The sequence below is a fragment of the Podarcis tiliguerta genome, assembly GCF_965153285.1.
Source record: "Podarcis tiliguerta genome assembly, chromosome: 9".
Lineage (NCBI taxonomy): Eukaryota > Metazoa > Chordata > Lepidosauria > Squamata > Lacertidae > Podarcis > Podarcis tiliguerta.
Genome location: NC_139542.1, coordinates 13,331,572 through 13,401,998, shown reverse-complemented (window position 1 = coordinate 13,401,998; position 70,427 = coordinate 13,331,572). Strand labels below are relative to the sequence as shown.

The following is a 70,427-nucleotide window of genomic DNA, read 5'->3' as shown; positions in this document are numbered from 1 at the left end:
AGCCCATACCTTTTCGTCACCAGGTGGCGATCTTTCATTTCGGAGCGTTCAAACCAAACATGTGGGCAGGCTTTGACCGTGGCTCTCTGAATAACGCCCATGAGGCCCCCGTGAGCTTGGCCCACCTGTAAGGTCCCCCCACCAAAAAAAAGACAAAATCAAATTAACAGGGAGTTCCTTCAAAATAGTTCCCTTTCAAAACTATAAAGGAGCCTTGTGAGTGGAGTTGATCGCCCAGCCCCCCGACACTGAAAGTGATGTCATTCTTGAAGGACATGATTATGTCATCTTTAAGTGCCCACAATCTGGTTTTTGAGCTTCCATTCTGTTCTGCTTGCTGGGAGGTTAACAACGTTGTGTCAGGGAGGTGGTTATCTCACACTTCCTACTGCACGTTACTGTCACTTCCTAGAATCATAGAATTGTAGAGTTGGAAGGGACCCCCTGAGTCATCTAGTCCAACCCCCTGCAATGCAGGGATCTCAGCTAAAGCATCCATGACAGATGACCGTCCAACCTCTGCTTGAAAACCTCCAAGGAAGGAAAGTCTACAACCTCCTGAGGGAGACGGTTCCACTGTCAAACAGCTCTTACTGTCCGAAAGCCCTTCCTGATGTTTAGTCCGGATCTACTTTCTTTTAACTTGAATCCATTGGTTTGGGTCCTGCTCTCCGGAGTAGGAGAAAACAAGCTCGCTCCATCTTCCAAATGATGGAACATTGTTTTAAAGGCAGGGTGCAGATGGGGCCTTTGCCAGTATTTGATTAACAAAGCCAGGCATGTCCAAAGGCAATTTCGGGGGCCCAATTCAACCCACTGGTCAATTTAATCTGGCCCCTGTGGCAATTTATTTCCTGTGGTAAAATCCTTTAAAAAGCTCAAAGGTTAACAACATTGGTTAATCGGCCCTCATGGCCTTTCACTTCATCAAATATGGCCCTCTCTGAAAAAAGTTTGGACACCACTGAACAAAGCCTTCGTGGCAGTGAATTGGGCAAGCATGTCAACAATATTTGTGTGTTTTGCATGGGGAACTATTTTTCTGGCACAGGTAAGACACAGCCTTTGAATATCTGCCTCGCTATAGCAGTAAACCTTCCTCATTTTCTTTCCCTATTTACCCTTGCCTCTTCTTTCTCCGTTTCTCAGTGTCAACTGTAAGCTCCTCAGGACAGAGACCTGCTTTCTTAAGCAATGTCAAGTGTTATCCACACTGATAGGCATTGACAGGTGAAAACTATTGAAAGTGCTTCTGTGCAGCTGCATAGCTAAATCAGTTGCACCAGTTCCTCTTCCTTTTTGCATCAAGAGTTTTCTCAACACGATGCAATGACTTCAATTATTAGCAACTAGGAAGTAGCTACAGTTCAACGCTGGCTTCGTGTACAGAGGTCTTTACAACCCTCAGTCCTTGGAATTGCAAAACTCATGAGACTTAAGACGTACCATTGCGTAACAGCCATCATTGGTCAAGATTACGACGTCTATTGGGGATGTGTGGTTGGCAACACAAATTCCTCCTTTCTTAGGCTTGTTCTCCCTGCAAAATGACAGGAGGACACCACAAGTTTTTCACAACTTTGCAGTAGGGGACGAGCGGCTGCAAGATGCCCATAAACCTTCAGCATGTTACACGTGAGTATTCTTTGCTGTAAAGGCTTAATAAGCAGAGTTAGCATTTAAAAGTCAAAAGAAAATGCATTCTTTGTCAACATTTAACATTTCTAAGCTGCAATTCTCAGCCACAAGCAAGACATTTAAAGCAGCGCACAGACTTTAAAAAGCATACAGTGGTACCTCGGGTTACATACGCTTCAGGTTACATACTCCGCTAACCCAGAAATAGTGCTTCAGGTTAAGAACTTTGCTTCAGGATGAGAACAGAAATCGTGCTCTGGCGGCACGGCAGCAGCAGGAGGCCCCATTAGCTAAAGTGGTGCTTCAGGTTAAGAACAGTTTCAGGTTAAGTACAGACCTCCGGTACTTAACCCGAGGTACCACTGTATTCTGAAAGCAATTGGACTTGGCATTTTTTTAATGGTCTTTAACCCCCAGAAGACCCACACACAGGCACTACACAGACAACGTGTGGGACCTTTCAGCTCAAGGAAAAGTCAAGTAAGAGGAGGCATGATAAAACTTGTATAAAATTAAGTAAGCTGTGGAGGAAGTGGATAGTTTTTGTCCCTCTCTCATAATACTCAGGCATCCAGTGAAGCTGAATATTCAGGACAGATAGAAGAAAGCACTTTTTCACACAGTGCATAGTTACAACTATAGGACTCACTCCTACGGAAAGCAGCTATGCCCACCAACTTGGATGGCTTTTAAAGAGGTTCAGACAACTTCGTGGGGAATAAAGTTATTAATAGCTACTGGGTAAGTCTCCCCCCCCCCCCCGGGAGCATTCCAAAGTCAAGGCATCACCACCAAAAAGGCCCTGCTTCATGTCACTACCCACTGCCCCTTCCAAAGGACCACAGACTATACTCGGAAGAGGATGTTGACATCCGAGCAGGGAAAGATAAGCCCTGTTCTTCTTACTGGGCAGAAGCATCATGCAGGTAACAGAGCCCAGAGATGACAGAGTAGGCTGTACCACTTGAGACAGCTGGGGGAAAATGAAGTTTCTGAATCCATCTCACAACAAAACACAACAGGCCCTTCCAAGCCTCCTTTTCACTGTGTATTCATGATGCCTTCAGGGGCAGTTATGTGCAATCCCACTCTGCATACCATTTGAGCCTGCAAAGATTTTAGGGTGGACATAATTTCTTTGTTTCAAATCGGTGGCTGCCCTTTTGCTTCCCACAAAAATTCTGTAACTGTTTAGACCACAAATGTACAGTGGTCTAAAATGGAAAACCCTTTCGTCTAGCGGGTTTTCCGTCTTGCGAGGCATTCGTCTTGCGGGGCACCACTGTACTGGGGACGGATGGACAAGTTGTCCCAGATGTGTTGTGCTCCAGCGCAAAAGTACAATAATGCAGTACAATAATAATGCATTGCAGAAGTGGAAGGAATGTGTGGGCAGCCAAGCATTAATCCACCATTAACTAGGGAACTACTGATGTACCATAGAAGTAGTGCAGAATGTACCTGCAAAAACAACACACCTGTCTGGAGGGGCCCAAACACACACACACAAAACTTACTTTAAGTTAAGCAAACAGCACTTCAGCTTAAAAGAGTTGAAGTGCCATCCATCCCTTGCTGTGCCAGCAGTTTACTTGCAGAGGTGTTTTGTTTTTTTACGCAACAGAATGTTAAAAAGATGTGATCCCAGACTTGTAAACTCTGGTGGTACAATTCATTCTACCACTTGATTCTGCCTGATATGTACATCAGCAGCAGCAACAAAATACACCTTGATCTACCTGGCACCATCAGAAAAGAACTTATCTAACTTCTGTCCTGAGAAGGGGTTTTGTTTTCTTTCACTCACTTGTTGTGGTAATAAATGTTGCCGGAAAGCGCTCTGACAAGGATCCGGGAGCAGGTGAGGTGGACAAGGTCACTCAGCCAGTCTTTCGTTCTGCAAAACAGGAAAAACTGGGTGTAACAGCAGCCTTAGAAATCTAAATTAGGTCCACATTTCCCAGAATCTAAGAGTTGCAGCACTGGTTATTTACACATCACAACCTAATTTCAACTTCTTGATAGCAAAAGAGGAGTCAACATTCCAAACAAACTGAAGAATAAACAGTTCCGTAGCTCTGTCTATAAAGATACGTATTCAGAAAATGCATGTTTTGGGAAAGTGGCCTCCCAAAAATAATGGACACCCTCTTCTCTACAAAATCCAGCAGCTCCCCACTTAGTTCTCACTCTTCTCGCGCTCCCCTTATCAATTACTTTTACACCCCAAGTCTCTAAGATTCTGTCGCCAGTTGATTCCCATCTCTCTGCTTCTTATTTCAATGTCTCCATAAATGGAAATTCCCCCTTTGCTTTCCCTCTTATAAACACAGTCACCTATGTTTATAAGAACTTTTTTGGCAAAACGGATGGGCCCTTAGTTTTACACAGCGCATAATGAAACTTGCTCCCACAAGATTATAAAGCTGCGCACAGCACAACGCTATGCGAATCCCAGCTGTCAATCGGCATTCCAATAATTCTAAGAAACAGCTTGCGTTGACGCAAGTGGTTGGCCCAAGGCGGAGGTGGAGTTTTGTTTTCTGTTTCGTAACCCTCTTCTTATCCCAAAGCTACTGATGCAAAGGAGATTCCACTTACTCCCCGTTTGGAAGCTGGCCTACCAGCGTGCTGCCGCAAATCATGGAAAGGATCCCAATGTGTGCCAAGGTAACCCTGGGGGGGAAAAAACAGAAGGGAAAATCCAAAATGCATTATTCATTCAAGACCATCAGATCCTACTTGGAGCATCTTCAGATAATTTGCAATTGGAAATCCTGACAAACAAGTTTGATCGGAAGAGAAATACTTCCTTAAAGTGCATACTTTTGGTCTCCTGATGAGTTTTTAAAATGTAACTATATCCATAACCATGTAGCATACTTGGGTTCACAGGGAAACCCAGCCAGATGGGCAAAGAATAAATAATAACTTATTTATTATTAATTATTATTATTATTATTATTATTACTACTACAGTGGTACCTCAGGTTACATACGCTTCAGGTTACATACGCTTCAGGTTACAGACTCCGATAACCCAGAAATAGTGCTTCAGGTTAAGAACTTTGCTTCAGGATGAGAACAGAAATCATGCTCCAGCGGCGCGGAAGCAGGAGGCCCCATTAGCTAAAGTGGTGCTTCAGGTTAAGAACAGTTTCAGGTTAAGAACGGACCTCCGGAACAAATTAAGTACTTAACCTGAGGTACCACTGTAGTGTTATCATCATCATCATCATCATCATCATCCAGGCACTGACCACCTTGGCTGCAGCAAAGTACTGCATCGTGTGTCTTCAGGCGAGGGCTTGGGTCACGTATTGTGGTGTGGATTAGTGATTAGAGCACTATTTCCCAAACTTGGGTCTCTAGCTGTTGTTGGACTACAACACCCATGATCCCTAGCTAGCAGGACCAGTGGTCAGGGATGGTGAAAACTGTAGTCCAAAAAAAGCTGAAGGCCCAAATATAGGAAACACTGAGTGTCAGAGCAGGGCTTGGGCGACCAGGTTTCAAAACCCCACTCAGCTCACTGGGTGACCTTGGGCCAGTCACTGTGTCTTAGCCTTACCTACCTCACAAGGTTGTTCTGAGGATTAAATGAGGAGGGAAAGGACCATGTTGTCACTTTGAGCTTCTTGGAGGCAAGCTGGGATACACACTAGTGGCCAAAATTGTGGGAACCTTTTGGGGAAAGTATTTCTAGGTTTGATGGCTCACAAAACCCGATTGACTCTCTAAACACTCATGCTCATTGGTTACATACTGCATATCAACCTAAGCAACTTATGCTTCCTTTTTCTGGTTATTTGGCTATAACTTTTGATAGAAGACAGATAACTGAGCAAACTTTGTTGCATTACATTCTTCATTAAATTATCTTCCCATTGATATATAATTTTATGGTGCTACTCAAAAAGAAAGTGGTGTTGTGAGCCATCAAACCTCAGAAATACACTTTTCCCAAAAGGTTTCCACAATTTTGGCCACTAGTGTAATTAATAATAATACTTAACTCAAGCTTGTATGTTATTTGCAGCATTCCTGCAGAGTCCAAGGGTCCATCTCAGCTCAACCCCAGTGACAGAGAATAGCAAAGGAGAGCATTTGCCGGGCTTCAGAGGCCAACAGGAGGAATCATCCAGAATACCAAGGGACAACATAGCCTTATACCACATTGGGCCATTGGTAACACTGACTGGCCACTGCTCTCCATGGTTCCAACCCAGGCGTTTAACCTGAAACCGCCTGTGTGGAAAACAAGTTCACTGCCACTGAGCTACCGCCCTTTGCCAAATAGACGTGCCACATCCTTAAGTCGCAGCTAGGCTTGTTAATCCACTCTATTAAAAAAGAAACCGGTGTGCTGGCTTGCACATAAACCTTCAGCCTGGCATGCAGTTTGGGCTTGTTCTCAGGGGCTAGCTGAGCAGAGAACAGAGTTTGTGCACCAGGCCCTTGCTCATTTAAAACTGCTAAAGCTCGACTGGTTCCTTCTGAATAAATGGGAGGTTTTTTCTCTTTCTTTCCTTTCACACAGGGTGGATAAATATCAATGATTTTAAAAATACATATATCCAAAAAATAGTTTTTTAATTTAAATTGGATTTTTTAAAATTAAATGCTTTTGGAGGAAAAATCTTTCTAAAGAGAGTTTTCTAGTTAATTTACATTATAGCCCAAAGGCTATTCATCAGGAAATAAGGGTTTGTTTTTAATTATGTAGCATGAGGCTTTATATGCAATGTTTAATTTTTTTGGTAAATAAATTCCATTAATCCATTCACAATGTCATGCTCTTCCAGAGGTTTCTGTAAGGTTATTTGGGGCAGTTTTTCTAATGGGACGATATTATCGCAGGTGCTTGTTTTTGCAGGACTCCAAAAGTGTGGATTTGTGTCTGCAGAGATAATATGCCTTTCCTTCACGGGGAAAATGTTATAAAATAAACATAACAGAGTTGAGGAAAAACCTTAATCCCATTGTTCCTTTGCAAATTTATATACACAGAATCAGTTTCTGTTAAATAAATTGTTTAAATTGTTATTAAGGAAATAATTTTTTTTCTCTCCTTCTAATAAAGTACAGCAGAAAGGCTGTCCAAATATAAACAGTTAATTATGAAATTATTGTGAGGTTTAATAAGTTATCTGTCTATGTATTTCTAATAGCATAACCAATTCAGTAATTTCTGATATAACTGAAAAAACTACTCTGAAAATTTATTATTCCAAAAATGAGACCTTCACCTTGTTGTAAACATTAAGATTATCCCAGCAAGAATGAGCATTTCTGTAAAAAAAAATTATTTAAATAATAATAATTTATTATTTATACCCCGCCCACCTGGCTGGGTTTCCCCAGCCACTCTGGGCAGCTTCCAACAAAATATTAAAAATACAATAAACCATCAGTCATTAAAAACTTCCCTAAACGGGGCTGCCTTCAGATGTCTTCTAAAAGTAAGATAGTTGTTGTTCTCTTTGACATCTGGTGGTAGGGCGTTCCACAGCGTGGGTGCCACTACTGAGAAGGCCCTCTGCCTGGTTCCCTGTAACTTGGCTTCTCTTACTGACTAGTGATTTAAACCATGATTTAAATCATGATTTACAGTCATACCTCGGGTTGAAGTAGCTTCGGGTAGAGCGTTTTCAGGTTGCGCTCTGCAGCGACCCGGAAGTAACGGAACACGTTACTTCCGGGTTTAGCTGCTCGCACATGCGCAGACGCTTAAAATGACTTCACGCGTGTGCGAGGAAGCGGCAAATCACGACCCACGCGTGCGCAGACGTGCCTCTGCGGGTTGCGAACGGGGCTCCGGAACGGATCCCATTCGCATCCAGAGGTACCACTGTAAATTGATATGATTTAAATCAAATCCACCCTGCTTTCACATTATTCATCTTTCTTTTCTTTCACATTATTTTTTCACTGAGTTTTTAAAATTTTAGATAGATAGATAGATAGATAGATAGATAGACAGACAGACAGACAGACAGACAGACAGACAGACAGACTGGAGAGGTTGCCCACTGGCTACTCAAGGTGTGGACAATGGTGACTGTGATGGGCCCAGGGCCTGAATCTGTATAAAGGCAGCTTCCTACGTCCACAAATAGAGACAGGCTCACCGAAGAGGCAGCAGGAGACAGTAGCGAACGAAGACGCCAATGACCCACACGATGGTCAGCCGTAAACTGATGTAGTGAAAGTTGACGTTGGTCCTGGTGAGGAGGTTCCAGGAGACCAGCTCCTCCGAGGTGAACCTCTGGGTGACTTCGTCTTCCACAATCGCTTCATACCCCTTTTTGCAGAAGTAAAACACATCGGAGAGCTCAAAGTCCCCATGGCGCAGGCCAGCAATGGCTTTCTCCATGGTGGTCTGGTCCCTCTGTATGATAACTTCAGGTAGGGAATAAATAAATAAAAAGCACATTATAGCTCAATGAGAAAACGAAGCCGGGAGGTAGGCAGGTCAATTATCTGCAAAGCAAGTCCCAGGCAACACCTGGTACCATTTCCACAAGGTCAGTTCATATCTGCTATTAAAGGGATCGGGCGTCAACATTTTATCTAAGAGATCAGCAGGAAATAATTTTGCCAAAGTCCCATTAGCCCGGTGACTCCCTGGGCGGGAAAGCCTTGCTCCCACATGTGGTTTGGCTGAAACCAATTGGAATTACTTCATCCATCAAATCTGGATTACTAGAGGTCTGGCACCAAAAACAAAAAAAGTGGAAATCTGCCCAAAGACTTGCTCCGACCATAATGCAGTAAAGATGGTGATGAACTTAATACCAATTGGTTCCTTTAGATGGAGGATGAATGACACTTTGTTTAGGGACGAGGAAGTGACTAAAAAGGCCCAAAAAACCTTGAGAAGACAGGAGTGCCTGGCGTGCTCTGGTCCATGGGGTCACAAAGAGTCGGACACGACTAAACGACTAAACAACAACAAGGTGTTTCCCTCAATTACCTGTCAGCTGCTTTCCCCCAGGGTAAAATCATGGCTGCTTCAAGCAGAACCCACCCACTTCCCCATCTGTTCATCCACCTGCGGCAATTGGGAAAATTCACTTCAGCAGGTGAAGCTGTTGTTTTTCCTGATAACTACATATTTACTATCTTTCCTGAGCCAGGAGGAAAGGCTGGATTTCTGGCTGCCGCGCCGTTGCCCAATGCGCTGGAACCCGAACCGGAGGAGAGATAACAGGGCAACTCTGGAACGACCCGAGGTCCCCAACGCAATGCACGGTGGGGAAATGAAAGAGTGGTTTCTGTGGTCTCGAGAGAATAATACAATCCTCCAAGTCAACAGCTGGTGAAGGGAAGAGACTCCCCACAGATCTTGTTCCTCGGGACCAGCCTGACAGTGATGAATTATGCAAGCCTGGGGCGGCGTTTTAGCTAACAATGCGCTATAGAAGAAGGAGGTGCAACACTGAGTAAAGCAGGGGTCACATTCGCAGAGGGAACTGGAGCAAGCCTCAGAGGGATGCCAGGGAAGCAGGAAGCAGAGACAGCTCAGGGGCTGAATCCACCCTCCTTTTACCCAGTGGCGTAGCATGGGCTGTCAGCACCCGGGGCAAGGCAAGTAATTTGCGCCCCCTAACCCGTGGATTTGCGCCCCCTAACCCTAACCTCCAGATGTTGCGCCCGGTGCGGCCGCCCCCCCTGCACCCCCCCACGCTACGCCACTGCTTTTTGGATATCAAGCAGTAACAACAGAAGTCTTCAAAACCTCAAGCTAGTGACGAGCAAAGTAAAAGCAGCGTAATTCTTTTCCACCCGGTCAACAGTGGCCTACTGACAACCGCAGTGCAGTGAAACCACAATTTCAAAATCTTGGTTAAATGGAAGTTGTATTAAGCAACCACCTTTCCTTAAGTGCAAAGGAATCAAGAGGGGGGAAAATGTGTTGCAACTAAAGATACCAGAGCAAGTAAAACAAATCGGATAAAGGACAGATTTAACCAACTTACTATGCTGTTGTTTTAAAAAATGCCACCCTCCCGCCAAAGGAGCTTAGGGAATATCTATGGCTCTTCTCTGCCACACCAATTCTCATTCTCACAACAGCCCTGTGAGACAGGATAGGCCGAGAAAATGTGACTGGTGCAAAGCTACACCGCAAGCTTTACAGCCAAGCGGGGATTCGAATCCGCATCTCTCCACTCCTAGTGCAAAACTGTGTTCTGCACCAAACTGACAAACCTGTGGTCTTGGTTTGCAGGCAAGCACAAACAACAGTTGAGTCATTTGGAAAAAATAAACTATGGTTTGCCTCAGACCAAGACTGGAAATTGCTTTGTGCAAGAAGCACACAAATTCTTCAAGGCTAGTCTAAAAAGGTAAAGGGACCCCTGACCATTAGGTCCAGTCATGGCCGACTCTGGGGTTGCGGCGCTCATCTCGTTTTATTGGCCGAGGGAGCCAGCGTACAGCTTCCGGGTCATGTGGCCAGTATGACTAAGCTGCTTCTGGCGAACCAGAGCAGCGCACGGAAACGCCGTTTACCTTCCCGCTGGAGCAGTACCTATTTATCTACTTGCATTTTGACATGCTTTCAAACTCCTAGGTTGGCAGGAGCTGGGACCGAGCAACAGGAGCTCACCCCGTCGCGGGGATTTGAACCGCCGACCTTCTGATCAGCAAGTCCTAGGCTCTGTGGTTTAACCCACAGAGCCACCCGCGTCCCCCAAGGCTAGTCTATGTAGTGCCAAAATTTGGTATTATGTTTTCTTGAGCCCAACCTTAACATCTACCACACCACTTAATCAACAAAATGTTTGTTTGGTTGATTAATCTCCTAATTAAAGCTACCTGGAACCCAGTGGGTGCTTCTGCATCAGAGGTGGCTAAGCTGTGAGCCTTCCAAATATTGATGGACTCCAAACTCCCATGAGCCCCAGCCAGCATGCCAAATGGTCAGGGATGAAGCGAGTTGTTCTTTCTCAAACCTGACATAGAGGCCTTATTTACTAAAGGGGACATGGGCTCAACTTGCAATCCAGCATCACTTTCCAAAATTATAAAAAGGAAGGGCAACTAGTGAGCAAAATTTCCACTGTCTTTGGGCAACGTGAACCAAATGGATCTGCACAAGCTTGTAAACAGCCACCTGGGGCAAGAAGGAACCCTCCTCTAAGCGTCCAGGAAGGAAAACATTGCAAAAGTTGTTTTACTTAAAAGCCACACTTATGCGTCCCAAATGACTAGCGCAGGCAGTTGTGGGTCAGGCAATCAGGTTTCCAGGACTATCACATCAAGACCCCCATACAGAAGACTTGGTTTAACACCCTTGATGGACCCACATGAGTGTCCCTACCATTAGATGACAGCCAAGTATTGTAAGATTTTTACATCAGATTTCAGGACCATTCCCCCCCCCCCCCCTTCCAAACAGCCATTCTTGTTATAATGGGGCAACAGTTCTAATTTTTAAGAAAACCCTTACCATTTGAAGAAGGAAGCCTCTGTGCCTCTCTCTGTTTCTCAATACGCAGCGTGGCCCACTGTTTTGTAAAGAAGAAAAGGGACAGATAAGGCAAATGTGCAGTATTAATTCTGATTTACCGGTAGTTCATCTTCCTGATCTAAATACTGTTGTTGCAAGAGATGCTCGCAAGAGATCCTTTTATCATTTCTAACATCTTATTGGTACAGTGGTACCTCTGGATGCGAACGGGATCCGTTCCGAAGCCCCATTCTCACCCTGAGCAGAACGCAACCCGTGTCTGCGCGTCTGGATTTGCCGCTTCTGCGCATGCAAGTGACATCATTTTGATGCGCGAGCGGCAAAACCTGGAAGTAGCCCGTTCCGTTACTTCCAGGTCGCCGCAGAACGCAACCTGAAAACGCTCAATCTGAAGCTACTTTAACCCGAGGTATGACTGTATGTATGTTTTTATGGTGACTATTATCCATTTAAGAGTTGCCTTAAGAGATATACCGTATTTTTTGCTCTATAAAACTCACTTTTTCCCTCCTAAAAAGTAAGGGGAAATGTGTGTGCGTCTTATGGAGCAAATGCAGGCTGTGCAGTTATCCCAGAAGCCAGAACAGCAAGAGGGATCGCTGCTTTCACTGCGCAGCGATCCCTCTTGCTGTTCTGGCTTCTGAGATTCAGAATATTTTTTTTCTTGTTTTCCTCCTCCAAAAACTAGGTGCGTCTTGTGGTCTGGTGTGTCTTATAGAGCGAAAAATACGGTACTTATTTGAATTAATACTGTATTGGTAATGCGCTAATAGCTACCGTACTTGAGCATTCAGTTCCCCATTCTCAAGTTTTCCATACAAAACAAAACAAAAAAACAGCACCACACCTTCAATCATATTCTAATTGCTACTGTGCCACAGAATTAAAGAATTGGAGAGAAGTCAAGGGTCATCTAGCTCAAGCCCTGTCAATGTGGCTTTTAAGTTTTTTGTTCTCTTTGCCGGCTTTCCATGGACATCTTCTTGGCCGCCGTAAGAACAAAGTGCTGGACTAGATGGGCATTTGCCCCTGAACCGGCAGCATTCTTCTGACATTAAGAGCCATTCCCCTCCCACCACCACCCCAGTTAGATATGCCAAGCCAGGTTCATAGGAAACAATTCTTTCAGCCCCAGCTCATGCTCACTGCCTTTTCCTATCTATAGGCTTGTCACCACAGCCCAACTCAAAAGAAACTTCTGCAAGTAGAGCATCGCAGCCACCAGAAATCTGCTTCCCACACAGATCGGTTGGATCACACGCCTGTGACAGCACCACACAACCAATCAAAGTTGTGGCAGCTAGCAACAACCTCCTGTTGGTCCAGGAATTTCTACTGCATCTTCAAAAGGTGGTCATCTAGCCTCAACTTCAAGCCTTCTAATGAAGAACCTACCCCTCTGCACTAAACAGTATTTGCTCCAATCACCTATAGGGACAGGGAGTTGTGGCATGGCTGGTTGCAATCCAGGTATGAGCTCTAAGCTCCCAGTCCAAGATAAATAGTCTGAAGATGGATCTATAAATGGATTTGAGGAAAGAGCTTGAAAAACAGCCAGCAGCACCTACTCAAGGGTTCTCCCGCTCATGTATGTCAACAATGATATGAAAAATTGAAAGACACGCCAACAACTCCCATATGTTAATGTTTTGGGAAGAGGAAGAAGTAGAGGAGGGAGAAAGATGTTCTTGAGAAACCAACACTTCTGCTTGGAATCTCCTTCCTCACTGGCAGTTTTTAAAGCAAATATCTGGACATCTTTTGATTGCATTTCTCAGTAGAACTTAATCTGAAACCTGCACGCAGATTGTAACATGTGATCCTCATCCCTGTTAACTGTATAATATAATTATAGGTTTTAAGGTATAGTAGTAATATGTAATCTTACTGGTTTCAAACAACAGACTACTTCAACAAGGTAACACCTAACAACTATAATAACTTAATCCCCACAGAGTACACAGGAACAGATGGCGCAAACCAGTTCCAATCAAATAGGTTTCAACAACTCAACTAAAACTGATGTTGCCATTTTGGGTCAAGACGGCTCTAAATTCTTATTTTTCAAATGGTTGTCTGACTGTGATTATCAGTTAAACATCTGGCTAGGCTAGTTCCGATGACAACCTTGAGCTAGGTTAACAGCTTGGAGAACTTAAAAGAAGTAAAGCTACTTGATCCAGGGACAGTCTACATATATATATTGTCCCGTTCTGACCTCTTTTTCTTAATGGTGACTGCTCCTGCTCAGGCTGCACAGAAAAAGCATTTTGGATTCAGAAATTCATTACGATAGTGCAGATAAAATAGAACTGATAGAATTCTATAGGATGGGGCATTCGTGTGTGAAAGCAGATCCAATGATCCCCAGATGGTGGAGATGTCAGGCGCCATGCTGGTACCCGGGCATCATCACCTGGCCACAAGCAGTCGAAAGCCAGGTGCAAAATGTGCTTGCCAAATTTTGAACACCGCACAATAGCTAAAGGTTAAGGGACCCCTGACCATTAGGTCCAGTCGTGGCCGACTCTGGGGATGCGGCGCTCATCTCGCTTTATTGGCCGAGGGAGCCGGCATACAGCTTCCGGGTCATGTGACCAGCATGACTAAGCCGCTTCTGGCGAACCAGAGCAGCTCACGGAAACGACGTTTACCTTCCCGCTGGAGTGGTACCTATTTATCTACTTGCACTTTGACGTGCTTTCGAACTGCTAGGTTGGCAGGAGCAGGGACCAAGCAACGGGAGCTCACCCCGTCGCGGGGATTCGAACCACCGACCTTCTGATCGGCAAGCCCTAGGCTCTGTGGTTTAACCCACAATGCCACCTGTGTCCCGCACAATAGCTACCCAAACCCTTATGGTGGGAAGCCCACAAGCAGTTCCTGAGCACAATAACACTCTCTTCACTTGCCTTGCAGTTCCCAAATGCTGGTATTCCAACGGTGGAGGTACAACACAGCCATCGTGGCTACCCACCATTGTGTGGAGTGATGTTTTGACCCATATTTTTCAGTTCCCATTCCTTTTCAAACCTGTCTCCTTGCCTACTCCCACAGAGCTATGACAGCAAAGGAGTTAAGGCCTCAGCTATGACTCTTGGGTCTCTAGAGCACCCTCAGGACCTGTTCACAGGAATACAGGAAGCTGGCTTCTACCAAGTCCGATGACCATCCATCGAGCTTTTGTTGTTGTTTAGTCGTGTCCGACTCTTCGTGACCCCATGGACCAGAGCAAGCCAGGCACTCCTGTCTTCCACTGCCTCCCGCAGTTTGGTCAAACTCATGCTGGTAGCTTCGAGAACATTGTCCAACCATCTCGTCCTCTGTCGTCCTCTTCTCCTTGTGCCCTCAATCTTTCCCAACATCAGGGTCTTTTCTAGGGCATCTTCTCTTCTCATGAGGTGGCCAAAGTCTTGGAGCCTCAGCTTCAGGATCTGTCCTTCCAGTGAGCACTCAGGGCTGATTTCCTTAAGGATGGATAGGTTTGATCTTCTTGCAGTCCATGGGACTCTCAAGAGTCTCCTCCAGCACCATAATTCAAAAGCATCAATTCTTCGGCGATCTCCATCGAGCTTAGTAGGTAGCATTCCTCCAGGATTTCAGCAGGGGACCTCTTACCTGGAGATATTAGGGGTTCAACCTGCAAACCTCACCTCTTCTTGGTGAACCAGGAGGCGGCTCTACTAATCAATCACATGCCTCCTATTCTACTGTCCTACAAACTCTGCTCATGCCCTTCCGCAGAGGCTTCTCCTTGGTTATTGGGGAGCAGAAGTCTGGGTTAGTTGGACCTTTGGCACGATCCAGCAAGGATCCTCTCTGCACTGACATGCCCCGTCTCGCCCTCATTCCCAGCTAGCTTGTTTTAGCTGTGTTGAGTCCTGGAATCAAACCTGTATCCGCTACTTTTCTTCCACCAAGGAGCCCAGGGATGCTTATTATGGAGCTATCTAATTTTATCCTCATAGCAACCCCATGAAGAAAGTAAACAGAGACAGCCGATTGTTTTTAAGGCTCTACTATTCATAGTCGACCCTGTGATGAACAGCATCTGGCTAATTCTTGTCACCTCGAACACTATTGTGTATTTTTATGTTGTGAACCGCCCTGTGACCTTGTGATGAAGGGCGGTATACAAAATTAATCATCATCATAATCATCCTAAGCAGACTGACTTGAATGAAAGCCCCACTGATCTCAACTGAACAGTTATGTATGTGTATGTGTCCAAGGCCTGGATCACAATGTCCCAGCACTAGTCGTTAAATGGTTTCAGGGTGTGGAAACTCCAAGTTGTGACAGTGGTTGAATGCATTTAATTATGACTGTTCCATGACAAGGCCTTCAGATCCAGCAATGTCATGATGTTTAGCAATGTTAAGAAGTTTAGTACACCAGTATGGTCTCTGAAGGGACACGGGTGGCACTGTGGGTTAAACCACAGAGCCTGGGACTTGCCGATCAGAAGGTCGGCGGTTCGAATCCCCGTGACAGGGTGAGCTCCCGTTGCTCGGTCCCTGCTCCTGCCAACCTAGCAGTTCGAAACCACGTCATGTGCAAGTAGATAAATAGGGACCGCTCCAGCAGGAAGGTAAACGGCGTTTCCGTGCGCTGCTCTGGTTCACCAGAAGTGGCTTAGTAATGCTGGCCACATGACCCAGAAGCTGTCTGCGGACAAATGCCAGCTCCCTCGGCCTATAGAGCGAGATGAGCACGCAACCCCAGAGTCGTCACAACTGGACCTAATGGTCAGGGTTCCCTTTACCTATGGTCTCTGAACGATGCTCTTGAAGGCATATTTATGTATGCTGCAGCTGATGCAAGACGAAGGCACCCTATATCTTCAGTGAAAGATTCAGTGCAATGAAGTTGTTATGCTCATGAAATGCCACAACTTGCAATACTAACTTCACACAGCAGACCACAGCTGTGACTCCAAGGTCCCTTTCCAGATGACCTGTTTATTGTGCAGTCATCACGATTTGCGGGGAGATTAGATCAAGCAAGTTTCATCCCACACTTTCCCACCATGCCCTTACTGCAAAATGACCAGCCTTTTGGGGAAGCAGTGTTGTCGTCAAGAGAGCTCCAAATCAGCTTTAATTGCACAACCTGAATTGGCCAGTATGTGACTGAATCCCACCCAAAAGGAGCGACAATCTGGAAGCATCCTTTGCGTTATTTACCAAGAACAAAACTGACTATGGGCATAACCCCTTTGCATGATGAATTAGGACTTCATCGCAAGAGTATAAGCACGATTCTGGGTCTAAGGCAACTGAATGGCAGCTTTGTACAGGGAGAGAAGGACAATAAAGTCCATTCTCTCTCCCAGCACTGTTAATTAAAACCTGCTTCGGATGAAGAAAAATATTGCAGGACAGTATTTTGCTATTCCACCACGAGTCATTAAGTGGAGTCCAAAGGGCAACTCTTCATGTCCACCTCCAGCCTTAAATTGTTCTCCTTTTGCTTTAAGCACTTTTCCTTTAAGTTCCTGGTTTTGTTGCCCAACAAACAAGATTCATTAATAGCCAGATGCAAGTCCAAAATAAACCAAGATCCCATAACTCATCTTCCAACGATGAAAGGCAAGCAGGACGGTTTAAGAAGAGGACGCTGAGTTAGTCGTGCTCCTGAAGATCAGATTTCAGTCTCTGGAGAGCATTCTACACATGGTGGTTGGATGTCAACACGCCTTGGGAGCTCTTGACAATAGGCTGGGTGGCTCTGGCAAGCGACTGAATTTACCATCGCAACAACTATGCATTTTGTTAAGAGGAGACAAGGCTTTTCTTTACCTGCTCCATGAATAGGCTCACCATCAATCTTTTCTTCTGTTGGCTTGACTCTGCCATTGTGTGTCAGCATATATATAAGTGTCCAAAGCATTTAATATATATATATCATGAGAGCCAGCCTTAACCAACCTGGTGCCCTCCCTATGTTTTGGACTACAACTCCCATAAGCCCCAGCCAGCAGTGATGGGAGCTGTAGCCCAAACCATCAGGGAGGGAGGATAAGGATAAAACCAACCTCTAGAAAAAGAAGGAAACCAGAAATCACACAAAAATGAGGTAGAGGCACTAAATGGGAAGGATGCATCCCAGATGCTCTGCATGGAGGAGAACGGATGTCCTTCAGGCTTTTAAATAAGACCAGTAGGCCGTTTTTCCCCCATAAGAAGAAACTATCCGAGGCACTGCAGACATCTCTAGAGTGAAGCCAACATAATCTCACAACAAAGCAGAATCAATAAGCATAAAGCGTATTTTATGGGGGCGGGGCGGGTTAAATGCACTAACCTGTCGGTGGAACAACACAGAGGAGACATCTCTCGAGCCTATAGCCCTTTATTATCTTTGGGTGTGCGCGTATCTGCGTTCCCCGATTGGCTAACGCCGGGGATGCAACGCGAAAATGGATTTTTTGGGGGGAGAACTGAATGACAGGCGCAGCGACGAATTGGAGGTCAGCCTCGCGTTCGCTCCTCCGCAGAACTGAATCTAGGATTTTTAGGGAGGGAGGGGATCCCTGAAGAGCTGCCATTGTTCGCGTCCAAGACCCTTTCGGGGCTTCCCAAAGGCCCATTTCATTGAAGTGCAAAATAAAAAGCATCGCGGGTGCGAGGACGTCCACGCCCTCCTCCGCGTTGCAAACCGCTGAATCACGCAAGAAAGGTCAGCTGTTGTTTATGGCATGGGGGGGGCGGAATGGGGGGAAGCGCAGCAAGGAGAAAGCAGGCGGCGAAGCGTTACCTTGGGGGGGATCGGGAAAGAGGGAGGAAAGCTCTGCTGCTCATTTTGGAGAGGTAGCCCCGAGGGGGCGGCACGCGTCGCCCTTTGCGCAGGCAGCGCTGAGCCGCGACTCACCTCCAAGGTCTTCACCAGGACTTTGAGGTACAGCTCCGAGATCCCCAAGGACACGCCGAAGATGGAGGGCAGCACGATGAGCAGGCAGACCGCGGAGAACCAGAAGCCGAAGAGGCGCAGCAGGAGATCCAGGAGCTGCTCCATCCCGAGGGCTGCGGGGGCCGCGCTGGCTTCCCCAGACGCCCTACTCGCTGCAGCGCCTGAGCCGGACGCCGGCTCGCCGCGCCCCGCCTCGGCAGGGGGAAGCCGTCCGTGCGGGCTCGCCGGGGGAAGGCTGGGCAAAGAGCAGCGCCGGAGAGGCCGCCTCTTTCTCCGCGCGGCTCCGCCGCGGCGCAGCTCCACCCACTTAACTCCTTTGCGCCCAAGGCGCAAGGCTGCTGTTGGCGAGGGTGCTGTCGCCGCCGGGCGAGCGCTTGGGCAGGAGGGAGACTACGTCCAGGAAGGCGTGTTCGGAGCTGGGACTCGGGTTGGTCAAGGAGGAGCGGAGCTCCTGCCGAGCCCCGCAAGAGACGAGCTTCCCCGATCTCATGAGCGGCGTGGGTGTCTCCCTGCGAAGGCTCCTGGGGGCGCGCCATCGAGGCGCAACTCCGGCGCGCGGCGGGATCCCGCCCCTTCGATTGTTCGCTCACGGCCACATTGTGATCTCAGCATAGGAGCCAACTCCAATAGAATAGTTGAGGCGGCCATCCCTAGCCCCAGTTGATAGTCATTGCCATTTAAATAGTGTGGGTGCGCCCCGTCCTGTGATCGATTGGGCGGGATCTGGATTACCTGTCGCAACCCCCATTATTCAAGTTGGCACCCATGGGGATCGCGAGTAAGACCGGCGGCAGTGGGCGGAACTACTGTCAGCCCCCCCCCCCCCAGCTGCAGGTGTATTCAGCAACATGTCCTGGAGAACAGAAGAAAAGCCGACTGCATCCCACCTAATCTGACATCCTGTTCTCACAGTGGCCAACCAGACACCCTAAATGCAGTAGCAACAACAACAACAACAATAATAATAATAATTTATTTATTTATACATACATACATACATACCCCAGCCACTCTGGGTGGCTTCCAACAAAATATTAAAATACAATAGTCTATTAAACATTAAAAGCTTCCCTAAACAAGGCTGCCTTCAGATGTCTTCTGAAAGTCTGGTAGTTGTTCTTCTCTTTGACATCTGGTGGGAAGGCGTTCCACAGGGCGGGTGCCACTACCGAGAAGGCCCTCTGCCTGGTTCCCTGTAACTTGGCTTCTCGCAGCGGGGGAACTGCCAGAAGGACCTCGGCACTAGATCTCAGTGTCCGGGCAGAACAATGGGGGTGGAGACGCTCCCTCAGGTATACTGGACTGAGGCCGTTCAGGGCTTTAAAGGTCAGCACCAACACTGGGAAACATACTGGGAGCCAATGTAGGTCTTTCAAGACCAGTGTTATGTGGTCTCGGCGGCCGCTCCCAGTCACCAGTCTATCTGCCGCATTCTGGATTAATTGCAATTTCCGAGTCACCTTCAAAGGCAGCCCCACATAGAGCGTATTGCAGTAGTCCAGGTGGGAGATAATCAGAGCATGCACCACTCTGGCGAGACAGTCCATGGGCAGGTAGGGTCTCAGCCTGCATACCAGATGGAGCTGGTAAACAGCTGCCCTGGACACAGAATTGACCTGTGCCTCCATGGACAGCTGTGAGTCCAGAATGACTCCCAGGCTGCGCACCTGGTCCTTCAGGGGCACAGTTACCCATTCAGGACCAGGGAATCCTCCACACCTGCTCACCTCCTTCCCCCCCAAAACAGTACTTCTGTTAGCCACCATCCATCCTCCAACTGCCTCCAGACACTCACACAGGACCTTCACTGCTTTTGCTGAGGTAGCAAGTCTCCCCACCTGCACTGGGGGAGGAAGGGGGTGCTGAGGGTGTGGCCTGCCCTGGGTGTCATCCCTGAGGGGGGATGACATCGCCACGCCGCTTTCCGGGACACTCGACGCTCACTCCACCCCTGGGTGCCAGAGCAGCTCATTCCGCCCCAGCCCATCTGAGATTCCCAACAACTGGTCTTCACATAGATTGTCGTGCTTATGTATTCTGTGGTTTTTATATTTTGATTTTATTCTGTGAACCACCCTGAGACCTCCAGGTATAGGGCAGTATATAAATTTAATAATAATAATAATAATAATTACAACGGTTGTAAACCATGGATGGCCTTAAAGGTAAAGGGACCCCTGACCATTAGGTCCAGTCCTGACGGACTCTGGGGTTGCGGCGCTCATCTCGCTTTATTGGCCAAGGGAGCCGGCATACAGCTTCCGGGTCGTGTGGCCAGCAGGACTAAGCCACTTCTGGTGAACCAGAGCAGCGCACGGAAACACCGTTTACCTTCCCACAGGAGCAGTACCTATTTACCTACTTCCACTTTGACGTGCTTTCGAACTGCTAAGTTGGCAGGAGCAGAGACCGAGCAACGGGAGCTCACCCCATTGCAGGGATTCAAACCGCCGACCTTCTGATCGGCAAGCCCTAGGCTCTGTGGTTTAACCCACAGCGCCACCCGCATCCCCCATGGATGGCCTTATGACCCATGAATTTGTCTAATCCTATTTTTTAAGGAAATGTATTGTCACCCAGGAACTTGACCTCACTGTAATTTTAGATTTGCCTCTGTCATAAAAACACAAAAATAACCATTACTGGATCAGACCAAAGGCCCATCTGGTCCAGCATCCTATTCCCATTGTCACCTGCCAGATGCTTAATGAGCACAGCAGCACATTCTCCTGTTGGTTTCCCTCCTACACCTGGTATTCAGGCGCATATTGCCTCTCTGACTGCAGGTGTCATCTGAGGAAATGGTTGAAAGAACATGATTAGGCAACACAGGACAGCTGACTTAAAATGATCAGTGACATACTCTTGCAGGTATGAGAACATTTAAATGCCTTTCTGTACTGCCTGACCTCTAACCTAGTTAGGTGATGCTGGATTCTTCTTGATTTGGTCATCCTAGAGCACTGAAGGAGGAAGCCATTTGTATCTTTATCAGTGACAAGCAGCGGGTTATAATCCATCACTTTGCTGAGCTGTGGCCTTTCCCCTTCCAAGGGTATAAAATTTTGCACGTGCGGCGGGAGGGAGAAAATGGCCAGGCCCTCTCTCATAATGCTAGAACCTGAGGACATTCGATGAAGCTGAATGTTAGAAGATTCAGGATGAGCAAAAGGTCCAGTGCTGAGGGCCTTCTGGCGGTTCCCTCACTGCGAGAAGCAAAGTTACAGGGAACCAGGCAGAGGGCCTTCTCGGTAGTGGCACCCACCCTGTGGAATGCCCTCCCACCAGATGTCAATGAGAACAACAACTATCTGACTTTTAGGAGACATCTGAAGGCAGCCCTGTTTAGGGAAGCTTTTAATGTTTAACAGACCATTGTATTTTAATATTTTGTTGGAAGTCGCCCAGAGTGGCTGGGGAAACCCAGCCAAATGAGTGGGGTATAAATAATAAATTATCATCATCATCATCAACACCTCCGCTGGAGTGAACCGGCCCAGGTGAGGTAAACCTTGCCGACCCCTGACATAGTTAAACTATGGAACTCTGTGCCACAGCAGACAGTAGTAATCACTGACGTGGATGGCTTGAAAAGAGGACTGGACAAATTCATGGAGGATAATACCAGTGGCTTACTAGCCATGATGGCTATGCTCTCTCTCCCAACGCTGTACGATTCCTAACGCTGGTTTGCTGGAAAACCATAGGAGGGGAATGTCCTCTTGTGCCCGGGTCCTCCTTGAAGGTTTCCTACGGGCATCTGGGTCGCGGCTACAAAAACAGGGAGGTGGACTAGATGGGCCCCAGGCCTAGTTCAGCAGGCTTCTCTTTCGTTCTTCGGAACCCGGAAATTATATCACAGGAATGGCCAATAGACAGGGGTTTTTGAAGCTTCAGTCCAGCAACTGCTTGGCTCAGCTGTGCTAATGTGACCTTCCTCATTCCTCTAGAAAACCCTGTTCCTACCAAGAGGCTTTGAGGCTGGGAAATCAAAACAAGCAGCTAAAACAGCCAGCTACCTCTCCGCTAAATGTGTAAGAGAGTTCAAAAGGTAACCATCCCCTTTGGAGATCTAGGCTAGGTGCCTACTTGTTGCAAAGTTCAACCTAAATAGAAACGATAGCAATTGGCAGGGTTTCACATCTCGCATTAACGCATTACATAAGTATGTGACAGATGAACGCGGGTAACTATTGCATCAGTCAGACGAAAGAAGTGGTTTTAAGTATCGAGGGTGTGGATAGTGCAAGATATGAGGCCAGCCTTGATTACAATCATTTTACCCACTGCGTTCTAGTAAGTCCTTCTGTAGTTAAGTCCCAGCCGACAGGATTGCGACAAGAACTGCCCCACTGAGAAACACGTGAGAGGTAGTAGCATTTTCAGTGGAATTCAAAGATTTGCAAATCTAACCCCCCCCCCCAAAAAAAACCCAGCAACTAAGCAGACAACCCACACACACCCTCCCCCTGCAGCTCAAAAATAAAATAAAATTCTTGTGTGGCTTAAGCGTGCTCAGCAGCCGTGGAATATTGAGTGGCGAGAATTCTCTGCAAACATGATAGGTAAAGCAGTTAATAAACCATATGAAGAATGCATGCACACCAAATCATCCTGAAACCGTAGTTTGTTAAGGGTAAACTATAGTTCTTCTTTGGGAAAGTCTCGTGCTTTAAATATATGGTATGTGTATGTATGAATCCGAACTTCAATGTCTAAAATCCCTGGTAGAGGACAAGGATCCTGAGATCACATTAAGGGTAGCCAAATTCTGTGTGATTGCCATTAAAACTTAGGGAACAAGCTGTGCCATCATAATGATTAAGGCTTTAAATGATAATTTTAGGTTATATGTTAGTGACTAAGTTTTGATTTATATTTTTTTTAAACTGTTGCTATATCTGTAGTGTCCCTGTTATACCTAATTGCAAATTCAAACGTATCCCTATTGTGTTTTATGATTTCCTTGATATTGTATGTGGGCTGGAACTGGTCTGTGAAAGAAATAATAAATTATTCTTCTATGTGTACGTATCCAATATTTGTAGTATGGGCAGACTCCCCTGGGCAATGGAGTGCCCATTCACACTTCTCAGGGTGGGAGAGAGGAGAAAATGTAACTTTAGACCAGGGAGAAGAGTCGATGGAGGAAGATTGGAAAAAAATTAAAGTATATTTACAGAAATACTGCAAAATTAATGAATGTTAGAAGAATATTGGAATGAAGTTACATGGTTTTAGCAGAAGTGTTATTAAGAACTATATGAATATTAATTGTTAATGTGTCAAAGTGGAAAATTTAAAGTTAAATTGTGTTAGGATAAATTATAGAACAAAAATTGAAGAAGAGGGAAAGGATTTGTTGAACTAGCAAATTTGAACTAGAATACAAAAAAGGGAGGTGCGAGGAAGTCGAGGAAATAAGCAAATGAAAGATATAGATATGAAATTTGGATGTGTGTTTAAATGTTTTTGTTTTGTTTTTGTTGTATCTTTTTTATTGTTGATGTATTGTTTGTTGAATCTATGTATTGCTTTTCTTTACCTTTTTTCTTTTCCTAACTATAAAATATCTAATAAATATTATTTTTTAAAAAAGAAGAAAATGTAACTTTATACCAGCTCCCTTTTCAAGGTCACAGAAACATACTCTGATCCGCAGTGAGCCATCAGTATTCCTGTGTGTTCCTTCCTGTGCTTGTGTGCAGTGACACATTTCAAGGCCCCCACATCTTTGTCAGGGGAAACCACCTTGCCTTGCAGATATTTATCTACGATGGCTCAGGTTTCACTTATTTAAACAGCTGTGCTGTTTGTCAAAGGCAGAGCTGCTGGGGAGAGTTTTCTATCAGTCAAGGGAAGGGAAGGGAAAGGTATTTTGAGGGACATAAAAGAATAGCAGGAAACGAAAGGAAATGACCTCAGTTGAAAGCAGGTTTTATTTCCGCATCGCAGTTTTATGATCCGCAAGATCACAAATAGGTCCAGTGCTTTTTTCCCTAGGGGGATGCAGGGGTACACATACCCCTAAACATTTTGTCTAGGTTTGGCCTCGTTGGAGGCCAGTATTTCAATATGAGTAGGAAAATGAGAGTAACCCCTAAACATTTTTTTAGGAGAAAAAAGCACTGGATAGGTCTAACTCATAGCTGTTAACTTTTCCCTTTTCTTGCAAGGAATCCTGTTTGGAATAAAGGAATTTCCCTTAAAAAAAGGAAAACGTTGACAGCTATGGTCTAAACTTGCACTTAAGGTATGCGCCACAACCAGATTCACATCTGCACTGTATATTTAAAGCAGTATCGTAACACTTTAAACTGTTATAGCTTCCCCTAAAGTATCCTGGGAACTGAAGATTTAAGGATGCTGAGTTTGGTTAGTAGACTCCTATTCCCCTCACTGAACTACAATTCCTAGGATGCATAGGCGTAGCCAGGATTTTTTTGGGGGGGGTAGGCCTTTCGTGGGGGGGGGAGAAGAACCTCAGTTTGCTATGTATTTTTATTTATTTTTATTGATTCGGGGGGGGGGCAACTGCCCTTCCCTGCTCCCCCTTGGCTACGCCCATGCTAGAGTGTCTTGGGGAGAAAACTGTATTGTTAAACCACTGCCCAGGCTTGCACCCTGAGGTCACTTGGTTCTGCTAATGCAGCAGTTTGACTTTGCCACCAGAGGTTCACACCATTGTCTCTCAAGACAGGTGGATGTCAGCAATAAGAACTGGAGCTGTACAAGGGGGAATGGAGATCTCCTCTTGACACCCTTAGCAAACTACAGTTCCCAGGATTCTTTGGGGGAAAGCCATGATTCTTAAAAGTGGTATGGTACTACTTTAAATGTTTAGTGCAGATGGGACCCAGGAGAAGTGTTTTGGCAGCATGTGTCAATTATGTTGGGTCTTAAACAACCAAACATACAAAGGACAACTGCAGAACTGCATAGCCAATCAGAGCACACACTAACTCAGCAAAGAACACGCCACTCTGCTTGGTTGCTAAACAACACAACACCCACCCACCCCTTGATTAACTGACTTAACCCTTCAGTCACCCACAGAATGATCTCTGCTGTTGCACTTCTGACAACATGAGGAGAGTCATATGTTCTCCATTCCTGCACTTTAACATGCTTAGGGTCAACTATCAGGCACAGTATTTTAACATGCACACCCGATCCTATACGGAGTTAGCTGCACCTGAGCCCATTAAAAATCAATGAATTTAAGCATACCTAGCTCTGCAGGTAAACCTAGCTCTGCATACCTAGCTCTGCATAAAGAAAGCTGATCGCTGAAGAATTGATGCTTTTGAATTATGGTGCTGGAGGAGACTCTTGAGAGTCCCATGGACTGCAAGAAGATCAAACTGATCCATTCTGAAGGAAATCAGCCCTGAGAGCTCACTGGAAGGACAGATCCTGAAGCTGAGGCTCCAATACTTTGGCCACCTCATGAGAAGAGAAGACTCCCTGGAAAAGACCCTGATGTTGGGAAAGATGGAGAGCACAAGGAGAAGGGGACGACAGAGGGCGAGATGGTTGGACAGTGTTCTCGAAGCTACCAGCATGAGTTTGACCAAACTGCGGGAGGCGGTGGAAGACAGGAGTGCCTGGCGTGCTCTGGTCCATGGGGTCACAAAGAGTCAGACACGACTGAACAACTAAACAACAACAGCAGCTCTGCAGAGAATAGAAGCCTAGCCGGTTACAATTACTTTTACTGTACATCTTAAATTATTGCTAGCGTCGTCTGCTGCTGATGTTTGTTCATTTAAAACATCTGTCTTTCTTAAGCTGAGCTCACGGTGATTACAATCATTACTTATTTCGGTCGGATTTTTATGCTCAGGTTGCAAACCTAACACGCGCTACTTGGGAGTAAGGTCCATTGAACACAGCTGAATTTACATCCAAGTAACATGCAGAGGTTTGTATGCTAAACTGCTTCAGAAAACTTGTATAAGGTGTAAAGGCAGTGTGGAATTTTAAAAATTGTTCTAACCTTGTTTGTAATTATCATTCAGCTATAAAAAAAAATGTGCCTAATCGTGATCTTCTTTTAATGACACAACTACTGGCAAACTCTGCCATAAAAGATGCTAAAGGTCATTGTCCACGCACTGTCTGCATTCTCATCGTATAATAACTGGTTGTTAAATTAGGTGAGAAGGAAATGCTGACTCCAAAGAACTGCTATTTCTGAACCTTGGACTGTTTTTTTTTAAAAAAAAAGTTCCTACAGGTTTTCTTACAGTGCCTTAGAGTCCACCACCTGTTCAATGAGCCCATTGCAGAGTAAAACTGAAATAAATCATACCAGCAGCTTTGTACCCAGCAATGTTTTGGAATTCTAAGAAGACAAAAAATAAATAAATGCAGTTTTAAGATCAGTGGGTAAAATCAGTGCCGTTTTGAAAGGTTCATTCCGCCATCTTGATTCAAAATGGCACCCCCAAATGTAGATGAAACCCTGCTCCTCATCTCCAGAACACCATGCAAAATTTGGTTACGGTGTCGTAAGAGGTTCCCAGATGCACAGAGAATGAACAGGTTTCCAAAATATATAGCAGATTAGCACCGACATGAAGTTCACAGCACCTTTCCCATGCACATGGTTATAATAAACATATTAGCAGTGTTCACTTTCAAATTTTATGCTTCTAAAATCCCATCCACACTAGTAGGCAGTGCTTGAGGGTATATAATGTATTTGTGCCATGAGTTGTCCCCTCCCCAACCATTGTAAGTGCAAGAAACCTGAGGTGTGTGTTGTTATAGTATGTATTATTATTATTATTATTATTGAAATGCAGGTTGTCAACCTGCTATAGTTGCACAACATAGCAGTCAAAAATAATTTGTAACTCTTGAACGCTCCTCCTTAACCTCAAACCCAAAGTGCAATGGTTAATTCAATAACTGGTTAAAGTTCCTATTAGGTTTTTGGCTTTTAACTATTTGGGAGTGTGCATACCTCCCCCACACTGAATTATCTACTACTTTTGAGGCAGGCAAGAAGGATGCTTAAAAACTGGAAAGGAAAACCTTATTCACATTGCTATATAAATTAAATTATATAAATTAAAATTGTGCCTAGATACCTTTATTTGTTTTCAGACTACAGCTCCTATCATCACTCACTGTGCTGACTACGATGGGGGGAAGGGAACCAAAATAAATAGATAACCAAATAAAGGTGTGCAATATACATATATTCCTTAGGTTTGTTTGTTAATAAAAACCGAACAAAAACACACGTGTGTGTGTGTTTCCTTATGTTTATTGTTTGTGTGTTAATAAAAGCCGAAGAAAGACACCTGCAATGATTCCTTGTTTCTCGCGTGTATCTTAATAAAAACCAGATAAACGCTGTGCGTGTGTGTACTGATTCCTTATGTACACACACACACGTGTCTTTATTTGGTTTCGATCGACGGAGACAAATACAGATCCCTTTAGATCCCTTTCTCTGTGTGCCAGTGGGCGGCCTCTTTTCCTCTGGGCGCCCGATGTCTCCGCCTCCTCTCTCGTCGGGTCTCCAGGGCCGGCCGCGGCCATTGCTCCGCTCGCAGCCGGCCTCGCTTCCTTCCCCGCCGGCCTCTCCCGCCTTCCGCCGCGCGGCTGAACAGGCCCGTTGGGAGCGGATCCGGCCATGGCAGCCGCCGAGAGCACGACGGCCCTCCTCTCGGGCGCCTTCGTGGGCGCGCTCGCTTTCCACCATGTCAACAGCGGCTCCGACACTGTGCGTAAAAAGGTGCCCTTCGCCCCGCGTTGGCTAACATCCCCCCCTCTCCATTACGCATGGAGTGGACGGGGGTGCCTTCGGGTTACCCCGAGGAAGTGCTTTCGCTCCGGCACCTCTTGTCCTTGTTTAATGGGAGAACGCTTTATGCGTAAAAGGGAGCCAGGATGTGTTGTTGTTGTTGTTGTTGTGTATGTGTGTGTGCAGAGGCCAATTGAGAGCGCATCTCCTGCCGTGGCTGCCCCTTCCCGCACCAAGTTTCACTCCTGGTTATATGTTTGTATGCATGCGTGTATATATGCACGTGTGCATTTCCCACTTTTAGACAGCGACTGAGCTGTAACGCGCGCAGACCCCCCTCTCCACCACTTACTTTGGGAAGAGTTGCCTCGCGTCTCGTGTGACTCCCAAACCCGAGTGCTTTGTGCGCGCAGCCAGCCCGGTGCCCTGCGTGGGTCTGTAACAACAGAGGGACCGTAACCCTCTCTGCGACCCCTCTTAAAAGCACGGCTTAAATTGAGCTTCCCCTCCTCCCCAGGAAGATTTCACGTCTCCATAAAATGCTGCTGTGTGTCCCCGCTGTGTCTTGGGCGTGCTTGACATATATGTATTTCAAATTTCCCTCCTCGCAGATCTCCCGGGTCCTAGTCGTAGTATGACACTCCATAGCCACTACTCGCTTGACACAACGTCGCCTAACCTCCTTGCAAAACAGCTATAATGGTTGCTTTATGGTCAAGTCACCTGGAAGCATCCATAGTTAGTTTAATGTTAGAATATGCTTCCAAATTTGCTAAAATTTGGGACTAGTCAGTGGCAAAGGGTGTGATTTTATCTGTTTTTTGAAGGGGGACGACTCAAATACTTCCGCCCAGGCCCAGCCCTTAAATTATGCTGTTTTAAATGAGCGTTTTATATTTGACTTCCTTTAGTAATGATTTCTTTTGAAAATTTTGTTTTGTCCTGCTTTCTTTTGCTAACTTTGCTGCATTAAATATGCATTCTGTAGTTGACCTCCTTTGTAATGTTTCGTTTTGAAATCTATTATTTTAGATTCCTGTTCATTTTGTTACTTTGGATGTATACATTATATTTTACTTTCTTCAGTAATGTTTTATTCGGGATTGTTTTATTTGATGTTTTAATGGAGGCTGCAAACCGCTTTGAGATTTTTTTATTCAAAATATAACGTGGCTTAGTAATAATAATAATAAATTTTATATATATCCCGCCCTCCCCAGCCGAAGCCGGGCTCAGGGCGGCTAACAACAATAAAATAATACAACATTCTAAAATCATTTCATTATAAAATTAATTCAAATCGATGGCAACCATTGGGCTAGAGTTCTGTGAAGATTGCCAAAGGAGGGAGTCAGGCTGTGCCCTGGCCAAAGGCCTGGTGGAACAGCTCTGTCTTGCAGGCCCTGCGGAAAGATGTCAAGTCCCGCAGGCCCCTAGTCTCTTGTGACAGAGCATTCCACCAGATTGGAGCCACAGCTGAAAAAGCCCTGGCTCTAGCTGAGGCCAGCCTAACCTCTCTGTGGCCTGGGACCTTCAAGATGTTTTTGTTTGAAGACCGTAAGTTCCTCTGTGGGACATACCAGGAGAGGTCCTGTAGGTACGAGGGTCCTAGGCCGTATAGGGCTTTAAAGGTTAAAACCAGCACCTTAAACCTGATCCTGTACTCCACCGGGAGCCAGTGCAGCTGGTATAGCACCGGGTGAATGTGATCTCGCAGCGAGGACCCCGTGAGGAGTCTCGCCGCGGCATTCTGCACCCGCTGGAGTTTCTGGGTCAGTCTCAAGGGCAGCCCCACGTAGAGCGAGTTACAATAATCCAGTCTGGAGGTGACCGTCGCGTGGATCACAGTAACAATAATAATAATAATAATACTGACTATACAGCTCCTGCTAGTGGAGTGATACGTAACTATGGTGTTTCTTCAATTGCAAAGGAAGGATTCCTCCTTGGGGAGGTGAAATCTGAAGCCAAGGACATCATTACTGACTCTCAGATGGATGGTGCTGAAGTTGTCTATACAATTGGTAAGTCAACTGATGCATTTCCTTTTTTTATAATAATAATATTTATTGCTTTTTGAACAATTTGCACACTACAAAGCCAAATAAAAACAGAAAAAAGAACAATACAATACAATATAAAGACACTACATAACACTAGACACATTAAACTAACAAAACCAAACAAAAACAGTTTGAAACACTCAAACAATTTCAATATCTTATCTTTCATTCACTTATTTCACCGACCTCCTCACACCTCCCTTTTGGTATTCCACTTCTGTCAAATGTTTCAGCAATTCCTTTCCATCTTCCTATGTTATCTGTGCTATAATTATCCTAGCACATTCTAACCTTATTTTACCTTTAAAATTCCATTAATCTATTTATACTTAAATCCTTATAACATTTCTACTAAAGCCATATAACTTTATTCCAAGAATCTTTTAACATTCATTAATTTTACAGTATTTCTGTAAATAATCTTTAAACTTTTTCCAGTCTTCTTCCACCGACTCCTCTCCCTGGTCTCGGATTCTGCCAGTCACCAACTGATGCATTTCCTTTGGGGTGGAATGAACATTATGTGGCGCTTGTAAAATACTATTATTAGTGCTTGAGCGTACCAGTATAATTGAATGCGGTGATGGTGCTGCACTGCTTCTGAGCTGCTGTGAAGTCATTCTGTGGGATTCCATGGTGTTTAGCAGCAGAATCTATTTTATACCGCAACTGGTCCTTTCCTCCCCCACAAGGAATAGTGTTATCTCCAGGTTTGTCCTGTGGCTGTGTAGTTCTTTTATTTCTATACAGCTTTTCATAATGCTCCCTTGACACTCCTATCTCTTCAGAGCAGCAGAATGTGATCAAAGGCCTGTCTACTTTGTTTTTGAGGAAGAAAAATTACATAGATCTTCAAATTTACTGTAGTAGGTTGTGTGTCATTATACACATGAGAGAAAATACCTGTGATGTGTGATTTTAGTGGATATACCCAGCTGTATACTTCTTTTTCAAGGCTCTTTAGTCACATGGACTTTTGCTTATCCACCATTTGAAGTATATAAATGGAATGTGGGCGAGCATTTTAGGAATTTTATATTGTACGTTGTTCTTAATTTTTCTGACTTTCAGTTGATTTTAGCAGTACTTCATCTTAAGTCACTCTAAGCCTTTTTTTGTACAAAGCGACTAGCAGATGTAATAAATATTAAAAGTATTTGAGTATCTTGTAAGGTTGTGACTGAACACAGAATTCAGTTATTACTGTCAGCAGACCGCATTGTGCAGAGCTATGCGTACACAATCGTTCAGGGGAAAGTAAGATGTCGTTTCATTTTCAGATATACAAAGTCACATTCCATGCTACCAACCCTTCAGGTAAGTGCTGTACCCTATTTCAGAAAGAAACTTCAATTCTGTTTCATACAAGGGGATAGTAAAACCCTCACATGGAGCACTTCATGCGTTGGATTCAGTCAGAGCCTTGGATCATGGTAACAGAATATGCACGCCTAAGGAAACTTATTTCAGTGGGGCTTGCTCACAGATAAATGTTTGCTGTTTAAGTAAGCAAGAGAAGCATGTTTAGAGAGTTCAGGTTACATACGCTTCAGGTTACAGACTCCGCTAACCCAGAAATATTACCTCGGGTTAAGAACTTTGCTTCAGGATGAGAACAGAAATCGTGCTCTGGTGGCGCAGCGGCAGCAGGAGGCCCCATTAGCTAAAGTGGTGCTTCAGGTTAAAAACAGTTTCAGGTTAAGAACGGACCTCCGGAACGAATTAAGTTCTTAACCGGAGGTACCACTGTATTTATATTTATTTATTCAGGGCATTTATTAGTTGCATGTCCTCCATAGGAGTTCAGGGCAATGTACAACCAACCAAAATTTAAAAACAAGGATAAAAAAAATCAACCACCAATTTTAGCAACCAGTCATTGAATACATATTGGTGCTAGGGTCCTCACGTGGCAAAAACCTGGGTAAATAAATATGCCTTCAATTGATGTTTAATAATACATATGGAGAGTCAGTAAATCAAAGTGATTTTTATTTTAGGGTAGAAGATGTTACATGATTTTCTTCATGGCTTCCTTCTCTTCCAAAGAATTTGATTTCTGTATTTTTATTGAAATTATCATTATACCCTGTGTTCATTTGCTGTATGAGCAAATGTGTGAAGCTTAGTAATAAAAACCACTCTAGCCACTCTAGAAATGTCTTTGATTCAGCATCTGTTGCCCTTGGGATTCCTCTTATTTTTTCCAGCTTTTACAACTCGGCAGGAGAATTGAACGAGCCACTGCTGAATAATATATTGTCGAGTTGCAAAAAGGTATTTTGCATTTAGAACTAACCTCTTCACAAAACAAAAATGTATGGATACTATAGATTACTACTATATTCTTGTTTAAATGCATGCATAATATCCTACAGACTGGTTCTTATTAGACATGTACAGGCAGGTTTTACTTTTAGGTAAGTCCCAGTGAGTTCAGTGGGCTTACTCCAAGTAAATATAAGTGTGTCTAGAATTGCAGCTTTTGACTGCTATCTCCACATACTTATTGGCAAAGAAGCTCAATTGAACACAATGGACCATACTTCAGAGCGAACATGCAATCAGTTGCTCTGGCAGTGACATGGTTTTTCAACTTTTCACATTATGAGCACAAGGTTGTTACCAAAGAGGCATTTTAAGTATGGCCTAGTACCTTGGCTGGTGGAAATTCCAGTGCCTCTCAGAAGACAAGCTAAGCTGAGTCTTAGGGAACCCAGGTAAAATCACCTTTTAGCACCAGCAATAGGGTGACTCTCAGCCATTATGTAAGAGGTATGAGAACCAGTGAAGGCGGTGAAGGTCCTGTGTGAGTGTCTGGAGGCGGTTGGAGGATGGATGGCGGCTAACAGATTGAGGTTGAAGCCTGACAAGACAGAAGTACTGTTTTGGGGGGACAGCAGACGGGCGGGTGTGGAGGACTCCCTGGTCCTGAATGGGGTAACTGTGCTCCTGAAGGACCAGGTGCGCAGCCTGGGAGTCATTTTGGACTCAAAGCTGTCCATGGAGGCACAGGTCAATTCTGTGTCCAGGGCAGCTGTTTATCAGCTCCATCTGGTATGCAGGCTGAGACCCTACCTGCCCGCAGACTGTCTTGCCAGAGTGGTGCATGCTCTAGTTATCTCCCACTTGGACTACTGCAATGCGCTCTGTGTGGGGCTACCTTTGAAGGTGACCCGGAAACTAAAACTAATTCAGAATGCGGCAGCTAGACTGGTGACTGGCAGCGGCCGCCGAGACCATATAACACCAGTCTTGAAAGGCCTATACTGGCTCCCAGTACGTTTCCGAGCACAATTCAAAGGGTTGGTGCTGACCTTTAAAGCCCTAAACGGCCTTGGTCCAGTATACCTGAAGGAGCATCTCCACCTCCATCGTTCTGCCCGGATACTGAGGTCCAGTGCCAAGGGCCTTCTGGCAGTTCCCTCACTGCGAGAAGCCAAGTTACAGGGAAGCAGGCAGAGGGCCTTCTCGGAAGTGGCACCCGCCCTGTGGAACGCCCTCCCACCAGATGTCAAAGAGAAAAATAATTACCAAACTTTTAGAAGACATCTGAAGGCAGCCCTGTTTAGGGAAGCTTTTAATGTTTAATAGGTTATTGTATTTTAGTGTTTTGTTGGAAGCCGCCCAGAGTGGCTGGGGAAACCCAGCCCGATGGGCGGGGTATGAATAATAAATAGTTGTTGTTGTTGTTTAAAGAAGCTGTATCTAATTTTCAGATTGCCATTTCTTTTCCAGACTGTGGTGGGCTGGTACAAACTCAGGCGTAATACTGACCAGACAATGACGTTCAGAGAGCGACTTCTTCATAAGCATTTACAGTCACACTTGGCAAATCAGGGCCTTGTTTTTCTGTTACTGACTTTCAGCCCAACGTCTTCAAATTTATCCACTTACAAACTTGAATATGCCTTACATAAACCGCAAGAAGGGTAAGTATATTCATTATCCTTTAGTGTACTTCTGTAACTCAATGAAATATAACTCCCATGTAAGAATGTATAAGATTTTTTTGTAAGGCTGGAAACCTGGGAGTAAACCACATTGAACTTAGTGGGACGCACAAAGCAATCCTATACAACTATTCTTAAAAGTACCGTATTTTTCGTCCCATAGGACGCACCTAGTTTTTTTGGGGGGAAATAAAGGGAAAAAAATTCTTTTATTTCCCCCCAAAACCAGGTCGGGGAATCCAAACCAGGTCGGGGAACAGCGGGATGGCGGCGCTCCGCCTCCCCGCTGTCCCCCGAGCTTGTGGGGCTGGTGCTGGGGAGAAGTGCGCTTCTCCCGAGCGCCAGCCTCCAAACCAGGTCGGGGAACAGCGGGATGGCGGCGGTGCACCTCCACGCTGTCCCCCGAGCTTGTGGGGCTGCCCGATGTCTGCCCGAAGCGTGGGGCGCTCTGCTTTCAGCGCGCCCCGCGCTCCAGGAAGCAGGCTGCTATCTGTGGGCTCCCCAGGCTTGCTGATAGCTTCCTGAAGCCTGGAGAGCGAGAGGGGTCAGTGCGCACCCACCCCTCTCGCTCTCCAAGCTTCAGCGAAAGCCTGCATTCGCCCCATAGGACACACACAGATTTCCCCTTCATTTTTGGAGGGGGAAAAGTGCGTCCTATAGGGCGAAAAATACGGTAAGTTGTCTTAAGAATTAATAATGGAATGGCACTATTTCGTGCACTCAGTAAACCTTCCCATTGTAGTTATATTAAATTCTTCTATTTATCCTTTTCTAAAGTCCTTTTGAGAAAGTTCCTCTTGTTATTGCCAATCTGAGAATGGCAGAAGAGCACGGATATCATACAGCGTCCAGTTCATGTATTTCTTCCGGCTATTGTAGAGCAGTTGCAAAACACAGGTATGAAAAGGATGTTTAAATTTTTTGCATTGCGTTTTTGGTGACTCCAAATGATTGCCAGCTAGCAGCATAGATGTGTGTGTGTGTGTGTGTGTATTTGTATATATATTTGTATGCGTGTGTGTATATATGCACATATATACACACACAAATACATCATCTTCTTTGGCGATCACTCATAGCCAAGTAAGATTGTCTTCCATAAACACGGTTTTAACAGTGAGTCCGTAAGTGACTGTGGAGGCCAATTCTGGATCCACACATCCTTCCACAGTGGTGACATTGGTTTCCGGGCAGGAGTTGATCACTGTGTGGATTTGCCAAGCATACCTTCCTCTTAGCACATTTCTCCCTTGCATCCTGAGTTTGAGTGCCTTCAAAGAAGCCCACGACACCTTTGGTAGAGGCTGTTTTCCAACTGGAGCGCTCGCAGGCCAGTGTTTCCCAGTTGTCAGTGTTTATACTACATTTTTTTTAGATTTGCCTTGAGACAGTCTTTAAACCCCTTTTGTTGACCACCAGCATTACGCTTTCCATTTTTAAGTATTTTTAAATACTACAGTGTGTCTTCATCTCCCCTAATAGGAGTGCTGCTGTTCCAGCTATGGCCTCTTCCTGGATATTACAAATTGGCCCAGTATGCATGTAAAATCAAGCTAAACCATAGCTCAGCGTGAGTGCACAGGTAATCAAAGCAGAAATAGTGGCCACTTTGCTCCTTCAGTCCTCATGGTGCTGTGCTACCTGCAACAAAGCCATTGTTTGGCATAGTGTTGTATTTAAACCTCAGCCTTGTGGTCTGTCTCCCTCCGACAAACACTGGACAGTGAGCCAAGAGCAAACCTTGGCTATCGCTTGCAGTTTGTCAAGTGAGACAAACCACAAACCCAGGTTCAGGCAGGAGCAAAGTGCTTGCAATTTCTGCTGCAAGTACTTGTGAGCTTGGGCATTTATGCTTAGTGCTATATGTGAACCAGACCACAATGAGGGCCAAGCAAGCCAATTCACCTTCCTCCTTTGGCTTTCCATTTTTCTCTCCTCCTGACACTCAGCATTCTGTGCCTGCTTGTATCTTACAAGCATGCTCAGTCCTCATTGGACTTTTGTTTTGTTTTAAGTGCTGCTCCTCTTTTGGCGGTGTTAATAAGTTTTGTTTTGTTTTAATTCTGCAAACCTCAGGATTCTCCCCTCTTGTTTATCAGTGGCTCAATTTCCCTGTTGGGATAAGTAATTTTTAAAAAGGGGGGTGGATGGTTGGCTTCAGCCTAGAAAGCTGGACTGTCTGATGTTTACTAAGGAAAAACTTGCATTATTTTAAGAACTCCACTCACTACACTGGAGTTTGACTTTTAACTTGCTATAAACAAACTTGTCTTATTTTAACCAGCAATTCCATCAGCGAGCATTGTCTCCTAAATGCCCTAGTGCTTGAGATTTCCTGCTTATTCCTATAGGTTTTCATGTCAGCTAAGGGACGCAGGTGGCGCTGTGGTCTAAACCACTGAGCCTCTTGGGCTTGCCGATCAGAAGGTCAGTGGTTCAAATCCCTGCGACGGGGTGCGCTCTCATTACTCTGTCCCGACTCCTGCCAACCTAGCAGTTCAAAAGCACACCAGTGCAAGTAGATAAATAGGTACCGCTGTGGTGGGAAGGTAAATGGCGTTTCCATGTGCTGCTCTGGTTTCGTCATGCTGGCCACATGACCCAGAAAAATTGTCTGCGGACAAACGCCAGCTCCCTCGGCCTGTAAAGTGAGATGAACGCCGCAACCCCAGAGTCGTCTGCAACTGGACTTAACTGTCAGGGGTCCTTTACCTTTTTTTAAAGGTTGTGTTCAATTGTCAGTGCCAAAATTTAGAGATTTCAAAAGCCACTTCGCATAAAATGGCAGATGGAAATAGTACATTCTATTTTTTCTTTTTTGTATCAAAAGGTCAGAATTTTTTAATGAAGATGGGTCTCTAAAAGAGGTTCTGAAGACTGCTGAAATGTCTGCCACCTTGCAGGAGGAAATGGAGGTAAGTTACATGCTTTTGGAAAACTTCTCACGCACCTTTTAACCAGTAACACAAAGTTTGAAATAAGTGTTTGGCAACACAATCTATATGAAGAAATGTTGGAGCAAAATGTCCTGAAGCTGGAAATTAGGGAAAAGTAAACCCCATTAACTTGTGCACCAGGCAGATATAATATTATTGTGTATCCTAGTAATAACCATAGGTAGGGAAATGAGTGCCATGTGCAGAATTACCGTATTTTTCGCTCTATAAGACGCACCAGACCATAAGACGCACCTAGTTTTTGGAGGAGGAAAACAAGAAAAAATAATCTCAGAAGCCAGAACAGCAAGAGGGATCGCTGCACAGTGAAAGCAGCAATCCCTCTTGCTGTTCTTGCTTCTGGGATAGCTGCGCAGCCTGTATTCGCTCCATAACACACACACAAACACATTTCCCCTTACTTTTTGGGACGGAAAAAGTGAGTCTTATAGAGCAAAAAATACGGTACACTTATTTAGGCTGTACTCCAGAAAAACCTGTTGTGCTGGGGTCACCTGAAAGCTTAATCACACAACTTTTATTCAGGAAGTTAAGTGTTCGGTGACAGCATTATCTAGTCTCCAACAGCACACATAGAGAGTGCCTCAGTTTTATAAGAATAGCTCTGCTGCATCAGGCCAGTGGCCCATTTAGTCCAGTATCCTGTTCTCACAGTGGCCAACCAGACGCCTGTGGGAAACCAGTAAGCAGAACATGAGTGCAAGAGCAACTCTCTCCCTTTCTGTGATTTCCAGCAGCTGGTATTCAGACGCCTTGCTACTTCCAACTGTGGAGGTAGAGGATAGCCACCATCAGTTGGCTGTTAAACATTTTGATTAAGCTTTTTTATGAATTATTTGTATACGGATAAGATGACAATTTATTCCACAAGGTGTCCCATATTTTCCCTCTCTCCTAGAATATAGGCAGTAAAGTAGCAGATAGTGAAAGATCAGTAGAGAATCTGCTAGCAGAAGTAGATCAACTGAGACAAGAAGTACGAAGGAAAAAAGAACAGATGCAAACTGCAGGTAACTTAAAACACCTAACTTTCTGTTCCATGTCATTAAACTTACAGGGTACGTAATCTTCTAGAGCTGAAATAGGAACCCGCATTCCCTTTTAGTGAAAGCTCCATAGAAATGTAGGAGACAGAAGAATAAGATTTACAGGTTCCTACTTCAATACCTGTCCTAGGATCTTAAATTCAATCTCTTGGTTCTGATTCTAAAGCAGGGGTGCGCTTATGGATTGTCACTGGATTCCCTTTACCTTTGGTATCTTCAGTTTACTTGCCAGCCTTTGCTCCTGTAAAAAGAGCTTACACACTTAATCAGGCACTACTCAGAATTCTACAATAGGAATCAAGAGCATAGATCAGGAATAGGCTACGCAGTGCCCTACAGCTGTTATTGCACTTCGGCTTTCACCACCCTGATCCCTGGCCATGCTGGCAGGGGTCGGTAATGGTTAAGAATACAACAGCCAATTGGATGACACTAGGCTGGCTACCTCTGATATAGATATATAGATATATAAACGGCCTCAGCCCAGTATACCTGAAGGAGCGTCTCCACCCCAATCGTTCTGCCCAGATGCTGAGGTCCAGCGCCGAGGGCCTTCTGGCGGTTCCCTCATTGTGAGAAGTGAGGTTACAGGGAACCAGGCAGAGGGCCTTCTTGGTAGTGGCACCCGCCCTGTGGAATGCCCTCCCGTCAGATGTCAAAGAGAAGAACAACTACCAGACTTTTAGAAGACATCTGAAGGCAGCCCTGTTTAGGGAAGCTTTTAATGTGTGACATTTTAATGTATTTTTAACTGTTGTTGGAAGCTGTCCAGAGTGGCTGGGGAAACCTAGCCAGATGGGCGTGGTACAAATAATAAATTATTATTATTGATACTTACTTGTCTAGAAATGACCCTGATGTTGCAAAAGGCATGTTAAGCAAATAGTTCAGATATTTAGAATATATGAGCTGCTATTTCACATATGCTATGGTTGGATGTTTTATTAAGCTGTAGTTTCGCACAATATTAAAAGGCTTCGGCAAGTCTCAGGCCCCATGCTTTTTGCCTTTCCTTAACCATAGTTTGTCACGTCATCCAAATCAAGGGACTCGAGGCTTGCCAAAGTCTTAGGACTGCTCATTAAATAGTTACCAGTCAAGCAGCTGCTATTCTACGCAGTTGGAAGTCTTGTAGGCTGATGTAGCTGTTGTATCAAAAGAAAATACCCTCTGTCTGTTTCAGAAGTTACCCAAACGAAGAAAAGTCATCCAGATGAATCGAAAGAAAATATTTTCCTCTGTCAAGCTTTGCAAAACCTTTTCCCAAATTCTGGACTGCAGTCAAGCAGTGTTACTTTAAAAGGAAGACAGATTTCTAAGCATTGCTGCAACATTGACCACAACACAAGAATAATGGACTGGCTGACCTTAATGTTCAAAGAAAATAGTCTCCCTGAAGCTGAGACAAGGCAGGTAATTAAGCGAAAGGCTACTGTAACTACAAGTGGACCAAAGCCATTCAAAAGGCTACGATCTTTCAAACTTCGTCGAAATCTATTTCGGGAGGATCAAAAGAACAGTGACCAAGAAACAAACATTCCAACCAGTGACACCGAACCTGATGAGGATGTTACAAAAGAGCCTGAAGAACGCAGAGTATCTCCAAGTTTTTAATCCCTTTCAGTACAGATAAAGGATTTCTTTTTCCCCAGAAATTGTTGCCTATATAACTTTCCATTTGTTCATGGTTTCGGGGGGGGGGGGGGGGGGAAGAGTCTTGTTTATGAAAACTCACCCATCAAAAATTAAACCAGCATTAATCCCCACAATTTTGGGGGGGGGGGGACAAAATAGTCTAGTTTCTTCCTCAGTAGATTTTGTACTCCTTATTTTCCACAGGGATTATGCCTGGTGGAAGACTTCAGCACAAAATGTACTGTACTGATAGTACCATGTTTGTTTTCTCCAAGGCTGGACTAAGAATTATCCTGCTGTCCCTCTTTGATCCAGTGGAGGCTTCTCTTGAGGGAAAGGAGGAGAGGTGATTTTCACTAGTTCCTCCCCTCTTCAGGTTCTCCTGCTGCCTCCCATGTAATTCCAAAGGGTCCACCAACCCTCTGGAGCAAAAACGGGTGGTGCACAGGTCTGCAGAGGAAAGCAGGGGGAAATCTCCTCCTCCACTGGATCAGAGTCTTCTGTCATCAGTAGGATACAAAATGGTTATAACCCATTAAGTAACATGCTGTGCTTGAAAGCGAAGCAGCTGAATTGAAGGCTAAACATGGTTTCATGTCAGCCTACAGAGAAATGGGCAAGACCTTAATACAAATTCTTCATTCATGATACTGCCTTTGATTGTGTTCCACTACTCCATTTTCCACACGGAGCAATATAGTACATAGTAATATAGCACACAGATGCGCCAAGCCTACACCTACCTAGGAGTAAGCCCCATTATACATAGATACTTGCTTCCAAGTAGGTATTTTTATTGTTAGGCATGACAGCATGTGTTTTCTTCTTTATTTTTATTTCATTTTATGACAGCATGTTTTCCATCTTGCATACAAAATGACAGCCATTTGAAGAATGACATGATTATTAGCACAGAGGAGAAGCATTCTGCCATTCACATGGCAATCCTTTGTTCTCTGTATACAGCAGAATTAACAGGATCGTATCTGACGTGCTAGTGGTTTGCTTATTAAGGATGTACCAGGAATGACTACAAATCAGTTACAAAATCAGTTTTATTAACGTACACTTAACATAATTCATTCTGGATATTTGATACTACATACTTTAGGGTCGCTGAGGAATGTTGGGTCCTTATATGTAACCGACATAAATCCTGCAACATAATAAATTCAGAAGCTTTAGAAACAAAGCAATTTGCAAAACATCTAAGTACCTCCATATTTTAAAAAGATGCTCACCCAGTTGTCGGGCTCTTTTAATATTTTTTGCAACCTCTTGCTGCTTCTTCATACATAAGCCTGTAAAATCAAAAAATCCTTAAAAGCCACTTCATTTGAAAACATCAAAAGATCAATTCCTTTATCAATGCAGATTAAACCTATAAGGGGCTTTTAAAAATATAAGCACTCAAGACTGGTCTCGATTTAAGTTTTAGAAACCAAATTCAATATAATTCAGAATGATGCACAGGTCAAAGTTGGCTGGCTATTTAAATAGCCTTAAAATTAATAAGTAGTGAAAAGCATTTACCTTCAATATAATACTGCTAAATCTCTCACATACCTGTTATATGCCTTCCCAAAATGTGACCAGAGTATGGTGAAATAAACTGTGATAAAAGCTGTTGAAGGAGGAAAAAATTAACAAATATTAAGCAACATTTTGATTTCTTCTTTTTTTTTTTTACATATTTGTAGCAAATCTCCACAGTTCACTTAAACATACCAATCATGCAATATTTAAAGAAAATTAAGTACTGAAATTTCACAAGCAGAAAACAATTTAAAATGTAGTTTCTGTTTTGTATGGCCAGTCAGTCTGCAAAGTGGAATCCAAAGGAAGACCAGAGGATTGATAGGATAAACCAAAGTAGAGGCCCCGTGCACTTAAGACTGGGTGAAACTTAACACTGTACCACAGGTATAGAAACTATTTTGTATGCAAGAGAAGAAGCACGTGAGCCCACAAGATAATCCTGATATAGCCATGGTTAAGAGATGCAGCAATGTTATATACTTTATTCCAAATGTAATCCTGTTTCTATGCTTGCTTGACTTGGCTTTACACCTCCTACTCTTGGTTATTAGGTGTAGAATTATTGTACTTACAAGGTGACACCCTAGCAACCACATGTGCTGGGCAAGCACAGTATTCTGCATTCCTGCAACTACCCTGCCTCCGCACCTTAAGTCAAATAGCCATGGGGATTTGGCATGTGCCCAAGGCATACTTTGGATTTCCAACATGCAACTGATCTTGTTATATTTTCCTTGCACGTATTCCTGAGTGTATTCCAAAAGAGTGAATTTTAATTTTACATATTTAGTGCCAGTGGCATTCACTCCGAGGTGAACGGAGCCACATGAAAGGAACAGAAATGTTGCAAAAGTACCGCCCTGAAGCAGTATTCTTGTAACACGTAGGAGTGTATACAAGTGAACTAGTATGATCTCCTCTGATAAGCATAGGCCGGATTTTGCTCAGCCTTCTTTAATACACCTTGACAACAAACACAACAAATACAGAGGAATTTACCTGTACATTTTTGTAGTCAACAGCTACCCCACACAAGACACACTTTTTAGGGGGTTCCTTATAGGGATTGTCCATTGGCACAGGCTGAAACAGAAATAGTTTTAGCAGAAGTGTCTTTCTACTTTCTTTTAGTACTGACTGCTTAAGTCAGCCTTTCTCAGCCTGTGGGTCCCCAGATGTTGAACTACAACTCCCATCACCCCTAGCTAGAAAGGACAAAGCTCAGGGATGATGGGAGCTGTAGTCCAACAACATCTGGGGACCCACAGGTTGAGAACTGCTGGCTTAAGTGCTGAAGCAGACATGATACTATCATACAGGGCAAGTGCCTTGCAAATGTTACACAAAAATCAGCCCTAGGTTGGACTCTAGCATAGATATCTGGTACCTGTCTATTTGGTTCACCCACCAAATGGGGCTTCTAGTTAGAACTGTTTTATAGAATAGTCAAAAAAAAGCAAAAGGCTGCTTCTGGGCAGTTTTTTAACTTATCTTAAAATTGCCACATAGTTCTTATATTAAACTTTAAATGTAAGAACAGAATCCATCATTGATCAATCTTCTTGATTGTCTCCCCTCATATATATGTACTCAGCTCATAAAATGTTGCTACATCTTAATCCCTTGTGTACCATCCTAGTACAGGAAAGGCGAGGTAGAAATTTTAACCTTATTTCTGGCACTTTGTTTTACAAGCATTGGCTAGTGTAATTTATACCAGGCTGTGGTCAAACATTTAATATCAGGCAGGCACCTTCACAGTATTCTTTTTTGGTGCCTACTGAAGACATTCATATTTGGACAAGCCTACCCAGATGTTTAGAAAGTTTGCGTGAGTTTTGATTTGTTTTAATCTATTATATTGTGGTTTTAACCTTCTGTATGTTTTTAATTATGGTTGTAGTTTTTTATTTTTATTTTTCCTTTTTGTAAAACACTTTGAGGGGTTTTTTCTACAATTAAGCAGTATATACCGTATTTTTCGTTCTATAAGACGCACCAGACCACAAGACGCACCTAGTTTTTGGAGGAGGAAAACAAGAAAAAAAAATTCTGAATCTCAGAAGCCAGAACAGCAAGAGGGATCGCTGCGCAGTGAAAGCAGCGATCCCTCTTGCTGTTCTGGCTTCTGGGATAACTGCACAGCCTGCATTCGCTCCATAAGACGCACACACATTTCCCTTACTTTTTAGGAGGGAAAAAGTGAGTCTTATAGAGCAAAAAATACGGTAATTTTTTATGAAATAAATGAATAAATAAAATAGGCTAAGAGGCAGTAATTGGCCTAAGATCACCTGGGGAGATTCATAAGGACTTTGCTGGATCACACCAAGAGACCTTCTAGGCCAGCAGCCTGTTGTCAACCTGATGCCTCAGCCACCTGTCAATCCCAGAGACAAGCATTCAGAGGCATAGCTGTTGTGGCTAGCTACCACTGACAGCCTTAGCCATTCTTCCTTGATAATTTTGGCACCATTTTCCAACTTGACACAAAGTTTCTTTTAATTATTTGCCAAACAAGTTCTGTATTTTACGCGTCACAGTTTTCAGAGTAAATAAATTAAGATTGTTGTAAACACTGTAATTTTGAAACACTCATTTTTACTTCGGCTATCTTCCAACAAGGTGTCTTCTATGTTTACAGTTTACAGTTGATAATGAGCCCTAAATAAAGTAGAAATACCTGATTACGCTCTTATATATTTTATACTGACTCCTGTGCAGTTTCACAGCAAAAAGTGCAGTTGCAACACATTTTCTTTAATAATAATAATACCTTTATTGTCATTGTACAACCTGTGCAAACCACTACCATCCTATGTTTTGAGTTTGAAAACTTTCAAAAATATGTAGGCTGATTAGAATGTTAATTGTAACACACATTTCTTACCATATCTGCATTACTGGACAACTGTCCACTATATGAACTACACTCCCGTCTCCATGATGCAACTGGAAAAGACATATGTAACAAAGCACACTCACAACATGTTTTTAAGTATTCACAAGAAATTTAAAGCTAGCAAAGAATTAATGTTAAAGCACCCAAAGCCCATCTCCCCTTTTTAATACTTTTGTGGAGATTTATCATAACCCAACAGATATGCATTAATATACCAGCAATGGTTCCCCACCCCACCCCTGATGTTAGCACAGCTTTTGTGTTTATATTTAACATAGTGACCACACATGAGAAAGACTCCCAGGCAGGCAGCTGTATGGAAATCTATGCAGAGGAATGAGCAGGCTGGTAGAGGAGGAACAGATCACTCTCCTCTTTCAGCCCCCTTAGTTTCATGCTAGCCTCAAGAGGAAGCAAATTCCCTTCCTCCACAGCAAGCACAGAAGCCAAGTGGGCTGGAGGAGGTGCAATGTAGTGTTCCTATTGAATTCAGCAAGCAGTACTATACTACTGATTTCAACTACTTCAGAAAGAGTGCACACAGGCTAAGGAAAGCTCCCAATCATCAGCTTTGGCATTCCACGACACACAATTGGATGCAAAGATGATCAAACGGGGGAAATCCCTCAGAGTAGATTTTCTAATTAATTGCATTCACTGCTAAAACGGGTGTGTAACAATGCACACCAAGTTAAAAAAAAAAAAGATGGAAAGAGCCGAGCATGCAGTGCATAGGCCACAACCTGTGTGGATGGTATCTACTAGGGATCAGCACAAGTCAATGTCATCAACACATCATTGTGACACAGGCTCTCTCTAAAGGCTTTTGTAAGGTCCAACATGCACAAGGGAAATATTCCAGACCAAGCCAAATCCAAAGTGCAGATTCTAGTGAAATCAGCCTCAGTTCCACTAGGTTCAGAACGCTGAAATACAACACTGATGAGCATTATGAAAAAGCTGAGCCGCTTCAGCCCTTGAGCCAATGAATGCATATGTAAGTCTAGACATCTGGCTTCACAATGGAGTTATGTAGACCCTTGGACATCTACAAATAGTGCCGTAGTGAACGGAATTATAGAGTTAATATATAATGTGGTTCAGGGTTTGCTTGAGGAGCTGCTCTTCCTAAGTATATCTGTAAAGCATAAGGGATTTAAGCCTAGCTCGAGCTACTTACACCCATGCTATTCTAAAGAAATAAGAAAAGGTAAAGGGACCCCTGACCATTAGGTCCAGTCCTGACTGACTCTGGGGTTGTGGCGCTCATCTCACTTTATTGGCCGAGGGAGCCGCCGTACAGCTTGCGGGTCATGTGGTCAGCGTGACTAAGCCACTTCTGGCAAACCAGAGCAGCGCACGAAAATGCTGTTTACCTTCCCGCCGGAGTGATACCTATTTATCTACTTGCACTTTGATGTGCTTTCAAACTGCTAGGTTGGCAGAGCAGGGACTGAGCAACGGGAGCTTACCCCATCACGGGGATTTGAACCGCCGACCTTCTGATCTGCAAGTCCTAGGCTCTGTGGTTTAACCCACAGCGCCACCCACGTCCCTTCTGAAGAAATATGAACCAGTTATTTTAACACTTCAAAAGTGTGCCCACTTATTGACGACAAGCAGGACTTACTCCCTAGCAATAAACGTACATAGGTTTTGTGCTGCATGTTACTACGTTGCAATGCATAGAAAAACGGTGCCCATTTGTTTTGTTTATTCAAGCTTAAAGCTCTTAGGTATTCCTATTATCACAAGGCAGGCCAGTGCTGGATGGCTAAACAAGCTATAGCTTAGGGCCCCACTTTCTTGGGGCCCCAAAAATTTTAAAGGAAAAAAAACCCGGATGTACATGTCCAAAATATAAGTTAAAAAACAAATACAGTGGTACCCCGCAAGCCGAATGCCACGCAAGACGGAAAACCCGCTAGACGAAAGGGTTTTCCGTTTTTCGATGCGCTTCGCAGGACGAATTTCCCTATGGGCTTGCTTCGCAAGACGAAAATGTCTTGCGAGTCTTGAGATTTTTTTCCGCTCCCCACCCCCTTTTTCTAAGCCGCTAAACCGCAAATAGCCTTTTAGCAGCTAATCCGCTAATCCCTTAAGCCTTTAATAGCCGCTAAACCGCTAACAGCGCTAATCCGCTAATAGGGTTGCTTCGCAGGACGAAAAAACCGCTAGACGAAGAGACTCGCGGAACGAATTAATTTCGTCTTGCGAGGCACCACTGTAAAATAAAACCTACATACAGCAACAGTGTTTTATGTTGTGTAGGCTCCAATGATGTAATTAATGGGCCCTGCCTGCTAGCCTGCTCCCTAAAATATCACTGGTTTGCTCACTTCTATATATAGGGTGCCTACATTCTGCATAGGGACATGGGTGGCGCTGTGGGTTAAACCACAGAGCCTAGGGGACTTGCCGATCAGAAGGTCGTCGGTTTTAATCCCCACGACGGGGTGAGCTCCCATTGCTTGGTCCCTGCTCCTGCCAACCTAGCAGTTCGAAAGCACGTCAAACTGCAAGTAGATAAATAGGTACCGCTCCGGCGGGAAGGTAAACGGCATTTCCGTGCGCTGCTCTGGTTCGCCAGAAGCTGGCCACATGACCCAAATGCTGTACGCTGGCTCCCTTGGCCAATAATGCGAGATGAGCACCACAACCCCAGTGTCGGCCACGACTGGACCTAATGGTCAGGGGTCCCTTTACCTTTACCTTACATTCTGCATGGATTGGTTGCAAGGCAACATGTCCAAATGGTTTTAGATACTTATTAGGTCCATAAATTACCATATAACATATATTCAACACAAAAAACAGTGACCATATAAAGGGGCCCATTACCTTCAGCAGCTGAGGGCCTCATCAAACCTAAATCCGGCCCTGAGGCAGGCTACGCCTTAGCGAAAGAAGCAAACTCCCTCCCTGGGACCTTCCGTCTCTTACCTGCACCAGAGGAAACAGCGCCCTTCCTTGCGCCAGCGAAGAGGCAGAAAACTCGCCCTGAGTCCTTGGCTGCCATCGCCAAGGCAGCCATGTTTTCCGCCTTCCAAGCTTCCGCTGCGGAAAACGCACAGAGCAGCACCTAAATCCTTCCCTCTCGGTACATTTCCTGTCCCGTGACACGTTTTAGGCCTCGCGCATGCGCCGCGCCGGGAAGAAGCCGCAAGGGCCCCCAGTGCGAACTGTCAACAAAACACGGAGTCCAATCGCAGCACGGCTTTCACTCCTTGCCCCGCCTTCCCTCAACGGTCATTGGGTCGAGTTTTCTTATACCCACATTTCCGTTTCCTAAGCTTCTCCTCAAAGGGCTCATGAACGGGAAGTGACGTAACACCCTGCACGCACCTTCAATCACACACAAATAGCCCTCACAGCCTTTGCCTATTGGGGATTTTAAACTGCAACTGCCCTGATACAAATTACAACTGCCCTCCGCTGGGGCTGATGGGAGTTGTAGTCCAAGAGGGCACCGGTGCGGCGGAAGGCCGCCGTAATGCCATGTCCTATAGAACAATAGCCGTTGAGGGGGAAGGCGGAGCTCCTCGGGTCAGCGATATCTCTTCCTTTCCCCCCTCTTTGTATAGCAGTTGGAATCGCCCTCCCAGGGGCAAGAACGCGGCTGTGAGGCGAGCTGGGCGGTTCCATTTGTGTCCAGAGGGGTGAAGGCAAACGGGAGGTGATGGAGCCGGGGCTTACCCTCACGGGAAACGGCTTGCTCCTCCGCCGCCCGCCCGCCCGGTGCCGGCTTGGCGGGGGAGCCCGGTGCTAGGCTATGCCGCTGCCCGATGGAGGGCGACGGGGTCGCTGTGAGGAGGGCGCGGGAGCGGCGGCAGAAAAGGCAGCGGTCGGGAGCCGAGCCTGGCGAAGAAAAGGGGAGCTGCAGCCGGACTTCCTCCCGCTTCCCGCCGGCTCCCAAGAAGCTGAGCACCGGGGAAGCGGAGGGAGAACCGGAGGATGAGGTACCCACATTGACTCTGGGCCCCATCCTCCTCTCAGACCACAGATCCATCGAGCTCAGTATTGCCTACACGGGCTGGCAGCTTATCTCCAGGGTTGCAAGCCAATAATAATAATAATAATAATAATAATAATAATTTATTATTTATACCCCGCCCATCTGGCTGAGTTTCCCCAGCCACTCTGGGCGGCTCCCAATCAAGTGTTAAAAACAGTATGGCGGTAAATATTAAAAACCTCCCTAAATACGGCTGCCTTCAGATGTCTTTTAAAGATGAGATAGCTGCTTATTTCCTTCACATCTGAAGGGAGGGAGTTCCACAGGGTGGGCGCCACTACCGAGAAGGCCCTCTGTCTGGTTCCCTGTAACCCCACTTCTCACAATGAGGGAACCGCCAGAAGGCCCTCGGCGCTGGACCTCAGTGTCCAGGCTGAACAATGGGGGTGGAGACGCTCCTTCAGGTATACTGGACCGAGGCCGTTTAGGGCTTTCAAGGTCAGCACCAACACTTTGAATTGTGCTCGGAAACGTACTGGGAGCCAATGCAGATCTCTCAGGCCCGGTGTTATGTGGTCTTGGCGGCCGCTGCCAGTCACCAGTCTAGCTGCCGCATTCTGAATTAGTTGTAGTTTCCAGGTCACCTTCAAAGGTAGCCCCACACAGAGCCCATTGCAGTAGTCCAAGCGAGAGATAAGCAGAGCATGCACCACTCTGGTGAGACAGTCTGCGGGCAGGTAGGGTCTTAGCCTGCGTACCAGGTGGAGCTGATAAACAGCTGCCCTGGACACAGAATTGACCTGTGCCTCCATGGGCAGCTGTGAGTCCAGAATGACTCCCAGGCTGAGCACCTGGTCCTTCAGGGGCACAGTTACCCCATTCAGGGAATCCTCCACACCTGCCCACCTCCTGTCCCCCCAAAACAGTACTTCTGTCTTGTCAGGCTTCAACCTCAATCTGTTAGCCACCATCCATCCTCCAACCGCCTCCAGACACTCACACAGGATCTTCACCGCCTTCACTGGTTCCGATTTGAAAGAGAGGTAGAGCTGGGTATCATCCGCATACTGATGAACACCCAGCCCAAACTCCCTGATGATCTCTCCCAGTGGCTGCATGTAGATGTTGAAAAGCATGGGGGAGAGGACAGAACTCTGAGGCACCCCACAAGTGAGATCCCCAGTAAGCTGCAGCCCTTCCCCTGTGGGCTTAGGAGCAGAGGGATTTATCTGCCTGTCTGTCATGCTCAATATTACCTTCACCCACCAGTACTGGCTTTCCAAGGTTTCCAAGCCCTCCCTGGGATTTGAACCTGAGACCACCTGCATGCAAAAGGAGATGCTCCCTGCTGCCTTTCACAGAGTATACTCAAGACTTCAGGGATAATTCCCACCCAGCGCAATGCACCTGTTAGGCGCAGCGGCACTGTGGTTGGAAGTATGAATTCTTGTGCTGTCAGTGCATGTGGCCCTTCGCAGAAGTGCAGCAGGAAGGGGTGGCCCTCGTGGGATTTGGCAAGGGGGAGCCCAGCCAAGGAGGTGGATCTGCTGTGTTGTCTTCCTGTTTGCTTTTCTGGGATGTTTCCCCAAAGGGCAAGGGCCATTGCTCAGTGGTACAGCATCTGCTCTGCATGAAGACTTCAGTCTTTTGACATCTCCAGGTGGAGCTGGGAAGGGCTTCATTCTGAAATCTTGGATAGCCACTGCCTTTCGGTTGTAATACTGAGTTAGGTGAAGCCAAGGGACTGCAATTCAGTATGAGCCAGCTTTCAATGTAGAAAGGAATCCAGAGTAATGTTTTCCAAGCCCTTTCCGCTTTGTGAGACTTGTAAAGAAATTTTGACAACAGTGATTGTGGAGGCTAATTGGCTTTTTGGCAGATGAAACAAACCTATGCTGTGCATTTTACTGTTGGAATCCATCTATTTAAACATGAATTTGAAGAAACTAGTGAATTTTAGGTGAATTTTGTCAGTGTTTGAACCAGATTCATGTTTCATTGTCCTGTAAATCTTAGTAGAACTGCCATCATTTTTTATGCTCTTCTAAAAATAACCTGAAGCAAGCTAAACAGAGGAAGCTTTTAAAGCATGAGACAGGGAAAGTTTCGCTGTTTAATTTCCCACTTCTGAATGCTGTTAATGACACAGAGCCAATAACAATAACTTGTCTCATGCAAAATCTCATTAGATGGTCCTTGATAAATTATGTCTTAGTTCACCTTCTGAACAGTGAGAATAATATTACTCTTCTACCTTAATAGATTGCCATAAGGGTTATTGAGATAATGTGTCTGAAGTGCATTAAACTCTCTAAGGTAATGTAAATGCTAAATATTATAAAAACTCATTCAGATTTTTATTTCTTGCAGTATCTTGACAGTGAAGTTGAATTGTTTGGGGACTATGACAGTTTTTCTGGCAACAACTCTTTGTTAGCTGAAGTACATGACCTAGAGCAAAGATGCATGAAGTCCACTGATGGTGTCCTGGATATTAAAAACCTAGATTGCAATACTTATGTCGAGCCAGTATGTGGAGATGTTCAGCTACAAAATGCTAAGAATATAGAACAGATATTGCCAATTCCAGAATCAACCACCGACTCCAGAAGCAGAAGAAAATATGATTTTTTAAGCACTATGAAAGAGCAGAAGGATAGCAGTCTAGATCCTCATGGTGATAGTCTAGAAAACCTTCCATCATCACAGCTTTTATTTCTTGAACAATCAGAGGAATGCTTGATTCATCCTCCCAAAGTGGCAAATGTAAAAGAAAGAGCCTATCACCAGAATCAAAGTCCTGATAAGATATCAGATGTACCTCATTGTCATGATACAGACAATGTTAAAAAAGATAGTGAACCATCTACAAGTTCTTTGTCTGAACCAAGGAGGAGGAGTCTCAAAGATCATCTCAAAAGTGCAATGACTGAAAATGCAAGAGCTCCTGCTTCACTGGTGTCTAAAAGCAAACAGCTCAAAGAGGCTGTTGTATCTGAAGAGATTGGGGTTGCTGAGAGAACTCACAGGGCTTCCTTTGTTGACATTGGTCCATTTTATGGATTGCCAACCAAGGTCAAGGAGCTGCTAGCAGAGTTCAGAGGAATTGACAAACTTTATGGTAATACCACTGTACTGCTTGTTGTAGTATTAAATTCTGTGCTAATCATAGAGTTGGAAGGGACCCTGAGGATAATCTAGTCCAACCCCCTGCAATGCAGAAATACGCAGTTGTCCCATATGGGGATTGAACCTGTAACCTTGGAATTATCAGCACCATCCTCTAACAAATTGACCAATAATGATCCTGTTTAGTGAACAATTTGCAGAATTCCAAAAGACTCTTGTTTTGATCTTTAATCACTGAATAGAAGGGTAACACCTGTCTTCTTATTTTTACAGACTGGCAGCATGCTTGTTTAACGTTAGAGTCCCTGCAGCAGAGAAAGAATTTAATATACTCTTTGCCAACCAGCGGTGGAAAAACACTTGTAGCTGAAATTTTAATTCTTCAAGAATTACTCTGCAAACAAATGGATGTTTTAATGATCCTACCATACGTGGCTATAGTCCAGGAGAAGGTGTGGAAATAATAGGCTTTTTATCCTTATGCATCCTTGTAGTATACTTCAACTTTTTTGCATAAATTGCTGAAAGTGATGGGCTGCAACCCTGTGCACACTTAATTGGGAGTTCCAAAATCCATTTTAGGATGATCAGGCCAATAAAAATGCCCCCAAATAGTGTGCAAGCTTTCTCCAGTACTCTTAATCAGGCTAGTGATAAACAAAACGAGTGGGAGAGGGAGAAATACTGTATTTTTCACTCTATAGGACCTGACCATAAGACACACCTAGTTTTTAGAGGAGGAAAACAAGAATAAAAAATATTCTGAATCAAATGTTGAAGAGGCTTTGTGCAGCTCTCCCTCTTGCTGTTCAGGCTTCAGCGATAGCTTTGCAGCCTGCATTCGCTCCATAAGACGCACACACATTTCCCCTTACTTTTAGGAGGGGAAAAGTGTGTCTTGTAGAGCGAAAAATATGGTAACTGGCTGGTGGTTAAATGGCAGGGGTCTGCATGTGATCAGTCTAAAGATGAAGTGTGGGAGCTCTAGGGAGCAGATAATCAAAGGAAGCTGTTTTAAAGCTCTTTTATGCAGGTAGGTCTCCTTAACTGGAATTACTGAATTCTGTGGGATTCACTTCCTGAGGAAATGAGCACAGCACTGGACAGGCATTCTTCATTTGACAGTTGATATTTTACTTACTGATTTTGAGATGTAGTGCCACTGAACCCTTATTCGAAGGATTTAAACTAAATCCTTCGAAGACAGAGGTCCTATGGCTAGGTCGGGATGGCATGGGGATGAGGGACCAACTCCCTTCTCTTGCAGGGGCCCAGTTAGTGCCATTGCCTTCTGTTAAGAGTTTGGGTGTAATCCTTGACGCCTCCCTTTCCATGGAGGCGCAAGTTACAGCAACAGCCAAGGCGACATTTTTCCACCTTCGCCGCATCAATCAGTTGGTCCCTTACCTTTCCCGCCCCGACCTGGCCACAGTGATCCATGCGACGGTCATCTCCAGGCTTGACTACTGTAATTCGCTCTACGCAGGGCTGCCCTTGAAGCTGTCCCAGAAACTCCAGCGGGTACAGAATGCTGCAGCGAGGCTCCTCACGGGGTCTCTGCCATGGGCGCATATTCACCCAGTGCTTTTCAAGCTGCACTGGCTCCCGGTGGAGTACAGGGTCAGATTTAAGGTGCTGCTTTTGACCTTTAAAGCCCTTCACGGCCTAGGACCCTCGTACCTACGGGACCGCCTCTCCTGGTATGCCCCACGGAGAGCCTCAAGGTCCATAAATAACAACACCCTAGTGGTCCCAGGCCCTAAGGAAGTTAGATTGGCTTCAACCAGAGCCAGGGCCTTTTCAGCTCTGGCTCTGGCCTGGTGGAACGCTCTGCCTCATGAGACCAGGGCTCTGCAGGATCTGATTTTTTTCCGCAGGGCCTGTAAGACAGAGTTGTTCCGCCTGGCCTTTGGCTTGGAGCCAATTTGATTCCCTCCCTCCCTCTCTTTCTTTTTTCTTTTCCTTCTCCTCCTACGATGAGGCTACATTTTAATATTTTAATGTTCCATTATTTTAATGTTGTATTTTACTTTTGTTTTTAAGTTGTAATTCATCTTGTTTTTATTATTGCTTGTAAGCCGCTCTGAGCCCGGCCTTGGCTGGGGAGGGCGGGGTATAAATAAAAATTATTATTATTATTATTATTATTATTATTATTATTATTATTATTATAAAAACAGCTGTGAAATAAAGCTTGCCTGCAGCAGCTGGTCTCTATTATAAGCTGCTTGCAAACATGTTACTGGTATAAAATTTTGATAATACTTGTAAAAAAAGAATTCTCAGTTGTGTTTTTATTGTTTATTTATTGCATATGGTAGGTTGCTGGTTTGTCGGGTTTTGGAATGGAACTAGGTTTTCTGGTTGAAGAATATGCAGGAAGTAAAGGAAGGATTCCTCCAATCAAAAGAAGGCTTAAGAAATCTCTGTACATTGCTACTATTGAAAGAGGGCACACCCTAGTGAATTCCTTGATCGAAACCGGGCGAATTGGTGACCTGGGTCTAGTTGTGGTTGATGAGGTTTGTTATAAAACTCCTGAAACTATTTTAAAATGCTTTTAATTTATTTATAAATTCAAACTTGTTTGTAGAAGTTGGACTGTGCTACTTATTTATATTAATGGGCACTTGTCTTTTTAAATAATCCCTAATTGGTTGAAATATATTCAAGATTCTGTATTGGTAACTAGTAATATTACACATACTTGCATTCAATTGTAACCAACACAAAATATAAAAATGGGTTTTAAGACTGACATTAATTGGTCTCCCCACACTATGCCAGAGAACCAAGCCTATAGCTTTAAAGTGCAGCACGTATGCCAAAGAAATCTGATCTCCATTTTAACGTTCATAGTGTTCTTGGGTACTGATTCTTTCCTACTCTCATAATCTCTTTACACCTTTCTTTAATTGAAGTTGCACATGCTTGGAGAAGGAAGTCGTGGTGCTGTTCTAGAAATGACTCTTGCAAAGATTCTTTACACAAGCAGTAAGTAATTTCTGCACATCTTGGACTCAAATAATAGCTACATCAATTGTGCCGTTTCTAAAAACGTATGTAATTTGTCTGTGTAATAGTATATTTCAACATGTAAAGTGTTTTAAATGCTTATTTTTCATCTCAAGCCCCCAGACCCCAGGAAGCATAAAATATATTCCACTTGTATTGTTTTGTATTTTTTATTTGTATTTAATTCTTAATTTTTGTGAGCCACTCAGAGAGCATGTTAGTTGGCAGCTGTTAGCTATACAAAATAAAACATCAAATAACACTGGCAACATGAAGTTTAAAATTATTTCAAGATGGTAAAGAGAAATACAAATTAAACAAATCAAGTAGCCTATTTGTATATACTGAGGTTTGTTTTGTTCACCTTTTTTCTTTTTCTTCCAAAAATGTTATTGATTTTCCAAATGTTTTTAAACAAACAAATAAATAAATAAACATAAATCTCTACCGTATTTAAACCAAACTTAGTAACATTGTTAAGTGACTTCCTCGTATCCCCCTGGTTGAATTTCAGTGTATATCATTTTAATGGTTTTCCAAAACTACTATTCTTAAAAAATTAACTTAATCACTTAACCTCTTTTTGTTTTCCTTTCCAATTCAGTATTAAACATACTAATTCATCCCATTACCTGATTAAATCCTAAGCCTATCTGTATTTGCAAGCTTCTCCAATTAATTTAACTAAATAGTCTTTAAATTTCGTCCATTCTTCTTGGTAATCCTCCTCCTTCTGGTCACAAACTCTTCCAGTCAGGTTGGCTAGCTCCAAAAAGTCCATCATCTTCATCTGCCAATCTTCCACTGTTGGTACTTCTTGTGTTTTCCACTTGTTAGCTAATAAAATTCGAGCAGCAGTTGTGGCATACAAAAATAATTTAACATCTTTCTTGGGCAATTCCAAACCTGTTATTCCAAGAAGAAAGGCCTCTGGTTTCTTAGTAAATGTATATTTCAACATTTTTTTAAATTCATTATAAATCTTCTCCCAGAAGTCTTTCACCTTGGGGCAGGTCCACCACATGTGATAAAAAGTACCCTCTTTATCTTTTGTTTTGTTCACCTTTTCAAGCTACACCCTAGGATGGAGGGAGCATGGGAGGCAACAGGCTATGTAGCAAGGAGAGCTCTTTCCTTCAACAGAAAGGTACAGCCATGGATCTTAGGAAGAACAGCCACTGCTGCCTGAGGCAGCTGCCTCACTCTGCCTCATGATAGGGATAGCTCTGTTTTGTCTGCTTATTTTGGCTGCAAGTCCCACTGATTTCCACTGAAATTATTCCCCAGTTAATCTGAATACCGTATCTTTCGCTCTATAACACGCACCAGACCATAACACGCACATAGTTTTTAGAGGAGGAAAACAAGAAAAAATAATATTCTAAACGAAATAGTGGATATATGATTTTTTTTTTTAAGTAATATTTATTGGAGGTTTAATAGTTACAGAAAAAAAGGGGAAAAACAATAAAAATTTTAACAAACAATACATCAAAAATAGAAAGAAAAAACAGTACAACAAAACAGTACAACAAAACAACAAGAAAAAACAAAAACATTTAAAAACACATCCAAATTTCATATCTTTATCTTTCATTTGCTTGTTTCCTCGACTTCCTCACACCTCCCTTTTTGTATTCTAGTTCAAATTAGCTAATTCAGCAAATCCTTTCCCTCTTTCTAGTGGATATATGATTTTTGTGGTTCATGCTGTGGCCACAGACATGTGATCTGACAGTGAGTTTGGAGTAGCCCAATGCAAAAATCCTGAGGATCCATGTGGATCCATGCTTTGTAACCACGGAGGAGGGAAGGAAGGGGAACCATAGATCCTCTGCTCACGACTGCAGTAGATCCCCCCCCCCCCGCCACCCACAGGCATTCGCTCCATAACACGCACAGACGTTTCCCCTTACTTTCTAGGAGGAAAAAAGTGAGTGTTATGGTGCAAAAAATACGGTACCATTGCAGCCTCAGATATACAAATACTTTATTATGTAACTGTAGACTTAGGAAGTTTTGCCACCTCAGCTTAGAGTTATCCAGGGCTGCATTTTGTGGGTCAGTCTTAACAATATCCGGTGCAATTAGTCAAAAAGGGTGATTATGAGGTTGATGCTGCTCTTGCTATTTATCTAATGAAGAAAGTGGTTGTCTTGTTCTATTTGAAATATGAGATATTATGACTTTCCTTTACTATTCTTCGATGATACATTGAGGGTAATATTTCAAAGTATGTTGCTATATTTTGTATAGAAACCACTCAGATCATTGGAATGAGTGCAACTTTAAATAACGTTGGAGATCTGCAGCAATTCCTGAAAGCGGAATATTACACCAGTAATTTCAGACCAGTATGTATTTGACTAGAGAACTTGTTGACTTTCTTAGAGGTAAATGTTGCATATTGACCATTTTGAACTAACTGAAGGGATGAGAAGGCATTTTTCCTTTCTGAGCTTTTTAGGCATTTAATTTGGTGAAAAGTGGTATTTGTTGTTTTTTCCAGGCATTTAATTTGACAGTGAACATAGCATTCATTATTAGCCTTTCAAATGTTTAGCTTTATATGGTCAAATTTCTTTAAAATACGTTACCTTCTAATCACTATTGTGGCAAAGATGAGTTTACGGATTCCTCTTTATAAAACAAGTCATAAGGAAAATACCTTACAAAACGTAAAAGCCACAGACACCATAATTCAAGAAAGTGTTTCAATTTACAGTATTTGTGATTTTTAGGAAAGGCAAAAAGAATAATGCATATATTTTTTTTAAAGAAAAAAAATAAGCTACTCTTCTCTTTTCAAATGCCTTCCACATTACATCCTCAGTATGGCTTTTTCTCAATAGAAGTCATAATCTAATTATTCTATGTACATTTGAAAAAATATAGGTCGAACTGAAAGAATATGTAAAAATACGAGACACGATCTATGAAGTTGATAACAAAGCGGAAGATGGCTTTAGATTTTCACGTCTTCTTAATTTCAAGGTAATGTCAATAAGCATAAAAAGTTTTTCTTTAACATTTATCCATAGCCAGTTAAAATAATATGCTTCAACATGTTCTTCCTTGTGTCTAACAAAAACAATTGGCTCTAAAAATGCAAATCAGTCTAGATAGTAGTAGTAGTAGTAGTAGTAGTAATAGAATTGCTTACTTTGTTTACAGATAATGTTTGATATGTGTGTATTTTACCAGCAGAGAATGTATGGTCCTGATTCTAGTATCCTTAGGTGGGGGATACTAAAATGACAAAAGAAATGGGTGCTATTTTTGTATTTTTATTTTTTTCATTTAAAGCAACAATTTAAAATGGATAAGTTTGTAACATCAAATACATTGAAGTTTTGTTTGAATATTTTGATTACTGGTAACTGAGGCACAACAAAGTTATCCATAACAGAAACAAAACTGTGTTATCTTTTAGTATTCTACTGGTCTGCAGAAGACTGACCCTGATCACCTTATTGCACTGGTGATGGAAGTTATTCCAAAGTACTCCTGCCTTGTCTTCTGTCCCACTAAAAAGAACTGTGAAAACGTAGCAGAAATGATTTGCAAGCACTTGAACAGGTATGCTTCCTGGATGCAATATACTTACTTGATTGGCATTTGTCAGGGAACTGCCATCGGAGCCAGAGGGAAAGGGAGGGCTCCAGAGGGATTCCGGAGAGTGTCCCGGGAGGGAGAGAAGCAGCACATCTTCTGGGGAAGGAAATCAGCGTAGCACCAGTGGAGGAGGGGGGCAGATGGGGGAATCGGCGAGGTGGCTCCAAGACCAGCGGGGAGAGCACGGGTCCTCCAATGCCCACAGCCTCCCTGCGCAGAAGGCTTCCGCGCAGGGAGAGTAGGCGGCGACTAGGCGTCAAAGAACTTTTATGCTGGAAGAAGTTCAAGAAACGCCCACTGACGGATTCTGCCAGCGACTGAGACAGCCACAGGCGAGTGGCTGTCCAGACAGAAAGGGTTCACTCAGGCAACCCACCCAGGTGTGGCGCCGATTTACGCACGAGCAACCCCTAGAACCATTACAGCATGTTTACAGTTAACCTCGGAGTTTACTAATGTTGATGCAGAGGCCTGTTTCTTCCCATTGCAAGCAGAGTGATCAGAATGGTATGCATTGATCAAACAGGATCATGTATAACCCTGTAGGATTATATATGCAGCTTGAGCAAACTGTTGAGTACTGCAAGGTGTGATAGTACTATTGTGTCCAGAATAACAACCTTTGAAGTACCATATAATTCTGTGTTGTGGCAGCGATGTTGATGGAGAAAGGGAGAGACTATGAATAATTTAGCACTGTGTGACACATAATAAATAAATAAGTAAATTTTTATTTATGCCCCGCCCTTCCCGGTTCAGAAAACCGGGCTCAGGGCAGCTAACAACAAATTTAAAACACTTAATTGATGCAACAGAAAACAGCATAAAATACAGTATAAAACGTGAATAACAATAAATTCAGAATTCAAAAATCAATTTAGGGGGGAAATCCATCCAATAAACATTAGATGATCACCAGGGCTAGCTGGCTAAATTAGTCCTATTTGGGCCAGCAAGGAGAATTAGCTGTGGGATCCCAGAGCGGGTAATCTTCATAAAAGGGGGAGGGGGAAGGAAGGAAGGGGAATAAAAGATCAGGCTAAGTTCAAATTGAAAGTCAGGTGGAATAGCCAAGATGGTTGGTATGCAAACATAATCTAAGTGTACTTTTCTTTCCTAGAGACTATAAAAAGTTGAAGGAGAAAGAAAAACGCGATCTTCTTACAGATTTGAGAAACATCTGCAATGGAAGACTTTGCCCAGTACTGAAGCAAACAATTCCATATGGAATCTCCTATCACCATAGTGGCCTTACCAGTGAGGAAAGGAAACGAATAGAGGAAGCTTATTCTTCAGGAATCCTCTGTCTCCTTACCTGCACCTCGACCCTTGCTGCTGGGGTTAACTTGCCAGCTCGAAGGTTAATCTTTAAGAAATGTTGCGTCTTTCTGTTTTTATCATGCGGAGCATGGAACAGATTTTAACATTTCCTTCACTCAGGAGCATGAAGCCAGAGGCAGGGGTCCAGCAGGGCATCGGAAGCTGACCAGAAAACGAGATGCTCAGGGACCTTTCCTGACGTGCTAGCATTCTGTATGCAGGGAAATGTTTTTACATAGAACATTTTGTCCTCTGAGCCCCCTTCCCTCCTCCCATACACAAAAGAAATGCAGGGGTCTGAAGTGATAATTTGGAGAAACAGATTTACCCCCTTATTTGTTGTTGGTATGTACTAGGCCTGCGTTCAGGGTCTGGTGTGAAGATGCTCTGTAGTTCCTATTGCGTGGGCTCACGTATGACCAGTATAGAACTAGAGATAGCGAGTAACTTCCCTTTCCAGTCTCATTTCACTCTTCAGTGATTCCTCCTTGAAGCACTTCTGGCCATGATGAAGAAGGAACGGAATTTGCAGGATTAGTCTTGATGATTTTAGTGTCCCTTAAGGAACTGTTCAGGTGTTTCATAGAATCATAGAGTTGGAAGAGACCACAAGGGCCATCGAGTCCAACCCCCAACAGGAAACACCATCAGAGCACTCCTGACATATGGTTGTCAAGCCTCTGCTTAAAGACCTCCAAAGAAGGAGACTCCACCACACTCCTTGGCAGCAAATTCCACTGTCGAACTGCTCTTACTGTCAGGAAGTTCTTCCTAATGTTTAGGTGGAATCTTCTTTCTTGTAGTTTGGATCCATTGCTCCGTGTCCGCTTCTCTGGAGCAGCAGAAAACAACCTTTCTCCCTCCTCTATGTGACATCCTTTTATATATTTGAACATGGCTATCATAATCACCCCTTAACCTCCTCTTCTCCAGGCTAAACATGCCCAGCTCCCTTAGCTGTTCCTTTGCTGCTCAGCTGCTGCCTACTCATTAATTCTGAGGATAGCTCAGTCGGTAGAGCATGAGACTTAATCTCAGAATTGTGGGTTTGAGCCCTATGTTGGACAAATTGTTCATCGCAAGGGGTTGGACTAGATGACCCTCTTGGTTCCTTCCAACTACAAAATTCTATGATTAAATCTAAATCAAGTTACAGCACTTGGATGTAGCATACTTGTCTTTTGGTCTAACTATTCTTTATTCTCTCAGTAGCAGCAGGCAGAGAACATAACGGAATTCTAGAGTTTGGCTATTAAGGATACTGTTGCTGTGTCCCCTGTTGCATGCAATGTTGGGCAGATTCTTACATGCCTTTAGGGCATATTTCAGAAATAAAAGGTGCTGCAAAGTCAAAAGTTGCTATGGTATAAAAATTTGTATAACTGTATGCACTGTAACAGTTCTGAGGAATGTTGGGGTTCCAACAATCTGATGCATTTTGTTTTCTTCATTTTAGTAATACTTAAAAAAAAATCAAATTCTTTGAACATTATATACGATAATTAAAACACATTCTCAATGTTTCCACAGGGTCATTTTAAGAGCTCCATATGTTGCAACAGAATTCATGAAGAAAAACCAGTATAAACAGATGATAGGCAGAGCTGGCCGTGCCGGTATTGACAAAGCTGGTGAAAGCATTCTTATCGCGCAAGAGAAAGACCGGAATCTGGTAACCTAAGCAAAAAAAAATTTGATTTTCACACTTATCAGTATAAGTCAATTGCGTAATATGGGGTGATGGTCAAATTTTTAAATGTAAGCGTGCTCTGAAATAATTTGATCATCCTTTTAGGAAGTATATTTAAAGGCCCTTTTTCTTTTTTTATAAGTTAAGCAAGGCCAGTACCTCATCTTGAAAACCAATGATATCTCATCATAAAATAGCATCACCACCCAGTAACATAACATACTGACTTTAGAAAATGTTTTATAAGATAAACTGCCTGCCTGCATGGGCTTTGGGTAGATAGCATTCTGTAACAAAAATGTGATATATGAAAAAATAAAATACTGATTATAAATCCACATATTTAAAATATGAAACATATGCATTGTTAAGGTATGTACAGCTGAAATAATTGCTTTCTTATCTGTTAAACAAATGCCAAATTGTAATCTTAAGTCACCACTGAAAAAGGCTCAGTGTCATATTCAGCTAAGTTCTACACTGAGTAAACTCACTGAAATTACTGAACACAAGTTAATCATGTCCATTAACTTCGATGCATCTACTCTGAGTAGGACTAGCATTGAAAACTATCCCCAGTAAATTTGAAGAGGAATAGATCTGTAGATCTGGGAAGCATCCTCTGAGAATAGCTCTGTTTTGTATCCTTTTTGTTTGTTTTTATTTAAAACTTTTATAACTTTCCAAAATAGCTCAAGACAGATTACAACCAGCATTTAAAGCTGTAGTCAAGCAGAGCAAACCCACAATTTTTAAAATGCAAATGCAACAGCAGAAGACAGGGCAAACTATCATACATCCTAAAAACTCAAAATGAGTTGTAAAGAGCCAAGAGCTGTTACTGCCCAAAGGTTTCATTAATAGGTGGACATTATATAGTCACAGCCACTCCCCGAGAAAGAGGTCATTCCATAAACATGAAGTTTCAGAGAAGATGCTACTCCTAGCTGCAAATGACTTGATTTGTAAGGCATTACAGAACAGGGCAGTTGATTCACAAATGCAGTGGTTAAAGCAGTGCAGATCTTGGGGAGATCTTGTTAGGACATAATGGAGAAGATAATCTTTTAGGAACATTAGGTACAAATATGCCATATTTTATAACTTGCATTCACATAGCTGTTTGCTCTTTTTTTAAGGTTCAAAAGTTAGTATACAGCCCTCTGGAAAGCTGTTACAGCAATCTCCTGCTTGAGTTCAACAAGGGTATCCGGAGTTTAATCTTATCATTGGTTGGATTAAAGGTAATTTTGAAACCTTAAAACTGGTTGATTGTATTAAGAAGACTGATTGGGGGAGGGAAAGTTTCAGGTAGAATAACGAAACAGCAAACTCTTTTTTTTAGTATTTTTTTAGTCTTTGTATACTCTCGTTTGTCCTGTTGTGTTCCACTACAGATAGCAACCAGTCCGGAAGAGGTTTTCCAGTTCATGCAACTAACCTTGTTTAGTGTCCAGCCACAGCTTCTGCCTGAAGGAAAGAGCCTCCAGGATGTAACTACGGAAGTATTGCAAGGGCTGAAACAAAATGGACTCCTAAAAGATAATACAAGCTGTGATGGTGGACAAATTCTAGTTATCACTAGGTTGGGTCAAGCCACTTACAAAGGTATAAAACCTCCCTCTGGGATCTATTAAAATACAGTCACGCAAGGCCAGTCTTACCAGCAGGCAGAATGAAGTGGCTACCTTGAATTGGATTCTGACTGCAATTAGGGGGCAGGAAATCTCCCATAATTTTAATTTATAGCTACAGAGAGTGACCATTTTGTGTGCATCTGCTGATGCACGGGACCCGGAAGAGGGAAGAATGGGGCAGGTTGGGCTTATGCTCACTCTGCCGACGCATGCAGGGACAAAAAATGGACCCTCCATGCAAAATGGTTGCTGCCTGTATCTTTTTCTGAAGTGAAAAGGGATTTGATTTGATTCGATTTTCACCTCACTCATCAAAATGTCTTCGCCTGGCCAAGATGGCTCTCAGTTCCCAGCTCAACTACTGATTTTGTATGGACGTATAAAAATAAATCCAGTATCTCTTTAGCTTCTCATTTCTGCCCCCCTAATATTATCCTCCTTTTGTAGTTTAATCACATTCAGACCTTGTCCCACTGTCAGATTGTGGTGGAAGGAAACATTAATAGGTAAAACATGATCCTGGTGCGTATTGCAAGGGAACTTCAATTTCCCAGTACTCCACAAATTCAATCTGCATGTAAGCTACATGGATCAGACTTAAAAGCCTATCTCATCCAGCATTCTGTTCGGCAATCTTTTCAAGCAGAGCAGCCAACTAGATAGGTATGGGAAAGACAAAGCAACACTGTGTATTCTACAATGCTTGTAAGCATGCCCATGATAGTGAGGAGTTTAGTGTGGAATGTCATAGACATAAGGAAAGGCTACTTCCCCACAGAACCGATGCCCCCTTGAATCAAGGAGAGCTCTGCTGGACCTGGTTTGTGGGGATCAAATATGGAGTTTGAGGTGACAGCGCTTCCTGCTAAGAAGAGCAAGTGGCTTGCCACCCTGAAAGGGTAGTGAGCATTTAACAGTCTTCCAACATGTTGACATGCTGAAATGCCTCATCAAATTCTGAAGATCAGATCTGTGCAATGTGGGCCGTTGTATGATGTCTACCTTTTTATTACATCTTAGGTTCTATCGATTTGGCGTACTGCGACACGCTCTATGCAGACTTGAAGAAAGGCCTTGAGGGGCTAATCCTTGAAAGTTGCCTACATTTAATCTACCTGACAACACCGTACAGTATGGTTTTGCAGTGTAGCCCAAACTGGATGATCTATTTTAGACAGGTAACCTTTTTAAAAAAAAAAACCCAACTAGAAGATGATTTTTATATCTTTACATAGCATTCCCTGGGAGCCTTCCTCTCTTTTTCTGAACTTAGCAAGCACAAGGCTCTCTTGTCAGCTTCAGTGGAACAGCTAGAGTTGTTCCTTGTGCAAATGGAGTCTTAAATATCCTAGGGAATAAATTATGCTCAGATACATGCAGGATCCAGACCTTTTAACATTAAACTCCTGGGTTTTTCTTTTTCTTTTTGCATTTCCTTTTTCCTTTCTCCTCCTGTGATGAGGCTGCATTTTAATGTTGTATTTTCATCTTGTTTTTTAAGTTGTATTCATTCAACTTGTTTTTTATTATTGGTTGTTAGCCGCCCTGAGCCCGGCCTTGGCTGGGGAGGGATTATTATTATTATTATTATTATTATTATTATTATTATTATTTGTTACAAGGCAGATATTGAAACTTACGTGCAGCTAGTGAATTTTTTGCAGTATACCTCAAGAGTGTTTTATCTGTTACACGTCTGAAGTTTTTCATTTCGCGTGCAGCAACTGCCTTTAGAAATTAATGTCACGGGACTCTTCATCCCATAGCCCAGCACGTGCATAACTTGCACCCAGGCAAGACAAGAGAACTCGGAGGGTTCATGGAGGGACCTCTCATTCCCAGAGATTCCCTGCGGTGATGCAGTCTGCACATATCTCTGCTCTCATGCCAAGTTTGGGTGGTGGGAGGAGAACACTGTACAGTTGAGTCCAGTGCCACTCTCCTATGTCTCTCACAAGGCACAGAGCATGCCCTGTGTTTTCTGCAGAATGTAACTTTCCTTTAGATCTGAGATTAATTCTGCTTTTTAGTACAGTCAGCTAAGTCCAGCAGAACAACAAGTAGCAGAGATTGTTGGTGTTCCGGAGAGCTTTATTACCAAAAAGGCTTCTGGACAAGCTGTCAGAATGGTAAGAGGAAGATTTCTTATTTCAGGTGTCTAAAGATAACTGTGGGAACGGATTATCCATCAAAATTGTGAATTCAGGGGAGCTTCTGTGATTCCTTTCTTGGAGTTGGTCATAAACGATTGGATTAAAATTTTGAGTACCTTAACATTAAGTAGATCAGAAATTAGTTGCACATGAATGGCGGAAAAGCATCATATTAGAGTCATACTAAAGCTTATTTGTTGTCATATTTGGGACTACTTGTTTCTGAAATTCCTAGCTGGAAATTGTCTTGTGTGGCCTCTTATGTTGCATTTCATGGTTTAGATAGCCTCAGAAATGGATGAATTTAAAATTGTAAGAGTGTTCCACTATTTCAGATAACTTGAAAGATTCAAACAATTTTTCCATTGGATTGTGTCTTCAATTTCTAATTATACTCCATATTCCTTTAGGATGTGGACACTGGCACAGCCAGTAGACTCTACTTGTCCTTGGTTCTTCATGCTTTGTTAAAAGTGAACAACGTATGGGAGGTGGCAGAAAAATTCAACATATCACGAGGATTCATTCAAACCCTTCTTAATTCAGCTGCTTCGTTCTCTTCCTCAGTTCTACATTTCTGTGAGGTAATGTATAGTAGCTGAATACTTCATTGATGGAACACAGAAATGTTGCTCAGAAACTTCTTTTACTTCAGATTTTCCAAATTGTTCACGCAGCTTCCCTTTCAAATTCCAGAACTGATTAAAGTTGCATTTCTTAAAAATAGTCCACATTCAGCACATTCTGTTTTACTTAACTTGCATGTGGAGAAGCTGAGAATAAATAACCAGTTCGTTGTGCTTTTATGACAGTATTTTCATACATGTTTCAATTAAAAAATCAATTTAAAAAGGACCACATTGAAATTAGTCAACTAGAAGCAAAGGATTTCTTGCTGTTAGCTCCTTCTATTGCTATTGAATCATTGCATTTTAAGATGGTACCCAAGGAATCTGTTCCAGTGACTTTCCACTGTTTCCTCTTCCAGAAATTTGGCAGGATTTTGGTAGACAATTTTTTGACAAAAATGGACAGACCAAAGTTGTTGTTGTTGTTGTTGTTGTTGTTATACCCCGCCCATCTGGCAGGGTTTCCACAGCATCAAACATTAAAAACTTCCCTAAACAGGGCCGCCTTCAGATGTCTTTTAAAAGTAAGATAGTTGCTTATTGCCTTGACATCTGCTGGGAGAGCATTCCACAGGGCAGGCACCACTACTGAGAAGGCCCTCTGCCTGGTTCCCTGTAACCTCGCCCTCGGAGCTGGACCTCAGTGTCCAGACTGAACGATGAGGGTTTCCTAACATTTTTAATTATGTTTTATTTTTACAGGAGCTGAATGAATTTTGGGTTTATAAAGCTCTCTTGACAGAACTTACCAAGAGACTAACTTACTGTGTTAAGGCAGAGCTTATCCCTCTTATGGAGGTGGCAGGCGTTTTAGAGGTCAGTATATGCGTAACAAACCAGAATAACTACAGTAATACCTCTGCGAACGTCCGCCTTGTCCAGCGTCCATTCCAGCAAACGTCCATGGCAAACCCAGAAGTACCGGAACCGGTTACTTCCAGGTTTGCTGCTCACATATGCACAGAAGCGCAAACCACTCCACGCACATGGCTCAGACGCTTTGCCCTGCATCCTTTTTGGCTAGCGGCCAAGGCTCCAGAACGGATCCCAGTCGCAAACAACTGTATTCTTTCACCAAACGAATCCAAGCAGAATTTAAAGATGGTTTGTAAAAAATCCCTCAAAGTAACTGTTGCTACCTGAGATTGGTGCAGCTTTCTCTTTTCCAGGGAAGCAGGGTTTTATTACCCAGCAAAAGAGCAGCACATATGCAAGCTCTGGAAAAAAATGTAATTCCTGCAGCAGAAGTTTCCTGCTTTGCATTCCTATGCTTCTCACCCTATCACTCCAGCAAGTCTCATTTTGCCATGTTAGCTTTTGAGATGATGTTCCTTTGGGAGGGGTCAGTACAGGAACAGATTTTGGCTGCTGTTTGATATGTCATCGTGAATGATTGCGGTTTTTTGCACTGAGGAAGTTATTCGAACTCTGTGTTCTTTTGGTTATGTTATGTGTTAAGTTGTGGGTTGACATAGTAGACGACACAGCGATTTCTCCAAAGCATCTCTTTATTTTGTAAGCTGGAACCAAACTAAACTGAGGAGCTCAGTCAGCCTGCTTATATAGAGCTACAGAACAATTGTAACTGTTGCAATGTTCTAAAACTATCCAATCACTGAAGGTCACTTTTCGATCCTTCATTTGCATAACTATCTACAGTATCCCCCTGCTGGCCCAGGGTGAGAACTTCAGTACATAACATTATGCACCATTAATTGTAGCTGCACAGCTGTCAACACCACCCTGGGATACATATTTAAAAGGCTGTATATAAATGCATTAAGGGGTGTCTTGGAATTGTAAATTGTGTACCATTGCAGTATGATTGTGGAGTGTGTGGTGCAAAGCACCCTGAGCAGCAAACACATCTTCAGTACAAGACGGAGGACAAAATAAACTTGGCCAATGGAGCCAAAGTTCCCTGGTGTCATTTTTTATGAAAGTATTTTTATAGAAATTGACTAGGCAGATTGGAGATGGCCCTGAACTGAGCTTTCTAAAGTTGAAAGCATTCCTCAGTAAGTTTTGCTGTTAAATAGACCTACTGCATCATCTCTATACAGGAGTGATATTGCAACCCCACATAAAATGCTGGATTTAAAAGCTAAAAGCTTAGTGGCTGGTGCAATATTTTAAATATCTTCTTAGTACAGATGTATGTGCTCAAAATACAAACCATAAAGCATTCGTACATGGGAATAACAATAAATATCTAAATATATCTAAATATCTAGATATCTAAAGGCAGCCCTGTTTAGGGAAGCTTTTAATGTTTAATAGGTTATTGTATTTTAGTGTTTTGTTGGAAGCCGCCCAGAGTGGCTGGGGGGACCCAGCCAGATGGGCGGGGTATAAATAATAAATTATTATTATTATTATTCCAAAAGCCCTGAATTTTAAACAAACACGTTTGATTCTGTGTTTATCATAGTCCCCAATAAAACTTACTGAGGCTAGTGTGCGTTGAGGTGGTGAAAGATCTTGATCAATATACAGATCTAATATACAAAAAGGGCTGTTTTGATGAAAGATTTAGTGATCAGAAACGGTAGCTAAAAATATGACAGGTTAGTAGAGACTAGAGGTATGGTGGTGGTGATGAATAGATTTGTTGCCACCTCTTTTTTTTAATTAGCCTTTTGTCCACTTTCTCAGGCTCGAGCCAAGCAACTCTACAACTCAGGTTATAAAACTTTAGCACACTTGGCTAATGCAAATCCAGACGTCCTGGTGAAGACTATTGAGCATTTGTCCCGAAGCCAAGCTAGGCAAATAGTTTCATCTGCAAAGGCAAGTAAAATTTGTGAAAAGCATCGACAGGAATGGGGATGAAAACTGTGAATCTTAATGGGGAACGGTCCAATCTGCACATTTTCAAACCAATATGCCAACCGAGACACAATTATCCTTCTAAATTTGCACTTCTCTGAATTTTGCGATGCAGTTCTCTAACCAGAAATTGGGGGGAGGTGCATAAAAATGAACGTCTGCTTTTTGCATAGGACTGAATGCTCTTGTGCTCAGATCCGACTTGCTGGTCTCTCCACAGGCATCTGTTTGGCCACTGTGAGAACAGGATGCTGGACTAGATGGGCCACTGGCCTGATCCAGCAGGCTCTTCTTAAGTTATTATGAACAGTAAACTTTCACTAAAATGGGAGAAAGTAAAGAGATATAGTTGGAGATGCCGTAAGAGTGAGGGTCAAGTCTAGCCCTTGCTCCTGGAGACTATAGCCACTGAGAATCAAGCCCTGCCCTTTCATCTGCATAACCCCTTCCTTGGTTCTGTTTTTGTTTTTACCCAATAGGTGCCAGCATGTTGGAAACTGGCATGTGTGAGTGTGTGATATAGCCTTTGTAGGGATCAGACTAGTCTTGTCTTTGTGAGTCTCTTTCCGCTACAGGAGAATGAAATATACATCATCCTGAGAACTGTCAACTCTCTCCCCCCCCCCCCCAATGCATTCAGAAATGTTTCTTATACTGTATCAGGTTAATTTGACTTTACATGGTTGTTTTTGGATGCAGATGCTCCTGACTGAAAAGGCCGAGGCATTACAAGAAGAAGTGGAAGAGTTACTGAGAATACCTGAAGACCTTACTTGAGGCTTCCTAATCACTCTAGCATGTGAATCAAGAATCAAACAATTATTTTTCTACCGTAATTATTTATAGTTTGCTATACATGTAGCTGAGCTTATTTCACTATTAATAAAAGCTCCCAAAAAATTCTCTATACTTCCTGCTCAGTACATTATGAAACTGATGTTCTTTGGCAAAGCTGAAATTTATTTATCATCTTTCAGACCTCTTATTATCATTAGTGGCATCATCATTTGCTATGGATATCTGCTTATTTCTGTTATAAAGTGCTTCTTTTCTTTTTGAAAATCATTTTTGCTTCGTCTCTGCAAACAATGCCTTTCATAAGGCCACGTTAGGAAATTAGAAAGGGGTTGTGGTTCTGAAGCAAAGATAAATTTCTTGAACTACTCTGAACATAAAAATTGTATAGACCTAATCATGATTTGCCAGCACTAAAGAAACTATCCAATAAACATGCCTCTTTAATACCTGGATTACAAAATCATTATGAATTATGATTTATTGATTTTGGATTAATAAAAGTTACTATTTTAAAATATACTTTGGTATATTAGACAATAATCTTATGCACATAGAGTTATTCTGCGTAAACACGTATAGAGCTGTACCTACATGTCCCTATGGCATGTTCTAGGGGCTGGGATTTCTGCATTGCAGGGTGTTGGACTAGATGGCCCTTGGCATCTTCACTATCTTTCAGTAAATGCTGAGGATGCCCCTCTTTAACCTGTCCTGTGATATCTCAGGTGTGTGTTTTCAGAAGCCACCCTATTCCGACTTTACAGTTTTGTAATTTTGTGGTTCTATGTCCCACCGCGGCACATTGACAAGATGCCAAAACAGACAACAAAAAAATCTCACAGGTTGGTGAATGTATATTTCACTCTCTTTTAATATGTCTGTAGTGTAGTAACAAATGGAAGTCTTGTGTCTATACTACAGCATTCCCACTGCTGCTTCCACTTACTGGGGAACAAACCCTATAGGCCTTTTGTAACCAATTTCACGAGGCAAACTGCTTTGGTCAAGGGACCAGAGAGGAGGGGACAGGACAGCTGCTTCAAGTGTTCCATCATTTCTTGGGGTGCAGGGATGTTGCTTATCTGCCACTTTCATTGCCTCTTCCTTTCTCTGGTCCCGTTGCTGAGTCCATGAGGGAACTAGGTGGGGTGGGATATTCTCCAACAGGCGGAGGCCATAGTGGAAGCAGCTGGGTGAGTGTAGTTAGTGTTCTAGACAACCAAACCCAGTTACCATGTACTGATGGCAATACTGCAAGTTCTAACCAGGTGCGTGGAGACACTTAAGGCACATAGCAGGTTCAGAAACCAAAGCGAGTCTGATGGTCAAACGTCAACATGAGTAAGAAGCTTCACAGTAGAGAGCTGCAAATTGTAATCTGCCATTTTTGGAGCAATGCCACCCTAAAAAATCTAGACGATTGTTTCTGTCCTTTACATATTAACCTAAGAGGAGCCAGCTGCATCAGACTGAAAGACCTATCTAGTCCAGCAATCTGTTTTCCCTAGACCTGGAGAACCTGCCACCTTGCAGTGAGATTTTACTTTCTTGGGCTCCATGATCACTGCAGATGGTGACAGCAGTCACAAAATTAAAAGATGCCTGCTTCTTGGGAGAAAAGCGATGACAAATCCTAGGCGGCATCTTGAAATGCAGAGACATCACCTTGCCGACAGAGATCCGTATATTTAAAGCTATGGTTTTTGCAGTAGTGATGTATGGAAGTGAGAGCTGGACCATAAAGAAGGGTGATCGCCAAAGAATTGATGCTTTT

The 70,427-nt window shown here is 43.5% G+C and overlaps 4 protein-coding genes across 7 annotated transcripts in view; 2 read left to right on the top strand and 2 right to left on the bottom strand.

Annotated features, from left to right (window-relative positions):
- Positions 1-18,709, bottom strand: part of GPAT3 (glycerol-3-phosphate acyltransferase 3) — a 26,967-nt gene extending 8,258 nt beyond the window's left edge. Inside the window, exons 1-7 of the mRNA XM_083398528.1 lie at positions 17,990-18,709; positions 11,096-11,153; positions 7,770-8,040; positions 4,240-4,314; positions 3,446-3,535; positions 1,447-1,540; positions 10-125 (exon numbers count right to left, since the gene is read on the bottom strand). Of these exons, the coding sequence (XP_083254654.1) occupies positions 10-125; positions 1,447-1,540; positions 3,446-3,535; positions 4,240-4,314; positions 7,770-8,040; positions 11,096-11,153; positions 17,990-18,133 (848 nt within the window). The 5' untranslated portion in view covers positions 18,134-18,709. The remainder of the gene's footprint in view (positions 1-9; positions 126-1,446; positions 1,541-3,445; positions 3,536-4,239; positions 4,315-7,769; positions 8,041-11,095; positions 11,154-17,989) is intronic.
- An 8,842-nt stretch (positions 18,710-27,551) lies between these two features.
- Positions 27,552-39,462, top strand: ABRAXAS1 (abraxas 1, BRCA1 A complex subunit). Of its 3 annotated transcripts, none has more exons than XM_083398548.1 (9): positions 27,552-27,779; positions 29,722-29,812; positions 31,132-31,168; positions 32,062-32,128; positions 33,590-33,783; positions 34,582-34,701; positions 36,635-36,719; positions 37,660-37,771; positions 38,991-39,462. In XM_083398548.1, the coding sequence occupies exons 1-9, from the start codon at positions 27,678-27,680 to the stop codon at positions 39,419-39,421; spliced, it is 1,239 nt and encodes a 412-aa protein (XP_083254674.1). In that variant the 5' UTR covers positions 27,552-27,677; the 3' UTR covers positions 39,422-39,462. The 3 variants fall into 3 exon arrangements, with proteins under 3 accessions (XP_083254674.1, XP_083254675.1, XP_083254676.1); XM_083398549.1 differs by having other exon boundaries at positions 27,553-27,767; XM_083398550.1 differs by having other exon boundaries at positions 27,555-27,767; positions 29,726-29,812.
- Positions 39,463-40,479: 1,017 nt separating this feature from the next.
- MRPS18C (mitochondrial ribosomal protein S18C) lies at positions 40,480-46,986 on the bottom strand. The gene is made up of 6 exons (XM_083398840.1): positions 46,827-46,986; positions 43,872-43,933; positions 41,981-42,064; positions 41,009-41,066; positions 40,684-40,743; positions 40,480-40,598 (listed from the first exon to the last, which is right to left on the bottom strand). The coding sequence occupies exons 1-6, from the start codon at positions 46,915-46,917 to the stop codon at positions 40,522-40,524; spliced, it is 432 nt and encodes a 143-aa protein (XP_083254966.1). The 5' UTR covers positions 46,918-46,986; the 3' UTR covers positions 40,480-40,521.
- Positions 46,987-47,215: 229 nt separating this feature from the next.
- On the top strand, positions 47,216-69,172 carry HELQ (helicase, POLQ like). Of its 2 annotated transcripts, none has more exons than XM_083398265.1 (18): positions 47,216-47,842; positions 50,209-50,959; positions 51,241-51,419; positions 53,289-53,489; positions 53,889-53,961; positions 56,239-56,336; positions 56,878-56,976; positions 57,416-57,561; positions 58,718-58,957; positions 60,448-60,589; positions 61,747-61,851; positions 62,005-62,215; positions 63,265-63,422; positions 64,275-64,373; positions 64,808-64,981; positions 65,729-65,842; positions 67,682-67,816; positions 68,555-69,172. In XM_083398265.1, exons 1-18 carry the CDS (start codon positions 47,669-47,671, stop codon positions 68,630-68,632), a joined length of 3,177 nt encoding a protein of 1,058 aa, XP_083254391.1. In that variant the 5' UTR covers positions 47,216-47,668; the 3' UTR covers positions 68,633-69,172. The 2 variants fall into 2 exon arrangements, 1 of the variants encoding a protein (XP_083254391.1); XR_014501812.1 differs by having other exon boundaries at positions 47,224-47,842; positions 64,280-64,373.
- The last annotated feature ends 1,255 nt before the right edge of the window (positions 69,173-70,427 follow it).

Bases quoted from the DNA above. Each gene is read 5' to 3' on its own strand.
- ABRAXAS1 (XM_083398548.1), top strand. From the start codon at position 27,678: ATGGCAGCCGCCGAGAGCACGACGGCCCTCCTCTCGGGCGCCTTCGTG. The intron at 33,784-34,581 runs GTAAGTATATTC...CCTTTTCTAAAG, and splicing joins TTACATAAACCGCAAGAAGG to TCCTTTTGAGAAAGTTCCTC. The intron at 36,720-37,659 runs GTAAGTTACATG...CCTCTCTCCTAG, and splicing joins CCTTGCAGGAGGAAATGGAG to AATATAGGCAGTAAAGTAGC.
- MRPS18C (XM_083398840.1), bottom strand. From the start codon at position 46,917: ATGGCTGCCTTGGCGATGGCAGCCAAGGACTCAGGGCGAGTTTTCTGC. The intron at 43,934-46,826 runs GTAAGAGACGGA...TGTCTTTTCCAG, and splicing joins CGCTGTTTCCTCTGGTGCAG to TTGCATCATGGAGACGGGAG. The intron at 41,067-41,980 runs GTAAATTCCTCT...CTCCTTCAACAG, and splicing joins TTGACTACAAAAATGTACAG to CTTTTATCACAGTTTATTTC.
- HELQ (XM_083398265.1), top strand. From the start codon at position 47,669: ATGGAGGGCGACGGGGTCGCTGTGAGGAGGGCGCGGGAGCGGCGGCAG. The intron at 56,337-56,877 runs GTATGTATTTGA...GAAAAAATATAG, and splicing joins ACACCAGTAATTTCAGACCA to GTCGAACTGAAAGAATATGT. The intron at 58,958-60,447 runs GTTAATCTTTAA...ATGTTTCCACAG, and splicing joins GTTAACTTGCCAGCTCGAAG to GGTCATTTTAAGAGCTCCAT.